Here is a 70,598-nt window from a genome sequence, read left to right as displayed (position 1 = left end):
TATATATATATATATATATATATATATATATATATATATATATATATATATATTCTGACTAAGAATTGACCGGGGTTGAAATTCTCTGTCCCCGCCTAATTTCTCGGGGGAACGGGGATGGGGACTATTTTCAATTCCCGCCGGAAATGGGGATGAGGATGGTGTTGGGGTTGGGGTTTCGGGGACGGGGACAGGGAGTATACTCCCCGCCCCGCCCCATTGTCATCCCTACAAACAATTATATTTTAGACACTTTTTGTGTTTCTGATGACTTTTCTGGTGAAAGTATATTTTAGAAAAGGGTAATCTAATCTCTTCAATTATTTTTTATTTTTATTTTCATATTTTTGCTTCGATTTTTAAAAAAAAAAATTAAGAAGGTTTATTTTCACATTTTTATTTCTATTTTTATTTTCACAAGTATAATGGCCTTACCCATCATGATAGGAGCACAACACACTCATATTGCACTGGCATGGAAGCACCGCACCAACAGCCCCTTCTCCTCTTCTTCTTCTTCTTCTTCTCCTTCTTCTTCTTCTTCTTCTTCTTCTCATAACCAACAATTGTCATTCTTGGATTGTGCAAAAAAAATGAGCTTTTCGGTCTGTACTGAGAAGTGACACTGTGCCAAGAAGTGAACTTCTCTGACTATATCAAGAAGGTCTTAAATGGCTGAGACGTCACTCTGTTCAATATATAATTACCAAGATCTTTCGAAAAGTTATATTATTTTCTTCCTTATCTATAAGGTCCATCTTAAAATATAATTACATATATACTTAGATTACTTACAAATGAGATTTTAACACTCAATGCATAATAAAATTGTACATTACCACTTAACTTATTTTTGTCATTTTATTATGGAGTACAAAGTATAACTAAGCACCATTATAAAATAAAGATTGTAAAACATTTTATTTGTATTTAAAAAAGTTGTATAAATTTTGGAATAAATTGATGTGTAAATTTTTAAATTTATATTAATAAAAAAAGTAATAATGACAAGTAATTTTGTAATATATCAATTTATTCTAGGCTACAGCTTGTCGTAGCGTGGCTTATAGAACCTACTAGTTTACTTGGGTTTCTCCCCTCCTTAGAACAAAAACGAAAAATAATTTTGTACTCCGTAATATCCCTTATTATAATAAAGCCAAGGGATTTGGTCTCTAATATGGCTCCAATCTTCCGCCCATGTTTTGATTTATGTTTTCCCATTTTTTTTCGTTCGCATTTTGCGCTGGAATAGAGAGCCAAAATATCGGTTTGTATACAAAATACAAATGTGAAAGGAGATTTTCCTTCCCAATATTTTGGTTTGATCAAACGTCAATCTTAGGCATTATGATCATTGCATTGATTTTTTTAATTCTAAATCCTAATTGGTTGAATTTTTGAATTGTAAATATTTCTGATTTATATTATTGAGATTGAGTAAAATTATAATTCTAATACTTATCTCTTTATTTCTAAATGCTATCTAATTGTTGTTTAAGTTCGACAGTGCATTTAATGTTGTTCTTGGAAATCGTTTAAAGTTGGTTAATCATATTTACGTTAGCCTAAATAGTCCCTGCGTGATGATTACGTATCACTAATCTATGCATATTGCATCCTATATATATGTTGATAAAATGGTAATCGCTATGCATACTTGAACACCGGTTCAATACACATACACAAACTTGCTTGAGAGAATTTACTCATCTTGCAATGGCGGGTCAGTTTGTTCTTGTGTCCCAACTGAAGCCTGAGTCTACCACTAAAGCCATTATACTTCGCTTGGTTCGAAGTTATGTAGTGCCTGAAAATCCAACAACAAAATGCATTAAGACCATTGAATGTCTGTTCCATGATGAAGGGGTTAGTGTCTCTTTAACAGTTGTCCTTGTCTACTTTAGTTTATTATTGATCTTTAACAACTGCCTTCTATACTACATTATATTTCTGTTTTCTAGGGCACCTTCATTCATGCTACTATTGGGAAGAAACAAGTGGAGAAATATGGGAGTAAGTTTAAGGATGGGAAAGTGTATGCAATAATCCTATGCATTACAAACTACTTACCCTACAAAACGAGTACTCTGCCTATCATGATCAAGTTCAAACAGGACACATTGGTTAAGGAATACAAACAAGTTGTTTTTCCTAAACATATGTTTCGGTTAAAGTCCATTGCCTCAATCCTCCTGAAAGAAGACCTTGATGATAAGGTCTTGATTGGCATGTTACTAAATTTGTAAGTTCTTACATTGTAGGTTATTTTTCTAATCTTCTAACCAGAATTTCTAACTTGCAGATGTTATTGGTAGAGTAGTACAAATCTACTCTCCTGTTGAAATGAGTATTGGAGGCAGGAATGCTAGGTTAATCGACTTTGTTTTGGAAGATGCAAAGTAAGTTTTCTTGGTTTTATACTCTTTCTTCCTATGTACTTAATCAAAAGTATCTATGACTTCTACTATACGATTTGTTATCTCTTTACAGTGAGAATCAGATTCAATGGGATGAACGTGTGGATCAATTTCTGCCCTATTTTAGCTTCACCTCTCTTGAAACTGTGATACTATTGTTGCAGTTGTGCCGGGCCAGAATCCTAGACAGTTAGTCTTTCTTTCTATTGCTTTTTATGTACCTATTTCTGCTATTCATTATTTTTATTCCATTGCATCTTATCTACTTTTTTTGTTCCTACAGTTTGTAATAAAGCTATACTATTCTGCTCAATACATAAATAGTGTTACCTGTTAAGATCCATTTAGTTCTACATTCAATCAAATAGAATTCCAGTTAGGTCTGGCTTGTGGTTTGACAAGTCATGCCCTCCAGAATTCTCTATACACAAGTTATGCCCTCCAGATGTTGGTGCTGGTATGCATGGTGGTTCAACTGATCTGGTAGATGAAGACAGTTTGGTTATTTGTACTTATTTATTAGACATGGTCTTTGTGTTTTGCAGGAGTGCTTTGCTGGGCATGATGTTGTGAATTTGGGTGATGATTGTGATGACTTAGTGATGGTGGAGGGTGGTGAGAGTGTTGATAGGAATCCTATGGCTGAGAATGAAAATTTGCTTTTAGGTATACAATCTGAAGATGGGACGCAGGCTGGTGGTTCAAATGGTGTTAAGAGGTGTTTGATGGAGGATTTTGCCAAAGTAGAGGTGCCTAAAAAACGTCGAATTCTAGCCATTAAGGAAGAATCTACTTAATCTGAGGACATATGCAAGTGTTTATTCACATTTTGTTTTTGTACTACTTTTGTGTGGCTGCTTTGGTTTAAGTGTAAAATGTGCCTAAATTTCGTCTACTAATTGCTTTCCAAGTAATCTATTTTGTTATCTTAGGCATATTTTTTTGTAATGTAATTAAATTGTATCTATATGCAGCCTATTTTGTAAAACAGTTATGTATGCATGCTTTATGGAATATCAAATATGGCATGTCGGAAGTATTTATAAAGATATGGTTCAGTTTACCTTTGTGCCTTTTCTTTTTATTGTCTCTCTTTTTTTTTTTTCATATTCTTCACCATATATGTCAGCTCTCTATTTCCTTTACAATGACCTTCTTATTGATACAGTCTTCTGGTTTTCTACACAAAAAAAAAAAAAAATCTACAAAATCATATCATCAATTTCAGCTGATGAGGCAAATATTTGAAGCAAATTATGTAGTCATTATGTACATAGATTTATATCTTCCTTTAAGTCCTGACATTAGGAAATATTAGTATTCCACACTAAATAGTAACATCCAGAGTGCCTGTAATAACAACTAATCAATTTTTTTCCTCGTTATTATACATTGGCAAAGAAAATATTGACATTCAGATTACTTTCTAGAGTTATTTCCAGCAATGGTCATCCGACTATGTTGATTTTCCAAAATTAGTCCTCGACTTTTAATTTGGACAATTTAGGTCCCTTGACTNCTGCTCAATACATAAATAGTGTTACCTGTTAAGATCCATTTAGTTCTACATTCAATCAAATAGAATTCCAGTTAGGTCTGGCTTGTGGTTTGACAAGTCATGCCCTCCAGAATTCTCTATACACAAGTTATGCCCTCCAGATGTTGGTGCTGGTATGCATGGTGGTTCAACTGATCTGGTAGATGAAGACAGTTTGGTTATTTGTACTTATTTATTAGACATGGTCTTTGTGTTTTGCAGGAGTGCTTTGCTGGGCATGATGTTGTGAATTTGGGTGATGATTGTGATGACTTAGTGATGGTGGAGGGTGGTGAGAGTGTTGATAGGAATCCTATGGCTGAGAATGAAAATTTGCTTTTAGGTATACAATCTGAAGATGGGACGCAGGCTGGTGGTTCAAATGGTGTTAAGAGGTGTTTGATGGAGGATTTTGCCAAAGTAGAGGTGCCTAAAAAACGTCGAATTCTAGCCATTAAGGAAGAATCTACTTAATCTGAGGACATATGCAAGTGTTTATTCACATTTTGTTTTTGTACTACTTTTGTGTGGCTGCTTTGGTTTAAGTGTAAAATGTGCCTAAATTTCGTCTACTAATTGCTTTCCAAGTAATCTATTTTGTTATCTTAGGCATATTTTTTTGTAATGTAATTAAATTGTATCTATATGCAGCCTATTTTGTAAAACAGTTATGTATGCATGCTTTATGGAATATCAAATATGGCATGTCGGAAGTATTTATAAAGATATGGTTCAGTTTACCTTTGTGCCTTTTCTTTTTATTGTCTCTCTTTTTTTTTTTTCATATTCTTCACCATATATGTCAGCTCTCTATTTCCTTTACAATGACCTTCTTATTGATACAGTCTTCTGGTTTTCTACACAAAAAAAAAAAAAAATCTACAAAATCATATCATCAATTTCAGCTGATGAGGCAAATATTTGAAGCAAATTATGTAGTCATTATGTACATAGATTTATATCTTCCTTTAAGTCCTGACATTAGGAAATATTAGTATTCCACACTAAATAGTAACATCCAGAGTGCCTGTAATAACAACTAATCAATTTTTTTCCTCGTTATTATACATTGGCAAAGAAAATATTGACATTCAGATTACTTTCTAGAGTTATTTCCAGCAATGGTCATCCGACTATGTTGATTTTCCAAAATTAGTCCTCGACTTTTAATTTGGACAATTTAGGTCCCTTGACTTTCAAATTCTTTCCAATGTTGGTCATTTCGTCAAATTTTGATTAAATTGAGGTCAAATGAAGGGGTAAAATCGTCCGTTCACTTGTATACTCGTATTTCTTCTGTCCTATACGCTATATATATGAATATAATATCAGTCGAAGAGACATCGAATGAGATTCTATGGCTTCGGTTGAGACTTCGACTGAGATTATATTCAAATATACAGCGTATAAGATAGGAAAAATACGGGTAATAATACACTAAACATGTGATCGGACAATTTTACCCCTTCATTTGACCTCAATTTAACCAAAATTTGACGAAAGGACCAACATTGGAAAGAATTTGAAAGTCAAGGGACCTAAATTGTTCAAAGAGTTAATTACCGATTTGGTCCCTCGACTATTGGGATTTCACCACTTTGGTCCTCGACAATTTTTTTTGCCCAATTAAGTTCTCGACTTTGAAAAAATTAACCAATTTGGTCCTCCCGTTTATTTTACCATTTGATATCCATTAAATCGGGACCAAATTGGTAATTTCACTATAGTCAAGGGACCATTTCAGTCAAAATTAATTACCGAAATGGTCCCTTGACTATTGAGATTTCACCAATTTGGTCCTGATTTAACAGTTGTTTAACACCAAAATAAACGGAGGACCAAATTGGTTAATTTTTTCAAAGTCAAGGACTTAATTGGGCAAGAAAAATTGTCGAGGACCAAAGTGGTAAAATTCCAATAGTCGAGGGACCAAATCAGTAATTAACTCATTGTCCAAATTAAAAGTCGGGGACTAATTTTGGAAAATCAACATAGTCGGAGGGCCATTGCTGGAATTAACTCTTACTTTCTAATACAAACTGATGTCTAAGTTGCCCTATTTCTAATAGTTTAATATGCAGTTGCCTTTAAAAAAATTGAGTCTTATTTTATACACGTAATTGTTCTATGTTCCACCTCACAATACAATATCTCAAGCTCAATATTATGTTTTCAGAGGTGATTTTTAAGGTATGTACACTCATATATATAAACACAGATATGTAATGCAGAGGAAACATTAAAACAAAATTGCAGAGATATAAATCATCAGATTTCTTTAACAATTAAAACAAAATTGCAGAGGAGTTTTATTCCCAATGCAATAGGTAATGCTTTTGAGTACAACTCTAGGCCATAGTAATCATTCAACTACAATTACCAATATAGGAAATGGCTATAAATAGCTACTTTGAGATGTGTAAGAAAACATTTCTTCAAATTCATACTCACTCTTCAGTTTTTCATTCTGAGTTCTTGTTTGACAGTATAATGAAGATTGAGAGGTCAAGAACTATAGGTTGCAAGAGAAAACTAGAGGAGTCAAATACAAGTATTTTAATATCTAATTGTTTGTAGGTATAATTCAAAGAACACATATAAATTTATTAACTATTGTTACAAATGACCTCTTTACATTTGATAAGGCTTTAACATGGAAATGTTTTACTTACTATGTATGATTCAGTATATATTTGTCTCATAAACTGCCTTTAGCTTCACAATTCTATCAATATATGAGTACTATTCCTTTTCATCTTAGTCATGCAATTTATTTGTTAAAATAACTAAATACAAATAGCAAATATATCCACATTTGATTTCAATACACATAGTTTTTATCGTATATATTTTTAAAATTTAAAATATGGATATCACACAATTCATAAGGGACAAAGTATTTGAAAATACAACATACAAAAACAGTACAAGAAATCTTATTTAAGTTGAAAAAACTTATCTTCATTGCACTGTAATTCCCTTCAATTAGGTAAGCCTCTGTGTGCCATCTACCTCAACTCTAGGGTTTTGTCATTTTGTCCAAATTAAATTCCACCGGTGAAGTATATAGTTAGTGTTTGGCCTCAATCAAAGAAAATATGTGTAAATATTTCTAAAGATATTAAATTAGTCGAATATTTTCCATATTCTTTTACGTAATGCCGGAAAAAAATAGCAGTAGAGGTAATTGTGACTTAGCTTTGTTAATCGTTCATATCCTTTTGAGTTCATTATTCCACTTCTTCACATATTTATCTCTGGCTTTTGGTGTCTGATTTCCGAATTGATCTTTTCTGAGTACCTATCATTTGCAGAGGTTGATGTTGGTAATATTAGGGTTTAATAAAACATATTTGAACAGAAATTAATTACACAAAGAAATTAGGAGTGAGATTACCTGTAAAATGAGTCAATAGCTTCGAACTCCATTGAAGCAAATGGCCGACGATATTTCTTCCAGTTGGTCGATTTTCCTGCCATCCATCGTCGGTGCTCAACTGAGGGTTTTGGAATTAAAATTGTCTGGATTTTAATTTTGGTGAAATCAATCAGTGTTAGTCATTTCTAGGAGGTGTTTTGTACGTGATTTATATTTGTGAAAGCGGAGTAGGGTTTCGGACACGGCAGAGAAGCAGAGATGGATAATGGTGTCTCGGCGTCAATCCTAGGCGGTGGTTTGGTGTTTATATGTTGGGCCAATTGGGCCAGGACATGGCTAATTTTTTGGGCTGCTGTTGTGGGTATATAATTGATAAAATCTGAATTTGTAGAGGACAGATTTGGGCTAATAATATTTGGAATTATTAAGTTTTTTTGTTTAGAGTTTTGATAAAATTTAAAAGTGTAACTATATTATTATGAAAATATATAGATACTACACTAAATATATAAAAGTCTAATTATATTATTATACTGTAGATTTTAATATTTTTTTTTCATATTTTTTAAAAAATAATTCTAAGAATCTTAACTATAATAAAGCAAAATCATTGTGGTGAAAAATCCCCGCCCAATGCATGGTGAAAACGTAGTCGTTTTGATTTTGGGAGAGTATTTAATAAAATGTTTTTAAATATGGAAATGGTTCACATGGTCGAAATAATTAATGACCGGCAATTAAATATGGTGATGTTTAATTAGCCGCTTGGTATTTCCAATATTAACAATTGGTTTACCAAGCTCATCGTAAATCTATATCTTAACAATTGGTATACAAGCACTTCCAAAACCTACTTATAAATACATCTCTTTGTACCGGAGTCAAAAACTTCAACTATAATACATCAAGTTACTTCGAAAAACACAGAAAACCTGCAGTCTCTCCGATGAATACAAGAAGAGCAATATGGGTCCACGTTCTGCGTACATATGAAACCCTGGAATGAAGAGGGAGTGAAGCCATCAAAGGTAAAGAAGTAGTCTTCCATGATCAAGAGGTATGTTTTATTTTAATATTTTTCCATAATATTTTCTCCATGTTTTTATGAATACAGAAACTAGGAAGAGTGGAAATAATCAAAGGAGAAGAATCATGGAAAAGGCAGACATAATGGAGCCAGACATGAAGAAACAACCTTCTACAGGTAGCTCCTCAAATGTGTAAAAGAACTACAACATGCCTTTCTCTTCTAATTCCTTTGTGGAATTGGATTTAGACTATTTTTTTTTTGTTATTACAGGTCTCACATGGTTTGATGATAGATACATTTGCGGGATCAGACTTAGACTAGAAACAGTGATATAGGAACTTTGTGCTTCTTTGCATTAGCTCATTGTTTAGTTTGGTCATATTTCTGCAATAGAGTCTATTTGTGGCTTCTTTGTCCCGTATTTTAGTTATTATATTGACTATTGTATGTAATTGTTTATTAAAGATGAAAGAAACATCATGTAAAAGGGTAAGTTAAATTCGTACCTTCAAAAAAGAGAAGCAAGTAAATCAAAAAAAACATGGGCGAAGAAACTCTCTCTAGGAAAACTTGCGAAGAGCAAGATCTCCTCGACAGAAGTAACAAGAAGAAGAAAACGACAACGGAATCTCCCATGGGAGAAGCCTCACCGCCTGGAAACGCATCACTGCCGGGAAATGGAGAGGAAAGTAGTGGCACTGGATCGTGAAACAGACGGGGGCACTCTCGTTCAAACAGATCGTGGCAAATGAAAACCTGCAGAATGATAAACAGATGGAGGACGATATTGACCTGGTTTCGGAGGACGAAGAGGATGCTGATGATGATGTTGACAAAACTTGCCCGGTTATCAGACTCACGAGGGAGGAGAAGGTGCGGCTGAGGAGCAAATGGAAACAAACCCTCATTGTGAAGGTGATGGGTAGGAACGTTGGCTATGCATACCTTCTAAGGAGACTTACGGCATTATGGAGACCAAAGGCGAGAATGGAGGTGGTGACTGTCGACAACGGCTACTTCTTGGTTAAGTTCGCGTCGATAGATGACTACGAGTTCGCGAAGTATGGAGGACCTTGGATGGTCCTCGACCACTATCTCATTGTGAAGGAATGGGTTCCGAATTTCGACCCCTTTACGGATCGAACGGAGAGTATGATAGTATGGATCAGGTTTCCTTGTTTACCGGCAGAATACTTTGATCATCAATTCTTGATGAGAGTTGGGGCGAAAATCGGCTGGCCAATCAACATCGATACAGCGACGAGCCTGGTCTCACGAGCCAGCTTTGCAAGGGTATGTGTGGAGGTTGATATCACAAAACCGCTGCTAGCGAAGTTCACACTACGTAACAGGGTACGCCCGATAGTGTATGAAGGGCTGCACCTAATATGCTTCAAATGTGGTACGTATGGTCATAATGCGGAAAACTGCAGCCTAAACAGAAGCGAAGACACCAATCCGGGCATGAACACAGTGGATGGCGAGACGCCGGAGAACAATCCCGAAGCTGGTAACGGTCATCAAGGTGGCAGAATTGGAAAGAACAGAGGAAATATGGGAACTACCTTAATTAGGCCTGAAATCACGGAAGACTATGGCTCATGGATGGTAGCCACGAAACCAAAAAGGAATTATTCTAGGAATCCGGGAAACGCGAATAATGGAGGGGATGTCAATGGAATGAAGGGTCAACAAACAAACACAAAAGGAAAGAATTCGAATATGCAGCAGGGATCACGATTTGCTACTCTTTCCGAGAATATGAGCGAGGATGGTGAGCAAACAAGGGAAGAGAACGTTAGAGAGGAGAACGTGAAAGAATCCCAGAATCAAGGAGCCATAAGATCGGGCCATGCAAAAGGAAAAAGGCCAACGGCCCAAGTGTCGGAGAAACAAATAATGGGTAATAATAAGCATGGTAAACATCGTAGCCAGCCCGAAGCGGGTGAGTCTAGTACTAGGCGATCCACCAACAAGAAAGCACAGAACACACAACCCAACCGGGCGGGAGCTGCAACAGAACACACATTAGTCACTGGGGACAAAAATGGGCCTACTAACGTGCAAGTCTTTGAAGAGGAACAAGGGAATGATACAGAAGGATCGCATGGGCTTGAGCTTCTAACGGAGAACCTTGATGATCCACCGGATGGAACGCAGGATGAGGAACTGGAGCCGACTGAAAGGTTCGAGGATTGTGAGAGTCCAGCAGACATTGGTGCGTCTGCAATGGAGGTGGAGCAGTGAGGTGTATCCTCATTTTTCTTTTCGTTGTTGTTTTCATTTTCTGTGTGTTGTGGTTTTTTCCCTTTTCGTTGCTTTCCCTTGTTGTTGTTTTCCTTTGTTGTTGTTTCCCATGAAGATAATCACATGGAACTGTCAAGGTGCAGCGTCTAAGAGCTTTCTTAGAGCTGCAAAATGGATTCTGAAAAAACATCGTCCTGACATGTTGTGTTTAGTTGAAACAAAGACATCCGGGCATACCGCGGACTCCATCTGCATGAAACTTGGCTTTGACGAGTGGGCAAGAGTAGAGGCCCTTGGTTATAGTGGAGGTATTTGGATCCTTTGGTCAGGAGGGTTGTTGGTTGAAGTTTTAAATTCCCACCCTCAGTTTGTGCATGTATCAGTTAAGGAACCGAACGGGAGAAAATGGAATTTCTCCACGGTTTATGGCAGCCCTTCCCTCTATCTTCGTAGGCGGCTTTGGACTGCTTTAGGTAGAAATACAGTACAGGTGAATCACCCTTGGCTGATAGCTGGGGATTTCAACGCTATTGTGAGCCAAGAAGAATGTTCTAACGCTCATAATGCGGGAAACCATAGAAACGACGATTTCAAAAACTGGATTTTCAGAGAAGCCCTTATCGACCTCGGTTTTGAAGGTCAGAAATTCACATGGAGACGTGGACGAGAAAGAGAAACCTTTAAAGGCGCTAGACTCGATCGTGCTCTGTGCTCTATGGAGTGGATGGACTGCATGCCTCATACGAAAGTGATACACCTCACGGCTTTAGGATCTGACCACTGCCCGATCCTCATTGATATGGACACGCAAGAAAGAAAGAAAGGTGACAGATTCATGTTTCAGGGCGCATGGACTAGACACCATTCATTCATTGATATTGTTCGTCAACACTGGATTAAGGAAAACACAGTGTGGCAAAACTTAGACGAGATGACTACCAAGCTTAAGGATTGGAACAGAAACGTCTTTGGCAACATCCATCTTAGGAAAAACAAACTGTTGCGGCGCCTAGAAGGGATTCAAAGACAGTTTGATCATGCACACCATACTGGTCTACTCAAACTGGAATGCAAAATCAAAAAAGAGTTGGAAGAGACGTTGCAGCAAGAAGAATTACTCTAGTTTCAACATGCAAGCGAGGATTGGATTGCATCTGGTGACAGAAATACTAAATTCTATCACGCTGCCACAAAAACTAAGAAGGCCAAAATCGGAAAGTACAATTTCCTTGATGAGGAGGGCAACTCTATTAGTGATGAAAAATGAATAGCAGAATCAATTCAGAACTACTTTCATCGCATTTTTACCAAGGATGTGGAGGCCGAGGTCAACTACATGCCAAAGGGAAGGTTCTCTACACTTGGAGAGAATGATTGGATTGTCTTTAATGCTACGTTTTCTATGGAGGAGGTAAAATCTGCTCTATATGAGATGAGTCCTCTAAAAGCCCCGGGGTCGGACGGATTTCACGCATCTTTCTATCAAACAGCATGGGCGGTTGTGGGTGAGTCGGTGTTCAAACAGGTGGACAATTTCTTAAAATCAGGTGAGCTGGATGCGGGGATGAATGACACCTTCATTACCCTCATCCCTAAAGTCAATTGCCCTACTAACGCTAGCTAATACCGTCCGATTGGGCTTTGTAATGTGATTTACAAAATCATTACAAAGACAATGACAAACCGTATCAAGCCCATTTTAAGGAAAGTTATTGCGCAGCAACAGAGCAGCTTTGTGCCTGGGAGATAGATAACTGATAATATCTTGATCTATCAAGAAGTCATTCATTCCATGCGAAGTAAGCAGGGCAATAAGGGATTCATGGTCCTTAAAATTGACCTGGAAAAAGCCTACGTGGCTTGAATAAAATTGGGATTTTATTCGGGACACGCTTGACGATGTTGGCATGAATACAGAGTGGATCAGAAATATCATGGCCTGCGTGGAATCCCCTAGAATGAATATCCTTTGGAATGGTGAACAATTGGATCAGATTATACCATCCAGGGGTATTCGCCAAGGAGATTCTATCTCTCCTTATTTGTTCGTGTTGTGCATGGAACGGTTGAGCCATATTATAAACGAAGAGACTGATAAAGGACAATGGAAAGGCATCCGACTATCAAGGTATGGACCCGCTCTCACTCATTTATTTTTTGCTGACGATCTTGTGCTTTTTGCTGAAGCTTCACAGGATCAAATTGCGGTGATATCTCGGTGTCTTGAGAGATTCAGCAAAGCCTCGGGTCAGAAAGTTAGTTTACACAAGTCTCAAATCTTCTTCTCAAAAAATGTGAATAGGGATGAAGCCCTAAGATTGGCAACTGACGCCGGTATACCCGAGACTGCGAACCTCGGAAGGTACTTGGGAGTCCCCACATTCCATAGTCGAGTCACCACCAACCTCTTCTCCCCTATGCTAGAGAAGATTGATGACAGACTCAATGGTTGGAAAACCAAGTTCTTAACGCTAGCAGGTAGACAAGTACTCGCCCAATCTGTTCTTCAGACAATCCCCTATTATGGGATGCAAACCATCTACATGCCGGCTGGAATTTGGGAGGAAATCGACAAGAGGATCCGAAGATTCATTTGGGGTGGCACTCTGGAGTCCAGAAAATGCCACCTCGTGTGTTGGGATGAAGTTACAAATCCCAAGCACACCGGAAGACTAGGAATCAGATCCGCGAAGGATATGAATTTGGCATTCATGGCCAAACTTGGGTAGAAAATTATCACTGATAAGGAAAGCTTATGGGTTAGACTGCTAAAGGAGAAGTATGCTCATGGCAAGATAGGGAATGACGCGCTTACTGCTAAGCCGAATTGTTCTAATGCTTGGCGAGGTATTGTTGCAGCAAAGAACATTATTCAAACAGGCTGTAGGAAGCATGTGAACAACGGAAAAACAACGCGATTCTGGAAGGATGCTTGGCTCCTGGAAACACCTTTTGAAAGCTCCACCATCAACCAGGAGGATAACAACAATAGTGATGAGTTGGTTAGCGATTACTGGGATGACACTACTGGCTGGAGATGGGAAATGATGATGTAATTACCGATGGAGATAAGGAATAAGCTTAAGTATCATATGATTCAGAATGACGATGAAGAGGACGAATGCTACTGGAATTGAGAAGCTAACGGTAAGTTTTCTGTCACTTCAGCGTATCCCATTTTGCGTAATTCCCCGTCTAATATGCAGGACGAGCTTTGGAGCAAATTATGGAAGTTAAAAGTCCCCAACAAACTCAAGACCTTCCTCTGGACCGCCGCCCATGATCGCTTAATGGGAAATGCCGAGAGGGTGAGAAGAGGACTAACAACAGACGGCAGTTGCGGATGTTGCAATGGAGAGTTGGAGTCGGGAGAACACATCCTTCGGAGATGTAGAAAGGCTCAAGAAATATGGGAGACATTCACACCAGCAGAGAGGAGAAGGGGATGGCGACATACCAGCTTCCACGACTGGATTGTGAAGAACATGTGCAGCATGGGAAATAGGAAGGACGAAGACGACTGGGCACGCCAATTTGCTATCATAGCGTGGTGCCTCTGGAAATGGAGATGTGATAGAGTTTTTAACGGAAGAGAGCCGACGCTTCAACAAAAACTCAGCTGGATCAAGACAACGGGAGAAGAGTTCGACCGGGCTTTCGCGCACCAAAAGCATACTTCGGCGAAGCCAACAACACACTCCATCCGCCAACTTCGATGGAGTGCATCCATTGATCATCAATACACTCTCAACGTAGATGCAAGCATCAAACCCGGCATCAACACAGCAGGATGGGGAGGAGTTATTCGCAATAACAGAGGTGAATGGGTCGAAGGCATCTCGTGTAGTACTCACCATGCAGAACCGGCGTTGATTGAGGCATGCGCGATTGCAGAGGGACTACGATGGGCTTGGCAAAGAGGGATTCGCAGCTTAGAAGTCCAATCCGACGCTAAAAACGTGTTGGCTTGGCTCCAAGATGACATGAGGGGACGCGGTCCCATCCGACTCTACCTAGACAAAATAAAACTGTGGATTAATAGCGACTGGAGGATTGCTTTCCGACCAATCTTCCGGGAACAGAACATGGTGGCTGATGGCCTGGCGTCTCTGGGAGCGTTTCAAGAGGATGTGATGAAAACTTTTACGAGATGCCCAGTGATGTGTGAGAATGTCTACATGGATGACCTAGCTCTTGTCACAAGGGCTCGTAGAGTGGAGGAGAAACGCAGAAGCTAACTCCCCAGGGGTCCCCCTCCCTTTCTGATCTAAAAAAAAAAATTCGTACCTTCAATTTCTTTATTCATATTTTCAGTTGGGAAATGAAGGGTGTCGTAAAATCGGTTGGACACCCTTTTTATATTTAGGCTATAATAATCGTTGGGCTGTGAAATGGATATGGGTTGATGGTCCATTAAAATTATTGTATAAACTGATCAGCCCAATTCTAAATTAGTTTATATATATATATATATATATATATATATATATATATATATAGAAATAATTTCAGGTGTGGTCGTGCTCTCCTGTGCGGCCGTCGTGCGGTCACACACCACTCAATATTACGAAATACACAACTCAATGTTAAGAAACACACCACAATGAAACACAATGAAACACACCACAATATTAAGAAATACACCACAGTGCATATTTGTGTGGTGTGTTTCTTAACATTGAGTGGTGTATTTCGTAACATTGAGTGGTGTGAACCGCACGGCCGCACGGGAGAGCACGACCGCACCTGATCATGACTCTATATATATATATATATATATATATATATATATATATATATATATATATATATATATTTGTTTTTTTAGCTAATTTGTATTGATGGTTTTTTATCCTCCATGTACCCATCTTAATATTTAATAGTTATATTTTTTTTATTTTGATTATTAATTATGTAATTGAGCTATTATTTGCATGTAAATTATACATTTTTATTCTACTATAGTGATAATGAGTTGACTAATTGGATTAGTATTAGTTTTGGCATAAATTAACCATTTTATGCGCTTCATCGTAAATTAATCATCGTACACGTGTCATTTATTGTATTGTATATTTTAATATTTTTTAATTTTTTAATTTTTTATTTTAATTTATAATGACATCATTTATTTCGTGCATCGCACGGAACAAATAGAAAAAAGATTATAATTGGACCACACCTCAATTATAAATGGACTCCACATATATAAAAAAGAAAAATTAAATATAAAATCAACATAGTTACTGTATTAAATAAATAAACTTTTTTAAATTAATAAGTTTTACATAATATATTTATACTTAAAATTTAATAAGATTAAAAGTTCTTAATATCATAACATAACAACAATACTTATAATTTTTAGTCCGTGCATCGCACGGGAAAAATACTAGTATCAATAATAACTAAGTGATTTATAACTTAAAAATCAAATAAAAATAAAAATTTGAAATTTTTATTGAATAAGTTTAAAATATAATCGGACGCATTTCATTATATGATTGTATAATATATTGTATATACACATATGTATACAAGAAAATTCTATAATATAATTTTATTAATTAGAAGTTATATTGATAGATTTATAATTTAAAAAAATTACGTTTAGAAATTAAATAAATTCTGATTTAAATTTTTTACCATTAATATAGTGAATAAGTATATGTATGTATTTAAAAATATTTCTAAATAATTATGAACACATATTTGGTCAATAAGTACTATTGACTCTAAGTGTAGTATTTGTTAAATATATTTTTAAAAATCAATTAAAATAAACACACATTATTACAAAACAATTATTTTCACAAATCTAAACTAGATGTAAAATAATAATCTTTAGACAATTTTTAAAAAAATAAAAAGACAATTAAAAAAAATTACACCAATTTGAATATATTAAGAATAAAATTATATATGTTTAAATGTTTAAAATATTATTTGAATTATGATGATGATTAGTAATTATAGTACTATTATTTGTATTTATTGAAGATGAAGAAATAGGTTTTAATAACATTGAAATCCAAAGTAGCAACTGAATTGACTTATTGATAAGCACCAAGAATGGTACTCAAAAAGGGTCTAAAATGGATTAGAAGTGCAACGTTTTGTCATCCGATCACAACAATTGCATGCATTTTAGCTCAAATGTGATCAAAATCTTCTAACATCATTCCTAGGAAGAGTTTTTAGGTATTTTACAGGTTGGAGAAGGATTTGAGGCTAACCTTGTGTGGATGATGTTCTTCAAGCTTTGTGCCTTTTGTGGCCACATTAGGTAGCAAACCCAGAAGAAGTGAGTGTGTGCGCGATAGTGGCCACTCACGAGTCTAACTCACCCACATCTCCGCTCTTAGTCCGAAAAGACGAGATCCGAGAGGAGTGGTAGACAAAGTGTTCGATGAAATGCCCTAACCGAATGAGGATGTGGGAGTCCAAAGTGTGACGTCACTTGGTGAAGTGCCACGAACTCCCTAGTCTATTCAATATCTTTGCTCGCAAATCCATACAAAGATAAACCACATAGAGAAGCCTAAAGTCCCAATCTCGCCTTTCTATTTATTTTTATCACAACCAACACAACCTTTCAAACCTTCCTACAAATGACATCCAACCTTAGCAAATCCCGTAACTCTTTCCCTTCAACCTCTTAGATGCCAACACACTAATTCGGTTCCCATTCGCCATCCTTGAGAGACACGACACTCGGGGAGTCTTGACTCTTCGTTTTACCACCTTCACATTCACTCCCACTAAACTAACAAGCATCAAAATGGCGCCGTTGCCGGGGATGGCAAACGGTTCTTGAATTGTGTTGACATCTTTGAAGTAGAATTTAAAGAGTTCTTGAATTGCTTTCTTTTTGTTTGTTTTATTTTCTTGTTTTTGTTACTTGATTAGAGAAGTGAGCTTATCTATCTTGAAAATATCTTGTGCTCACTTGCAACTACTTTTAGTTGTGAAATATTTGTTGTTTGTTAAGCTTGCGCAGGAAATTTTCTACAATCAATCCATCGAAGCTTACAATGAGTGTTTATCCGTATTCCCATGGTTACCCACACCATGGAAGACCATACACAAGAAACATTCCACCTCAAACCTATGAACAACACCCACAGTACTATCCAAATCCTTATTGGTACCCACCATCACAATATACATACCCACCTTACCCGAACACTTTCACTTATTCTAATTACGAGCCATATCCTTATGCTACGTCCTCTATGCTTAATTATGAAAGAATTGAGAAACCTACATACCAACATGGAGAGGAATCCCTTAGTTCAATAGCGGAGAATATTAACAACCGACTTATTCAAGTCGTGAAGGAGATTGATCCAAAGTGTGAACCGGCATTAAAGGCCACAATTCCTTCAACCGTTAAACCTCCAATTCATTATAACCCTCCATTAAACCGTCAACCTGAGAGACATTGGTATTCTCATTCTTACAATACTAGCTATTCACCCCCACCACAACAAAATGATAGATATATCGATGAAACACCACCTTTTGCTCAAAATTTCAACGAGTTTTTTCCACTTTTGGTCCTATGACTTTAGTATTTCCGTCAATTTAGGTACACGACTTTAATTTTGCTACTTTTAGTCATTGACTTTAATTTTTTTGCCACTTTTAATCCTTGACTTTGATTTTTTTTTCCACTTTTAGTCCTTTCGGCCATCCGAGCGACAACTTTTAATCGAAATCAACAAATTGTTGTGTCATTAAGGGTAAATAACGTTTAATGTATTTAGAGATTTATCAATAGACAATTTTACACTTAATGGCACAACATTTTATTGATTCCGATTAAAAGTTGTTGCTTAAAAAGCGACGCATAACAAGCAAATAACGTTTCTTTTTCCTATTTTTTATCTGATTTTATTTATAAATATATTTAGAACTTTATCAAAATACACTTTTACCCTTAATGGCACAACAATTTGTTGATTTCGATTAAAAGTTGTCGCTCGGATGGCCGAGAGGACTAAAAGTGGAAAAAAAAAATCAAAGTCAAGGACTAAAAGTGGCAAAAAAATTAAAGTCAAGGACTAAAAGTGGTAAAATGAAAGTCGTGTACCTAAATTGACGGAAACACTAAAGTCATAGGACCAAAAGTGGAAAAAACTCAAATTTCAACCAACTTATACTATCATATGAGTACCTTCCACCGGGCAATGATGAAATCCAAATCTTGAAAGACAAAGTAGAAATGTTCATACAAATGGCCAAGGAAGATACCATCAATCTAAGAAATGAGATTAGAAGTGAAATGAAGAAAAATCTTGTCGCTCTTCGTGAGGAAGGACTTCCACTGGACGAAATCGAGACCAAAATGTTGTCAATGTCGGAGGAGCTTATGAAGAGAATGCTACCAATGGACCACCCGACAATGGAAACCGACCAACAAGAGAGTGACAAGATGGAAAAAGCGACTAATGATGAAGAGGTGAGTGTAGGAGAATGCACAGAACTTGAGACCCCGGTACTCCAAGAAGTTTCGACTCTTGAGTTGAACACGCAACAAGGGGGAGAGATTGAGAGTGAAGACGAGGATAATATTGAGATCGTGTGGGAAGAAGAAAATCCCGCACAAGGTAAAACTCTCACTCCAACTCTAATTGAAAACTCTTATGATGTTTGTGAGAATGACTCCTTTACGATTTATAATGATAATCTTGATAAATGTGACAATGTTTCTTTTTGCTCATGGGAGTGTGATTCCTTGCAACTTTGTGATGATACCTTGGGGAGTGAGGATGATATCAAATCTTTTTATTCTTGTGAAAGTGAGTTCTGCGAGTTTGATGATCGGGAGAAGGTGTAGACAATTCACGAGAGAGAGATAATGGTGAGTGTGTTCATTGGGAAGTTTTTAAGGATAAATTTTTGAGGGAAGGAATCTATAACGAGAAGGGAGAAGAGAAAATTGCTATCCTTAAACAGCTTAGGGTAGTACCCCATGTTTATTTATCAATACAATATGCTTTCTCCTTCTTAGCTTTTGAATTCAAGGATGTTACCCATCTTGGGACATACCTTGAAGCTAAAGTTCATGGGACGCTTGGTAAGGTCCCAAAATCTGTGTGCCTTGAAGGATAGGCCACACTACGTCTGGCCAGGAGACGTAAAACCATGGCGCACATGGGAGGCAGTCCCAATGTTATCTTACATTTCTTTAAGTTTTTCTTATTATCTATTATATACTTTTCTTTATTGTTATTTCAATAGTGTTCCTATAACCTCGGTTGAGCTAATAAGTACAGATCATCAACCCGAGAGTTACAAATTGCTGCAATCGATCGACAATCATCATCGTTAGCAAAGGAAGGAAGGAAAATCAAGGTAAAATTTTGCACAGCACGCCTTCCACGCCTGCTACGCCACTCACACGCGTGTGAGCAGGCGTGGGAATGAACCAGAGAGCTCCCACGCCCACCACCACGTGTGGTGATGTGCGTGGACGGGCACCAGATTTTCGCGGACTTTTCGCGCGAAGTAGTTTAAAACCCTTTCCTTGCTTCATTTCTTCACCACCACGAGCTAAGACTCCCTCAAGCTGAAAATACACAACTCTAATTTCCTTCCAAGATTTTCAACTTCTCTTGATCTTTCTAAGTCATTTCCAAGGTAAGAACATACTCTCTTTTGCTATTACTTGCTTGAATGAAGAGCTTACTCTCTTCGAAGCATATCTCCATGGGTTTTTCTTGTCTAAGATTTTTCTTGAGATATATTGCTATGAAATGACTTGTTAGACTTGTAATAGGCCTACATTGCTCCTATCTACTAGAAATTCCATGTTTTACCATCTCTTTGTGACTAGATCTTGAAATTGTTTGATTTGGGCATTCTTTTGTCATAATGAGATCCATGATGATATAGTGAGCATGGTGGGCAAAGTTTGCAAATTTCCTACTCTCTAGGTACTACATTGTTATACCCAACTTGTTATTTGGTCCAATTTTAACTTTCATGTTTTCTCCATTTTTCAACCTCAAGCTAGTCTAGAAGAAGAAGATGAAGTTGACCATATGTTGACCTTTTGACTATGAGATGAGTATGGAATAGAATGAGCTAATCCTTGCCTGTATGTGATAGAATTGTTGATGAATACCAAAATGATGTTACATGCAAGAAGTTTTTATGATCCTTTCTTTAAAAATGTGCAATATTATTCACAATCATGTTTAAAGAGGAAAATGTTTTTCCTTGTATTGTGCTTTGCTTGTCAATGTTATAGGAAAGATGTCTTCTCCCAACGAACTTGCACAACAAATAGCTCGAAGGCTCCTGAAAGGAAAGGCTCCTGCGGAAGAAAACAACGCAAGGAATGCAAAGACTAACTACATTGAAGTGTCTACGGGAAATCAAATCCTGCTAATGACACCGACTATGCTAGGTAGATACAGACAGCTGCTCAACTTCCCAATCGTGCAGTGGAAGTATGTTGATTTAACAGTTCTGGAAGAGTTTGAATGTAAATATGGACTGGAGAGGTTAATCACTGAGCCTTATTGGAATAATTTGTTGAGTTGGAGGCAGGATACTTTCATTCCCTTGGTCCATGAGTTTATAGCAAGTTTGAATGTTGAAGGAGTGACCGGAGATCTCTACAGCCCGACTATCAAATTTCGGCTTTTCAACCAGGATTATCATATTTCGGCCAATCGCTTGGGCGCTCTCTTAGGATTCTACGAGGAAGATGACCAGTCAAAGCACTGGTATCGAAGGCTAAGGCACGACTTTGGAGATAGAGACACCCCAAGAAAGTATTGGTCAATGATCGCAAGGCCGGGAGTTGAATGGGTTGGGTCGAGAGTAAGAGTTTCTCAAATTGTGAGGGAGGACCTACGAGTCTTATGGAAGGTAATTGTACACTCATGGGAAGGCAGGCCGGAGACTTATGACCGAGTCTCCAAGGCGGAGCTATTCATGCTTTGGAGTATGGACACAGGCCATTCGGTGAATATGAGCTCAATTTGCAAGAACTTGCTCGTTGCACAACAGCAAGAGTCAACGAGGGCGATTTTCATAGGCCCATTGGTGACAAGACTGTGTGTCTCCCTAGGTCATCAAATGAAAATACATTGGTTTGAACACAGGTTGCAAGGAGCACACATTGTTCCTTTATCTCCCAATGACGTCGAAAAGCTTAACTTAAGATGCTTGGCGCGAACGAGGGAAGATCACGAGATGGCGAGAGATCATTCAGATACGCCGATGTCATTCCTTTCCCCATCTTCAAATGACCTGTACTCGCCTGTGGACTCTTCGATGTATTCTCCACCACCCCGAGAGCCTGGACCATCCGGACCTCCACCACAAGCTGAGGAGCAAACTTCCAACCCTGCAAGCTTCAACATCCCTACTTGGTTTACCCTAGTTACCGATTGGAGATCCCTCTAGAACTTCCAATATCAATTGCACTTGGAGCAGATGCAGATATTGGAAGAGATTGTAAGGGAGATCAAAGACCTAAAGAGAACGTGAAGAAAGAAGGCACCGGAGAAAAAGAGAAAAACAATGATGATTTGTGTTGATAATTTCAAAACTATGATTGTGGACAATCCTTTTGTTTCTATGTTTGTTTATATTTTTGGTTATATTCCTATTATGTCTTGTTTGCACGTTTCGTCTAGCCAAAGACGTTAAACGTGGCGCTCATGGGAGGTAACCCACAAATAAGGAGAAGAAGAGACCACTCCACCATCATCCAAGAGAACCAATCTTGAAAGGTATAATCTCAATTCTTCATTTACTTTACCTTTACTCTGACCAAATTTTGAAGGGCAAGTACAGACTGCACAAAGTTTTAATAGGGATGCACATTGTGAGTATTTCTTTTATCCCTTTTAAATGCCCTGTTTGATTTGATTGCTTTATTTTATCACACATGAAGAGTTGCATAAAATTGTTGTGATGGATGTGATCTAGTTATCAGAACTGTTTCAGCCCAGTTTACACTTTTAAGTGTGGAAAATGGGCGTGTGTAGGACCCTTCGAACATATATCCTTTTTCCTCCGTTCCTTATGGAAACATCGAGGACGATGTTTACTCTTAAGTGTGGAAAGGGTGTATGTTTTTTGAAATAGTTGATTGACTGAGTGATAAGGTATAGGAACTAGAGAGCGTGTTATTGCCAATACTATCTAGGAGGGCTCCTAACCTTGTGCCAAAAATTGAATGTTCTAAATATGCTTTGGAAGTATCACCTTGCACCAATTTGCACAATTTGACCCAAAATTGAAAATTTTATGTGTGCTTGCATGTTCTTCACCTTGTATTTTGTTTGGACCTCAGTCAAGGATCTCTCGAAGTGGGAGTGTGAATCCTTTGAGTTTCAGAAAGATAAGAATTGCGAAGCCCGAAAATTGAACTAATCTTAGCAGGACATGGGGCAAAAGGTGAGCCTAAGTGAGCTTAGAGTGAAAACAATCCCTACTCCCTAGAAAAAGGCATGAGGGGTTGATATGGTGAAAAGAAAAAGGCAAAGGCCACTCCTAGAGATAAAAACAGAGGTGAGCCATCTAGTCTGGATACGGGGTAACCATTGCACCGTCTTCGAAAAAGCATGGAGATCCATGTGAAGTCGGTTACCCCGAAGAGATCTTGAAAGATGAGAAGATAGAGAGGAGGTGAGCCACTTAGCTAGGATTCAGGCACCCATTGCACTGTCATCGAAAAAGCATGGGGCTCCATGTGAAGTCAGGTTGCCTGATGACGTTATCCTAGGAAGTGAGAAAATAGAGTGATCGCCCAAGCCATGATGATGAGCGGTCCATGTCCCTGCCCTCACTTATATTGCGTAAAGGGGCTTTGGCGTTTTGGTTGGAAATTGGCCGAGGGACACACATCGTTCCTACTAGTCGGATCGGCTAGAGGCCCCTAGAAAATACAAGGTGAAACCATTTTGTCACTTGCATGCTTGAAGGTGTGAGCAAAACTCTTTATGTCATATCCATCTTTTGAGACTTTAACTTCCTTAGCATATTTCTTACATTTGGTCGGCATGAGTTTAGTGGTCTTGGTAGATAGTGTAGGGGATTTCACCCGCGCAACTCCGAACACCTACACATCGCTTGATCAATTGACAATAAGGAAAGAGAACAATTCTTGGTGCTTATATGATTAGAATTTAGAAAAGTGTGCTTGCTTGAGGACAAGCAAGATCTAAGTGTGCAAACTTTGATAAGCACCAAGAATGGTACTCAAAAAGGGTCTAAAATGGATTAGATGTGCAACGTTTTGTCATCCGATCACAACAATTGCATGCATTTTAGCTCAGATGTGATCAAAATCTTCTAACAGAATTCCTAGGAAGAGTTTTTAGGTATTTTACAGGTTGGAGAGGGATTTGAGGCTAAAATGGAGCAAATGACAAACAAACCGCAATGCAGTATCGTCCCACGCAGCCTCACACGCGTGTGAGTGGGCGTGAAAAACTTTCCAGTAATCATCCACGCCCACCACCACGCGTGGTGGCATGCGTGGTCGGGCCAAGGGCCATTTTGGGAAATTTGTTCCCTTTTGTCACCTATATAAATCCCTTTTGCCCTAAACCTAAAGGAGAGGAGAATAGAATAAGATAGATCTGAAAATTGCAGAGGGTTTTCTCCCCTCTTGGGAGAAAATTCCTTTTCTTCTAGGTTAGATTAGATCCAAGGGCAAAGAGGAAGATTGGAATTTCAAGAACAAAAGTGTAAAGATCCCCTTCTTGAGGGTGGTAACTATTCTCTCCAATTCTTAATCTAATATTTGTTTCTTTGAGATTTCATATCTTTTTCTTGTTTCTTTAGCATGTTAGAGTAGATTATATAGGGGATTGGTGGCCCCAAGGTTAATCTATGTGGATGTTTGATATTATTGCTATTAGAATTGTGAGTGTTTTGATTGTTGGATTATAACCTTGTGTGGATGATGTTCTTCAAGCTTTGTGTCTTTTGTGGCCACATTAGGTAGCAAACCCAAAGGAAGTGAGTGTGTGCGCGATAGTGGCCACTCACGAGTCTAACTCACCCACATCTCCGCTCTTAGTCCGAAAGGACGAGATCCGAGAGGAGTGGTAGACAAAGTGTTCGATGAAATGCCCCAACCGAATGAGGATGTGGGAGTCCAAAGTGTGACGTCACTTGGTGAAGTGCCACGAACTCCCTAGTCTATTCAACATCTTTGCTCGCAAATCCATACAAAGATAAACCACATAGAGAAGCCTAAAGTCCCAATCTCGCCTTTCTATTTATTTTTATCACAACCAACACAACCTTTCAAACATTCCTACAAATGACATCCAACCTTAGCAAATCCCGTAACTCTTTCCCTTCAACCTCTTAGACGCCAACACACTAATTCGGTTCCCATTCGCCATCATTGAGAGACACGACACTTGGGGAGTCTTGACTCTTCGTTTTACCACCTTCACATTCACTCCCACTAAACTAACAAGCATCACTTATACCGTTTTTGTTTCAAGAAAGAGGTTCATATTGAAACAATATTACCTCTCAAAATGAGCAAGGATTAGTCCGGATGGAGAAAGACCTGAAACAGAAAAAAAAAACAAATTGTTTATTTGTTTTTGGGAAAAGGTACAAATAAGCCATCGAAATATTTAGTTGTATTACAAAAATTGTATATCTTTGTCAAAATATAACGTAGTCTTTTTTATGTATTTCTATATATTTCTAAATTGTAATCTTATGTTAGTATTTTTTGTACTTTATTTTATAGAATATATATTCTTACTGTACTGTTATTAATAAAAACAATTTTTGTTATACAAAATGTAGGGGTATTTGCTGAAATGTCAAATTGTACACAAGGAGTTCAGGGTGATCAGATAGATAAAGCAAATCGAAGCTTTGTTGGAGTTTTTATGAATTCTCTATCTACTCCACTGACCATATTGAAAAATTGTATATCATTGAAATTTCTCTTATACTTTAAATTGTTAAAAATTTTGTAATATAAATATAAAATTCTTTTCGATTATAGGTGATAAGATTTAGAGTACTATATCTCATAGTGCTGGAGATTTGTATACCAATTCTAATATTTATAATACCAATATTAGAATTGGTATTGATGATGCATTTGATGTAACTTCAAATACTTTGAAATCTATGAGTGTAATTATTGACACTGCTAATGAAGTTCAAAATTGTGCAACGAATTCAGGTCATATTTTGTCATTTGTTGTTTATACATTTTTATTATTCCTAATAATGTTTTTTGTATGTTTATGAATTTGATGTCTGTATTATTTTGTTAGGTATTTTACAACAATTGGATGGTTCTGTCTTCCACCCTCTTAATTGTATTGAATCGAATTTAGAACATAATGGTTTGGTTTGCGAGGGATTGCATGTCGGGACTTTGAATACGACTTCCGCTTTTGAGAAATCAATCCCATGTTTTTCTTTCCTTTTTAAGCTATGTTTATTTGTTATTATTTCTTAGATCGTTGTATATTGTGGTTATTTAGTTTACTATTAATGTTTGTCACTGTTTTTGTAGTACCTTACTTTGACAATAGAGACTAGGTGTTTATTTGTGAACATTGTGAAGCAATGTTTCGTATGAAGAGAGATTAAAAGGTGCTAAAGCTTCTTGTGCTCCCAAATTTTCGATTTGTTGTGGTAATGGAAAAATTAAATTACCAAATTCCAATGTTCTTCCTGCAAAAATTTTTGATCTCTTCTTCAGTGATATTTCTAGAAGCAAGCATTTCCTACAGCATATTCGGTCATATAATAGTATGTTCAGTTTTACATCAATGGGTAGAAGGATTGATAAAGAAGTAAATGGTGGTGGTGCTCTTCTTGTGTTTCGTTTAAATGGTCAAAATTTTCATTTGATGGGAAGCTTATTACCTCCTAATGGTACCAATGTCAAATTTGCGCAGCTTCATATTCACGATTTAGAGAATGAAGTAATGAATAGAATGAGGGTTGTCAGGTTACTGAATTTTTTTTATAGTTTTTTTTTAAATGTTAAATTCTCATTTTAATATAAAATAATAATTATTATATTTTATTTATATGTGTATTTAGGAAAGAAAGTGATGTTGCACAATTAGAAGAATATGTGGTTGCTGAGATACAGTCTGAATTGGATGCAAACAATGTTTTGGTGAAATCATTTAGAATGGCTAGGGATGCAATTAAAGAAAATCCAAGAATAGAAATCAAGATGAGGCTAATTGGGAAGCGTAATAATGATGCTCGAACGTATAATTTACCTTCAGTTTCAGAAGTAGCTGCTCTGATTGTTGGTAATTTAGGTACACATTTGGGTGAAAGAGATATATTGGCTGAGACAAAATCTGGTTTGCTTAAGAGGATTAGTGAATTGAATCCATCATACCTACCATTGCAGTACCCTATTTTGTTCCTTTACGGGGAAGATGGTTATAGGGAGGATATTCCTTTACAAGTGATTAGATCTATTGAGAATAGAGCAAGGCATCGAATTACACCTCGTGAGTATTTATCATATCGTATACATGAGCGTTTGCATGAAGTTTCTACTATTTTATATGCTAGGAAATTGTTTCAACAATTCTTAGTTGATGGATATACTATGGTTGAGGCTGGCAGATTATTGTATATACGCACTCATCAAAAAAGTCTAAGGTGTGGTGTATATCAAGGATTGTCTGATGCATTAACACGCAGAGAAATTGAACCAAGTCGTCAAGGTAGACGTGTTATCTTGCCTTTAAGCTTTACTGATGGTGTAAGGTACACTATTTGTAAATGGATTGGGTATCCAAATCTATTTATCACATCTACATGTAATCCCAAATGGCCAGAAATTGATAGGTATTTGAAAGCACGAAATTTGAATGCTGTTGATCGACCAGATATCATGTGCCGGTTGTTTAAAATCAAATTGGATGCTTTGATGAAAGAGATTTGTTCTGGTGAAGTCTTTGGTAAAATTATGGCAGGTATAATCATGAAATATATTATTGTGATGTTCAATTTTTATTGGATGAACTACTTTTACAAATTCTGTTAACTCTTTTCTTTCATTTTTGTTAGTGATATATACAGTTGAGTTCCAGAAACAAGGTCTCCCTCACGCTCATATTTTGCTTTTCCTGGGTCAAAGGGATGGTGCCGGTGTGGTTGATAGTATTGACTCATTTATTTCAGCTGAGATTCTTGATAAAGAAGTTGATTTGGAATATTATAATGTCGTTAGTGAGTTTATGATTCACGGTCCGTGAGGTCATCTTCGTAAGAATTCACCGTGTATGGTTAAAGGTTGGTGCTCAAAATACTTTCCCAAAAAGTTTGTAAATGTCTCAGATGTTGATCAAGATGGGTATTTGATTTATCAGCGTTGAGATAATGGCCAATGTGTTGATAAGAATGGTATTATGTTGGATAACAGATTTGTTGTTCAGCATAACTGATATTTGTTGTTGAAATATAGGGTGCATATTTATATTGAGTGGTGCAATCAGTCCCGTTCTATTAAGTACTTATTTAAGTACGTCAATAAGAGCAACAATCGTGTGACCGCTGAATTTTATAGGAGTACTACTGATTTCAATGGTAGTGAGGCTATAGATGAGATCACAATGTGTTATGATTGTCGATACATATCTGCATGTGAAGCTAGCTGGCATTTGTTTGCTTTTGATATTCAATTTAGAAACCCTACAGTCGAAAGAATTAACTTTCATTTAGCCGAGCAACAGCCAATTTATTTTAATGATGATGACTCTGTTGATGCTGTTTTGAGCCGGTAAACGATTGGGGAAAGTATGTTCCTTAGATGGTTTGAAGCAAATAAGGAATACTCAAAAGCTCGAGAATTAAGTTATTCTGAAATGCCGACAAAGTTTGTGTGGAAAAAAAATATTCGACAATGGCAACCTAGGAAAAAGGGATTTGCTATAATACGCATGTTTTATGTTCCCCCTAGAAGTGGTGAAATTTATTATATGAGGTGTCTACTCAATTTGGTCCGTGGTCCTACATGCTTTGAAGATATTAAGGTTGTAGATGGCGTTCAATATATGAGTTATAGAGATGCGTGTTATGTTCGTGGGTTGTTAGCTGATGATAAGAATATATTGATGCAATATATGAAGCAAGTGAATGGGCATCGGCTTCGTCAATGCGGAGGCTATTTGTTACAATGCTTACATCAAATGATTCGAGTCAACCACTAAATGTATGGAATGTTGTTTGGCATCATCTTATTGAAGATGTGGAGTATAATCAACGACATTTGCTATTCGATTCAAATATTAGTTTTGGTAATTAATATTGAAATGTATAATAATTAATTTTTTTAAGCAACTGTTAGTTTTTATATTATATTAATAGTTGTTATGTTTTGTAGGTTTGGTTTTAACTATTGAGGAAAAGAAAAATTATGCTTTACTAGAGTTGGAAAAATTGCTTAAATTGTGGAACAAAAGTTTGGAAAATTATCCACCCATGCCTGTTTCAGATTCTTCTTTTCAGTTGTTTTCTGGTAATCGCTTATTATATGAGGAATTATCATATAATCGTGATGAACTTAAGAGAGAACATGATTCCTTGGTTAGTCAATTAACTGAAGAACCAAGATATGTGTATGATACTATTCTTGGTGATGTGGAGTCTCACAATGGTGGATTTTATTTTCCCTATGGTTATGGTGGTACAGGGAAAACTTTCGTTTGGAAAACTTTGTCAGCTGCGATACGTTCGCAGGGTGGTGTTGTTTTAAATGTTGCTTCCAGTAGTATTGCTTCTCTTCTCATGCCTGGTGGTAGAACTGCTCATTCTTGGTTTGCAATACAAATTGAGATTAATGAAGATTCAACATGTAATATAGCTTAAGGTAGTGATCTTACTGAGTTAATTATCAAGTCTCAACTAATTATTTGGGATGAAGCCCCTATGATGCATAAACATTGTTTTGAAGCATTGGATCGGACAATGAGAGATTTGATGAGAGTTGATAATGCGTTAAGTTCAACGTTGACTTTTGGAGGTAAAATAGTTGTTCTGGGTGGTGATTTTCGTCAAATTTTACTAGCCATTCCAAAAGGGACAAGAAAATATATTGTTGAAGCAAGCATTAACTTCTTATTTGTGGAGTAGTTGTAAGGTTTTGAGACTAACTAAGAATTTAAGATTACAAGCAATAGGAGATGTTGAGTGTCGTTCACGGATGAGAAATTTGCTAATTAGATAGCTGCTACAGGTGATGGTAATTTGGGTATGGATACTAATGGCCATTCAATTGTGGAAATTCCAAAAAAAAAAAAAATTTGGCTCAATTTCAGGATGATCCAATTGAAGAAATTGTTAAAAGTACATTTCCCATGTTTTTTAACGACTCTTGTGATATTGAATACTTGAATGATCGATCTATCTTGTCACCAACTCTAGATGTTGTGAATGAAATTAATCAGTATATGAGTAATTTCAATTTGATGGATGGTCGAACATATTTTAGTTGTGACTTTGTTTGTCACTCTGATGTATGTATAGATTCTTTTGCTCAGCTACATACAACTGAATTCTTAAATGGATTGCGATGTTCAGGTATCCCTAACCATTCACTTATTCTTAAAGTTGGCTCACCGGTAATGTTTTTGCGAAATATCGATCATTCTATTGGGTTATGCAATGGCACAAGATTGGTTATTACTAAATTAGGAGATCATGTTGTTGAGGCAGAGATACTTTGTGGAAAAAATGTTGGGACTCGAGTATTGATCCCTAGTTTATCAATGACACCATTTGATTCTCGAATGCCTTTTAAGTTCGAAAGGAGACAATTCCCTCTAATGTTGTCTTATGCAATGACAATAAATAAAAGTCAGGGACAAAGTTTATCTCATGTTGGACTATTTTTAAAGAAACCTGTATTTGTTCATGGTCAACTTTATGTGGCACTCTCAAGAGTGAACAATCCCATTGGTCTTAATGTTGTTATTCTTGATGAGAAGGGAGATTATTGTAATTCAACATCAAATGTTGTATACAAAGAAGTCTTTAATAATTTGTAAGTTTTATATAATATAATGGAATATTATCATTTTAATTTTAGATAAGAACATGTTCTTATATTTTGGTTTACATACATATCATTATACAACACTAGTATTTTCGCCCGTGCGTTTCACGGATTGGATTTGTTATAATATTTTAACAATACTTGAAATAAAGGACTGTATCCTATATTGGCAAACTAAAATTTATATATTCTGTAGCAACTAAATATTTAAAGTATTAATAAGGATGCATGTATATTTAATATTATTTTGGTCTGATAAAATGTTTCTTGGTAAAAGATTTAAAATTGGCATTCATGAATGTATACTATTAGAAATTTAGTATAACAAAAAGAAATAGAAAAACATCTAGTATAGAATAAGATTTAAAGAAGAATTTACCAATTAGCAGATTGCTATCCACTCCTCCGGGAGCCTTCAATGATCCAAAATCCTTGAATTTGAACATGTGTTTGGGAAAGACGGATTCATCTAGATTGGAAGCGCTAATCAAAGTGTCGTGGTTCACTTTCATCATATATTTATGCTCACACGACTTAAACCTCATGCGATACGTTTGCACAACGAAATTGTGAATATCATAGACTTCCCCTTCCTTCAAGAGTTTCTTGAATTTAACCACAAACTCTTTAGGGATTTGTAAATGGATACAAGTTCCCTGAAGAAAGAAGAAAAAAAAGAATATTGTAATGCTCGCCAGGTGCAAATATTAAATATAACTACATTGTTCACTACAAAATGCCAACCACTGCAAAATTTACACAACCTTTTTTCCTCTAATTCATAGAACAAAATTCGACCACGATATAGGCACAATCTGCTCTCTCTAATTTATATACACTTTTAAACTTAATAGCATTTACCTGGGAGTCATGGAATAAGCGCTCCAGTGTTTGTTGGTTGATTGTGGAATGTGGATATTCCCTTGACAAATAACAACACATTAGTCGGAGTCTAATACAACTCCTTCTCGTCTTGGGAGATAGGTCGGAAGCAGAGACAAAAACAGACCCATTAGTGAAATAACAATATTGTTGAAAGATTTGCGTGACAATATCATTTTACTATTTTGATTTGTGTGAGCAGGTTATAAAATTTCTAATTGATGAATGTATTTATAATACGAATAGACGGAGGAATTGTAGTATAGGAATTGTAGAGAAATTGTAGTATAGGAATTGTAGAGGAATTGTAGTATACGAATTGTATTGGAATTGTAGTATAGGAATTGTAGAATAGTAGACTTCATTTTGTAGTATTGGATTTCTTGTTTTAATAGCAGATTTATTTGATACGAATTGTATTGGAATTTTAGTATAGGAATTGTATTGTTTTAATATTATTCTATTGTTTATACGAATTGTATTGGAATTGTAGTATAGGAATTGTATTGTTTTAATATTATTCTATTGTTTTAATATTATTCTATTATTTTAATTGTTTTAATGTACAATATTTTGGGCGGGAATGAATATTTCGTTTTGGAGGATTTTGTTTTTATATATATAAAGATTTATATTATGTGTTCTTTTTCTTCCATTATGGATATAATAATGCTATTATAATACTAAGTTTGTAACAATAATTTAACTTCTTTTTTACTCATATTGTCAAATATATATTTTACAACTGTATTTTTTTGAATAAAATAACATTATTTATATGTTTCCAAATTTCAGTCCTTGCATCGCAAGGGTAGAATACTAATTTTAATATATAGACACACGATATATTAATTTGTAATTGAGTTAAACACTATGAATTAGAATTGAATTTGGCAACAAATTAAAATTAACTAATATATATATCTATTCTAGTTTATACAAAATTAAAAAGTTCATAAATTTTTCCACACTGTTAATGTTATGCAAAACCATGGTGTCTTTGATTTAATGCGTTAATTTTTTTTAAATACAAAGTAAATAATTTATTCAATTAAAATAATTATTCATTTGAACATGCTATATATATATATATATATATATATATATGTGTGTGTGTGTGTGTGTGTGTGTGTGTTATCTATTCAATGAAAATGAGTAACGAGTCAATCTATTCCTGAGTTATTCAAAGTGAACCGAATTTGAATATCTAATATTCAGTTCAAGAATGAAGTTCACTAACATAATTGAATTTTTATTTTATTTTTTAATACATTTTATATATGATACGAACGTAGTTATGTAACACCAAATATTTAGCTAAAATATTTATATGTTTATATATATTATAATTATATTATAAAAATGACTTAACCAAGACGTAATTCTCTTTTTTAATTTAATGCTTAACAAATATATATATATATATATATATATATATATATATATATATATATATATATATATATATATATATATATATACACACACACATATACAATATATACAATTTTAATAAAAGTCAATAAAGTTAGGGCGGCTTTAACGGAAAAAAAAAATGTTGGTGGTAATTTTTACTTAAATAAATAGTTCACATTATTTTGATTTTAATAATTTTTTATGATTTTCTGTCTTTACCCTATATTATATTATTTTCTTCCCTTAAATAACCTCACATTCCGTTAGTACAAACTTTAGTAACAGAATATTCCGTTAGCTTTTAACTTACCTATTAATATCTATAAGAAATGTCTTAGGTTTGAACCTTATTCTAATCATAGTTGACATAATTGTGAAATATATACTACGAATATGTTATAATATATTATTGAAAAGTAAGTATACACCCTATTACTCTTATTAAATTATATTAAATAAATTACTCCGTAGTTGTTATAAAAAAAATACACATGCATTTAAAAATTAATTATCAAGAAATTTAAAAAGATAGAATTTCATTAGTTATATTGTATCTATTTTCTATAATAAAAATTATTAATTATCAAAAAATTAAAAAAGAAATATAATTTTATTAGTTATATTGTCTTTATTTTTGTACAATGCAAAGATTCTTTATCTTCAAATTTATTAATTAATTATATTCACTACATTATTCATTGTCTTTTTTACACTATGTTGTAATTAAATACTCTGATCTGTATCAAAGTTAATTATAATACAAAAAGATGCTATATATTTATTTACCAAGTATTCTATTAATAACATAGAAAAAAATTTTAACAAATAATTTGAAACCAATCATATTAACTACTTGGGGGGGATTTATTGACAAAGAAAATATTCGAATAACTCAATAATGATTTAAAATGTATATTTCGCGCAACGCACATGAAAAACTAGTTAAGTCTCTAGCACTGTGAGAGGCGCATGCCAATATTGCCTCCACCAAGACTCGAACTCACCCCCTCTCATGTGGGGTGCAACCGGGTGCCATTAAACCACAAGGTTTTTGACAAATATTTTATTGACTTAATTAAATTATAAAAAATATATAATTTACTTAATTAAGTTTGATTAGGGTTGGCTTCTTCTACACATCATTCAAAATTTGTAGGGATTCTCTTTATTCAATAAATTTGCATATCTCTTCTAGCTAAAGACCTACAATGGCAAAATTGTGGCTCGGGCATAGTATATGCAAGGTTGTTTTTCACGCCACCTGCGCTACATGTGCGGCGGGCATCTTAATTTTGGTCGGAATTTTTTATCACCTACCATATATGGTGGTTTTTTTAAATTTTTTTTCATAATGTATCCAATTTTCCTAGTGTGTATAGGGCATTATGTTATCGTATATTATACAATTAAGGTGTGTGGATAGAAGTTTTTTTTTTTTTTTTTTAGAATAAAACATAACATTAATTCAAGTCCGAAAACAAAGCATTACAAAGAAAAGGTGGCGAAACAGAAAGCCACTCGGAGCAACCAGTACTAGAAACGGCTTGCCTAGCTATAGCATGAGCAACACCGTTCGCTGATCGCTTTACAAAGTGGATAGAAGTTAGGATGCTGTCTTTAGATTATCAACTTTAAAGGGCTCGCATACTGTGGAGTCTAGTCAACCCTCCGTTTCAATATAGCTAGGAAGACAATTCAAAGACATCTTTGTGAGCATAAGTATAATATAACCAATATAATATAAACATAAATGTGCAGTCCAACTATAAGTTTAGGTTTTTAGTTGGATGGAGCACATGCTTCAATTATCTTGACGATTAGCGAAGCAAAATTTTATCTACTTCATTTTTTTTTGAGTACTTATCTACTTCATTATTGTGTTTGTTTTGCAATAGTATCTTTGATTTGCCTCTTTGCTTCGAGTTACCTTGAATGGGTGTATGGAACATGATAGACACAATCAGGGTCGGCCCTGGGCAGCCCAGGGCCGGCGCACAGGGCCCCCTATTTCAAAAAAAAAATTAATTGATATATAGTAGTTCGTATATAACTGGAATTGCGCAAGAAGTCTGCAACAAATCAAATCCTACAAATATTAATATATCATAATAGGAATCTTTTTCCTTTATGTTTACGGAATTCTATGTACTTATATATACATTATATAAATAGTATTAGGCATATCTTTTCCTCAGTTTTCTTCTGCAGTTCTGCGCCATTAGTCCATTACTCCCATTATATAACCCTTTTCCTTCAACCTATGTGTTTATATTATATATATATATATATTAGATTATTAGCTTGATTCCAATAACATTAAGCATTAGTCATTACCGAAATTGTTGCTTAATGCTTATTTACAAAAATCTCACAAATAAACTACCGACAGATCACATACGAGTGAGACGACAGACTCAGTTCGATAGGATTGAAGAATTCTTCTTGATCGTACAAAGTCACAAATTTTCATGTTTTTCAATTCTCTTAACATGTAATTAAAATTACTAAATATTTCACAATTTTTGTTTATTGTTTTATTTACCTGACTTAATAATTCTTATTTCAGAATAATATATTCAAGAATTTGTTTCTTGATTAATTATTTGTTTATAGAGTTTCTAAATAAATTTTTATTTTTTCTTTAGGGTTTTATAATTATCTCTTCTAGAAAATATTCGTCTGGGTTTGAAAAGCGTAAAAAGAAAAGAAGAATTGACCAACTAATTCAATATCAAAAGGGAGCTCTTGAAAAATCCATTACAAAAGAAACTCAAATAGATGTGCAAAAAGATCGATGCCAAAGAAAAATTGTTAGATACTAATCATCATATAGAAGGTCAAGATGATTGTGAGATTGGGATAGTGCGCACAACGATGTAACCCCTCGTCTATTCTGATAAGTTTATGGTTCGAAAAATATTTTTTTTAGACTATGACATTTATGAGATGATCTCTCGGTACTTCAGAAGGATTTTTATAAGTGAGACTAGTTATTAAAAAGCTGCGATCTACGTACCGGTCACGAACCGTAAAATTTTTAAGGACGTATATACAGTTCGAATTTCCCTAGGAGATGGATTATTAAGCATGATACGATTAAGCGTGAACTTCCTACTCAGTTCAGTGGAAATTAGACGAACTGCAAGAGTGAAATTTATTACGAACCTTCGTACCACTGTACTTCGCGAGATACCGGAAAATTCCCAATTTTAGTGGTTAATGACGGGATTATTTTTAGAATAATTTTGGTATTAAAATTTTCCCCTATTAAGTTATATTCCTCCGAACTTTTATCTGATTTAATCCCTAACTAGCAAAGCAAACTTACTCTGCAAGGCATACCATGGGATTGTGACAAGTGTCACATTTATTTACCACATGGTAATAAATAATTAATTAAATGGGAAGAGTATGGGATAAGCTAGGTAAGAAAATTGATCTCCAAGTCTTCCCCACCCCTACCATTTTCGAAAATTAGAGAAGGAAAAAGGGAGAAGGAAAATATCATCTTCATCTTTGAGATCCAAGAACTCCATAGCTATTTTCTTCAACACAAGTGCCTCCATAATAGGTAAAACTTTGGTTTATTCGGTTAATATGGCTAGAATCCTTCCTAGAACTTAAGTTTAAGCTAAGGATTCATGAAAATGTTGTTATTATGGTGATTTTTGTTTAGGATCTTCGGTGAAAAGTTTGGAGGAGTAGGTCACCATCTTTCTACGGTCTTAAAAATCTACTTGGGAGGTAAGGAATCCCTTAAGTTGGTTTAGTCACTTGAATGTGAACAAATGCTAGTAAATTATGAAATTAGGAATTTTATGTGAAAATCATGTGTTAAGCTTATGGATCTACTAGTTGGCTCAAGAAACTACACCTTGATTTTTGGTAATTTTTGTATACATGTTCATGGCTAATTTATGCATGTATATGTTGTATTTATGCCCATATAAGCTTATACTTGTGAAATTACTGGAAAATCGAGGCGTTACAACCCAGTTTTTGCTGCCCGAAGTTGGCAGATCCGGATGGACGCGACCGTGGACGCGCGTCCATCGGTATCCGAAGTTTCGGCGTCACGGCCGAAAGGCCGGACGCGCGTCCGCTGCGCGTCCGTGGGCGCCCAGAATTTCGGCGTCACTGCCGAACGAGCGGATGCGGCCCGGACGCACACGTCCGCCGTGCGTCCGATGCTGCGGATCCGCGAGTCTGCGCGACGCGGATCCGTTTTCGACCGAACTTTCTTCCGATGCTTTTGCTCCTGAATGTTATGATGTTTGGAAGGCCTACGGGCAACCGAGTCAATTTTTTTGAAAGTTCAAATATTATTTTGTAAATTATGTTCATCAATTTGGAGAAAAAACGTGTTTTTAAGAAACAAGTGTGTCCCTTGTCACTTGGGAATTTATGGTGAAAAGCCATTGGCAAACATGAGTATTTTGGAAACATATTTGGATAAGAATAATTGTTTTGAGACATCATGTGTAAAATACTAATTAAACTCAAGGAAAGAAAGAATGTTTTGAAAACCTTAGTTCTGGATAATGTTGTTGAGACGTACGACTTGCGGGAGGCTTGTGAGCCGGGGCCCGGAAGTTGTTGAGATGTTTGACTTTACGGGAGGCTTTTGAGCCGTGGCCCGGAAGTTATTGAAATGTTTGACTTTGCGGGAGGCTTGTGAGCCGTGGCCCGGAAGTTATTGAGATGTTTGACTTCGCGGGAGGCTTGTGAGCCATGACCCCGAAGTTACTGAGATGTTTGACTTTACGGGAGGCTTGTGAGCCGTGGCCCGGAAGTTATTGAGATTTTTGACTTCGCGGGAGGCTTGTGAGCCGTGGCCCCGAAGTTACTGAGATGTTTGACTTTACGGGAGGCTTGTGAGCCGTGGCCCGGAAGTTATTGAGATGTTTGACTTCGCGGGAGGCTTGTGAGCCGTGGCCCCGAAGTTACTGAGATGTTTGACTTTACGGGAGGCTTGTGAGCCGTGGCCCGGAAGTTATTGAGATGTTTGACTTTACGGGAGGCTTGTGAGCCGGGGCCCGGAAGTTGTTGAAATGTTTGACCTGCGGGAGGCATGAGTGCCGCGGCCCGAGGTTCTTGAAAATATTCCGAGATTACCATACACTTATCCATGGGGAAACTAAGTAAATTTTACTAACTATGAAAACATAGTTACTCCGTAACTATGTCGAAGAATAAAATGTCACGAGTCTTGGACAGTAAAGTGTGTGTGTTGTGAACTCTCTATTTTGAGTTAAATGATGGAAATTATCAGAAATGAAAGTATTATATGTTGATGTCACTCATATACTCTACTATACTTTCTTTTGTTGATAATCTGATTGCAGGTAGATTTTCAACTTATGGGTAAAGCTACAGTTTTCTGAGAATTATGTTTTTCGAAACCTTTGTTTACTTTTGAGCGACAATGGATTTCCTTACTTAGCCGTCGCGCTAACTACACTTCGATGTGTTTATAGATGTTGTCTAGTGTGGGCTCCTGAAACCCGATGAGCTCTGAATAGGATGGAAGTCGAGGTTGAGGACTACTCTATCCTAGAATAGACACCCTGGAAGAATTATTTCCATATGTACATATTTGGATGTTGATATGGTTATTTGAGGTTGTAAGTTTAGCCTGTGCACTTAGAGTGGAGTTTGTCAAAGAGGTGATAGAATTCTCTCTAGGTGTGGCGGTAACACCCAGTTTTCTGCCGGTTAGATGTACAAGCTTCCGCAATGTATTATTGGGATTTTGTAATAAATCCGAGACGTGAAAATTGGGGTGTTACAAACGATGATAGGTATCATATCCAAGAAATTGGGATGTCCTTGATTCTAGATTAATAGATATTTTTGTGAAAGGGTCTTGTGAAAGGGGCCCAATTTAAAATATTGCACAGGACCACATTTTTTATTGGAACGGCCCTGGACACAATTACTACAAGCGGTTTCAATTTCATATTTTTAATATTTTTTGGATTATTCTTTATTCGAAGGGAAATTATATCTAGTGCCATGATTGAAGGAAGAGTCTACCCAACCTCAAAAGTTTACCAGACCTGAATCCCTCTAGAAATTATGAATTTATAAAGATGGTTATTAAATTAGTTTGATTTCAATGTTGTTCATAACCACTGAGCATGTACTATTATTTAGCAGATATTTGTCTTGAACATTTTTGTATGTATATCTATTTATTTTATTTAAATAATAATAAGTTTGTGTTAGTCTCTCTTTTCCCGGTTTCATCAACATATATGTTTCTTTTAAATTTTAATAGATCGATTAGATCAGAGTTATATACTATTTTGATTTTTTGATATTGAGTTATTTGCAATGGTTCTTTGTGTTTAGCAATTTTATATTGATGCAATTATAGGAAGTTGATTATTATAGTTCTAAATTGGGTTTTGATTAAGTGATTACTTAAAGCAACACTTTAAAAATTTCGTTGTTGGTTGATATCTATAGTTAAATATTTAATTAGGATAAAAGATGTGTTAATTAGGGTTCTATTATTTCAAAAAAAAATTAGGGTTCTATTTTTAATTGAACTTAATATGCAAACAAATAAATATTTTATAATTTTGTTTGATACATTATCTTAATTTAGGCGTTTAACAGGTAAACTACGAGTCGCCGCAAATTTCCGCCCCTATTGGTTATTGTACACTTTGTGCACAAAGAGGTTCCATTTTTGGGCAAGTTATGAGATATGAGTCCCCACATAGTTTCTAGAGCAACACCTTGTTGGATTAACTGAGCTATCCATCCACACGAGGTAAAATTTCAACATGTCAAATACTGAAGAGAATTCTCAAATATTGTATCACACCTAATTCGAATATATCTTAATATTTAGTATGGTAGCTTGTAAACCAAATCTATCTTCTTCTTTTTTCCATATATTTATATATTAATATATTATATGAATGTAATATTTCATATTTAATAGCTAAGATATTTATATTTATATATTATAAAAGGTTATAATCAAAATACAATATTGAATCTTTAATGATATTTAGTTGTGAAATACTTATTTTGATAATTCTTTCGTATAAAAATTTAAAAAAATAGATATTAATTCTTTAAAAATGGAATAGTTAGTGACAGATTAGCATATGTAGCTGAGGGGGCTTAGATCAACCACACTAATGAATTTTGGTGAGTTTTTTGACAGTACTAAGAAAAGAGGGTTGGTTTTTTGTTGATGTGGGAGGAAATTTTTTGGAGCTTTTTATTCTTGCAAGAGTAAAATTTTTATGGTGCCCATTAATTGAGAAAGAAAAGCAAAGCAACAGCCTCGCTCTCTCCTCTACCTTAGAAACATCTAAAAAAATTGTGTAAAATTTCTCACTGATATGAATGCTCTTATGTAGTTGAATGATAAAGAACGAATAAGGAGTTTTAATCATTAATTCAGACTGAGTAGGAAGTATATTTTCAAAATAAATTCAAGTATGCCATTTTGGTTTACAAAAGAAAATTACTACATGGACTCCCACGTTTTACCCCCAAATTTTACTCTTACTCTTAAATTTTTTTTATGTAGACATTTTTCTTGAGACACACATAATAACAATAGTCTATCATTGTCTGTCACATCAAAAAGAATAAAATTTGGGAATACATGTAATAAAAGTTATTTATAAATGGTGTTACTATTTCTACCACCTTAGGTGTAAATAACCTTAAGGAATCTTGGATTACCCCAGGTAATAGGATTACCTCTAGGAAGGTAATGTGAGATTTTGGGAATGTAAGATTACCTTATGTGTTTGGTTTGGATTGTGGAATATAATATTACTTTGTTTGGTTAAGGGTTATATTTTAGGTTATATGGGACAATTTACTATAATGTCCTTATATATATATATATATATATNATATATATATATATATATATATATATATATATATATATATATATATATTTATTTATTTATTTGTGTGCCTTTATTGTATGTATTTTTATATTTATTGTATGAATGTATTGATGCTTAATATTAAAAAAATAAATATATAAATATACACACATGTATATTTGATTATATAAACATATATTTATTTTATATATGTTATTGTGTTAGTATTATTATTATTATTATTATTATTATTATTATATTATTATTATTATTATTATATTATTATTATTATTATTATTATTATTATTATTATTATTATATAAGGATTAGTTAACAAGGGCAAAGTTGGAATAATCCAAGGTAATCTTAGATTACCTAAAAAAACGGGGGTAATCACATTATCTTGAAACATTACCGCAACATCAGCTTTGAGGTAATGTAACATTACCAGGTAATCTCATAACTTGAAACAAACAAGGTAATATAACATTACCAGACTCAGATTACCTAGGTAATCTCAGATGACCCGAACCAAACGTCCCCTAAAATTCACAAAAGATTGTAAATTTTAATAACTTTATAGGTGGTGTAAACTATTTACACCCTTATTGCTATTAATCACACAAAAACTGAAGTGTTAGAATTAGTGTTTAAAAAAAAATATTGGAGTGGAATGAATATTATTATTTTTTTATTATTTAAACTAAATTAAATTAAAAAACAATTTAAAATTTTAAAAATAAAAATATTAAAAAAGAAAAAAACAAAAACAAAAATAGAGCAACCCCTCGCCGGCGAGGGGTTGCTCTGTGTGTGTTTTTTTTAAATATTTTTATTTTTCAATTTTTAAATAGTTATTTATTTTATTTTATTTTAATTAAAATAATATTCTAATTTCAATAACTTTTTATTTTGAAAGTTCTAATTCCAATACCTAATATTTTGTGTAATTAAATTTCTTAGTCAACATTGATATTTGTGGGATGAAACTATTGGTAATTTGGGCGGCAGAGAATACTAACTGAACTCATATGACTCTATATATATGTGTCTATTATGTATATGTATCACACAATCTATAAGTCATGGATGGTTAGATAGAAGATTTTTTTAGTTACAATGACCAAAATCAAAGTCATTTTTTTAGTTACAATAATAATCAAAATCAAAGCCAACGACATTATGAGGTATTTTAAGTTATTATTTGTATGAAATGTATTTTATCATATATCCAAATTCATTTGTATTAATCTATATTATATTCTGTCAAACATTATTATTGAATTGTTATTTATTTCTATATATACTGTCAAATATTATCACTAAAAGTCGTTATTTGTTTGTCTGTTTAGAATGAAGATGCATGTATTACTCCATATGTGAATCGGATCAATACTTACAATGAGTATGTACGCTCTAGTTGTATTCATGAGAATGTTATATTGGATTGAAATGGAATGAATTTTTTTTTATATATTTTATTGTGATGTTAATGTGTTTTTTACCGTTTTTAGCGATTCAAAGTTAATTTATTATATTATTATAACAAAAAAAATATCATGAAAAACTATTAAACGTTAGATACTACAGAAAATAATTAAAAATTATTATACACAAAATTATTATACTATTACAATTTGAAATAATAATAAATAATAAATATTTTAAGTAAATAATTAAAAAATATTATACACAAAATTATTATACTATAACAATTAGAAATACAAATTGATAAGTGCATATTTGATCATATTTTTATCTCATATTTAAATTCATTTCTACCACTTAACATTAATATTGTGTTCATAATTATATTGATTTTCTTTATTGAGATAAACTAGTATGTTACCCGTGCGATGCACGGACTAAATATTTAAAAAATTCTAACTATGTTATGTTATTAAAAATATTAATATTATTAAATTTCATATATAAAAAGAAAATATGAGATTTATTCATTTACAAAATTTAATTATTTAATAATTATGTTGATTTCCTACAATAAAGTTATGAACACAATTAGTTGCCAAATAAAATAAGAATTAATATTTAAGGTGGGTAATTATCAAATGAATTAAACTATATTATAAATTTAATACAAAAAATTAAAAATTAAAAATTTTTAAGGACTTAGTAAACTACATTAGTATTTGAATTGTATATATACCTTCCACTATCACCTTGTTCCGAATATTTAGTTACAACTATCCCATCAAAAGAATACTTTATATCTCGACAATGAGAAGATGATTGAATTACAACTACCTCATTAAAAGAACACTCTAACTATACCAAAGGCCCATTGGCCCAAAGGTAAAATTTATATGTAATGGTGTATATAGATGGATTATAATAAGACCAATTTAATTAGCAGGATGATGCTAGATGAAAAATGCCATAAATGAGGTTGAAGTGGGTGCCGACATGCAATCGTGATCCTCATCCATTTTCTTTCTTCCTTTTTTTTTTTTTTAAAAAAAATTCTTTTTCTTCATTCCAAAACCGTAAATTATACTGTGGATTCATTGTTTATTTTTTTTAATTCTTATATATATATATATATATATATATATATATATACTTTTAAATTCTTTATTTTCTTTTTCGTTAAATTTTTTGAATTCAACTAATTTTTTTTGGGCAGATGCAATATAAAACGTAGTAATTTCTGTAATATAAAGCTTTAAATAATCCACATTATTTGGTGCTCTAGAACCTTGTCTTCATCCTCAACACCACACGTCCTCATCATCTTTCTAAACACACCGGAAAAAAAAATAATTCACATTATTTGTTGAAATTAACAAATATCTTGAAAACCATTCCGTATAATACATAAATTATATACAACTTAGAAAAAAATGATATTAATATAATAATCACACAAATATACAATGAATAATTATTCACTCTATAAATTTATATTTATACTTAAATAATTAATTATTTTTTAACCTAATATATATTTATATACATTTATAAATTCTAAACTTGTATGATAAATAATAAAAAAAATTATAAAATGACATGTAAGTATATAAATTTTTAAAATAAATAAAATGTACCTCTATATAATACTCCGTAGTACATATTATCCATGCAATACAATACCTTAGTTATAATTTAATTATTTAACTATTTTATATAAATAGTATATACTAATATACGTACGTTTCATGTATACATACTACACATGAATATATATATATATATATATATATATATATATATATATATATATATATATANTTAATTACGGAGTAATAATTAATATATACATAAGAATGCCCTTGAAGAATAAGATTTCACTTTGCAGCCTCATTTCCTCCATCTCTCGTCTCTCTCTATCTCGGAAGTTCTGTGAGGAGGGCCCAAAATTTGATCCATCATCATGCTTCTTCATCCAATCTTACTCAGCTTCCAATCTTCCATTACCCACTGCAAAGCATTGGAGAGAGAGAGACGACGCTATCAAGGTTTCTTCAGAGCTCCACCCGTTTTCTCCAGCTATCTCGCCACCGCAGGGAGCCTAGCATCGCCGCCGCCATCTCTACTGGATGCCACCCTCAGCCTGCCGTATCTCTCCGTCGTCGGCGTTGCCTGGTGGAAAAGGGAAGCAGCCGTCGTTTACTATTCGGTAAATTGTTTTTTAATTCATCTAATTTAGCAGTGAAATCTTAAATTATTTGTGCTAATTTCTCGAATTTAAAGAGGAAAAAAAAAAAAGAAACATTTATCATTATATAAAAAGAAATTACTACTGGAGCTTTTCGGGCTTCCAATGATGTCAAATGCTTCCTCTCACCATGTATTTTGTCTTCTTCACACTTCCTGGGACCTCCACTGCCTTTTGCTTCTTCACAAAATATTCCACTTTCCTCTCTCTCTCCGTATATTAATAATAATAATAATATTATTATTATTATTATATTATTATTATTATTTTATTTGGGCTTTTTGGGAGGAGTGTTTTGGAATCCGGAAAAGCATGCATGCTTTGTCTCCCTCTCCCATTTTCCTCTTCCCACGTACCCCTCCAAAATATAAAATCCCTTTCTCTTCATCCACTCTCATTTGTTTCTTCCTCTTTTTATTTTCTTTTTCTTTCTTTCTCTCAACTTTCACGATTTCGTTTCCCCTCCATATTTCTTTGTCTCATTCTCCTTACAGTTTTCTAATTTTCTTTTTATTTGTTTTCTTCTTGCACCAACAATATGACATTTTCTTTCCTTTCAGAATGAAATACAATTAGCAATCAATTTTTTTAAACTTATTTTTTTATTATTTTGCATATCCTACAGATCTTGAACTTGTTGACATGGCTTATACGAAAATGTTTAAAAATTTAAAGTTAAGTATAATATGTAGATTTAATATATATATATATATATATATATATATATATATATGTAACAATAAAAAAAAAATAGAATATCCCTTTCACTCTCCACTCACTCTCTTTTGTTTCTTCCTCTTTTTCTTTCTTTCTTTCTCTCCACTTTATTGATTTTGTATCCTCTCCATCTTTCTTTGTCTCCTTCCCCTTTTTATTTGTTTTCTTCCTGCAGCCACTATCTCTCATTTTCTTTCCTTTCTCATCTTCCTAATTTTTCCTTCATCTCCTTCCTTATTGAGTGGATGTATAGGTAAGATCGAAGACATGCAACCCAGATTCGAGTGCAAATGTGGATTTTTAAACTGCTCCGTAGACCTAATTTCGCACACGGACTCAAAATACCAAGATATTCACAAAGGTAAGTACAGAGTAGGGTTATTTCATTTATGTAGTTTTCATAATGAAATACTATTAGCATTTTTCTTTAACTGATTTTTTAGTGAATTTTACACATTTTGCAGATCTTGAACTTCAAGAACAGATTTGTTGACATTGCTTATACGGAGGTGTATACAAATATCAAGATAAGTATACTATGTGTATTGAAATTGTTTGGATGCAGAACAGTCCCCTGCTAATGGTTATACATTATGTACATATAAATACAAATATCAAGATAAGTATACTATGTGTATTGAAATTGTTTCCATGCAGAATAGTCCCCTGCTAATGGTTATACACTGTAAATTACTCCGTATACCATAACACACACACACGTACTTCCTTATCATGAAAGCCACATTCTTTGCACTTAATGGTTGTTGCGCCTCTTCTTACAGGAACTTCATAAGTACGTACCAACATCAATTTGATAGCACTTGTGGTGTTCATGGGAGCTATATTCTGACCCAGAATGAATAACGGAGCCATGGGTGTGTGTCCAATACAATATGCTCTGAAAGTGAATTGAAGCTTGAAGATGTGCAGACACATTCCTATGAACCTAAGATATATATATATAGGTAAATCTGGGAGACACATTGTGGAGACACGCATACATGTTCCCAATAGGATTATTAATATATACATTTATACCATTCATGTTTGTCTTACTCTGAAGAACAGCCATGTGCTCTTACGTATATTCCCACCAGCCTATTAATATATACATTTATACCATTCATATATTTATTTATATATATTTATATATAATGCACAAAGCTCAATACTGATGGGCATTATATTATATATATATATATATATATATATATATATATATATTAAACTTTCATGGCCACCACCACACTTTACTTTACCCATGCTTTTTTCCATACTTTGGGCACCACCACTACAATTTGCTTTAACTATTATATTCTAATATTCTTATCTTTCAAAACTACCACGTTCAGACAGAAAATGCCCATCAATCAAAACTACACTAATCATTGTATACTGTTCATTTGGGCGGGAACTTTTCAACTACTTCATTTTGCTTTAATATATAATATAGAGATAATTGCAAATTGACCAAAGTTGATTAAGAAAAGATAATTGAGCATGTTTTAGTGTTAGAATGGGGCGTATGGCATCTCTAGTCTTGCTTGTTTGTATTTGTATTTAATTGCCACCCAACATGACAATGTTTAGTGGTATTTATAGGATGAAATGATGAAGACAAAAAAGTGATGATGGAAAGTGGAGATAAAAGCAAAAGACAATAGAATAAAGAATTATATTATAGGTTTATGATGGAAACATGTGGGAGCAAAATCTGGAGGAATATTTGGCCAAAAGCATAAAGCGTCGAAAGTGCCCAAATTTAGGCAGTAGCTCCGCACTGCATACTCTCGATGCGTCGAGAGGTGGGTCTTACTCTCGATGCGTCGAGAGGTGGGTTCGACGCGTCGAGAATCTAGCCCGGGGTGCGAATCAACTTTGCAAAATTCCAGTTTTGCCCCTTCTTTTGCCCAATTATAAATACCCCTCATTTCTCCATTCTTCAATATCCAATATTCAGATTAGATTACTCCCTTTTCTCTCTTTAATCCTTTTCTATTCCTTTCAAAATGTAGCCTCCAAGTGAGGATTGTTTAGTAGTGTAGGAGTAATTTAGGATTTATTTTGTAATAAGAAGAGAGATGATGCAAGATTGGGAGCTTCAACCGTTGGATCGAGGAGAAAGCGATGAGAATTTCTTTCCCAATTTGATTGTAGCTTTTAGGTACACGCAAATACCCAGAGTATTCCGGGGTTATCGATCCACAGGGAATGGTTGGTCAAGCACTAACTCGGATTGATTCTTGTGAAGCTAGTTCGGTAATAACATGGTTATAGCAAACAAAAATAAATACAACAAATGAAGAGAGATATATAAGATGCAACATAGGTAAGGATATGGATCAGGTCAATGTCCATCATGAGTCAAACAAATGTAGAAAAGAAGTTTTATCCCTTGTGAATGGAGGAAATGCACTAAAGTCCTCGGTCTCTCGTGATCTACCCGAGTGTGCCAAACCGCAAGTTATCTATTCTTGTAGTCTACGAGCGAGGCTCGTCTTAAAGATCCTAAGCAAATCAACATGCCCTAACTCAAGTTAATCCTACAAGTTGTGAGGAGGTAGCCTAAACTAACCTCTAGATTCCAACACGCTGTCACTAGTGAAGGAACCGTTTTGGCCAACTTCTAAATTCCAACTCGCTCTCGCCAGTGAAGGAACCGAAGATTAGCCGAGAAATCCCCCTATAATTTATCAAGCTCTCGCATTGTATAAATCAATAGGTGTGGCAAGAGTGTTCTAGCCATGCCCGATTCTCACCGTGACACAACAACAAACAAGCATGTAATTTTGACCATTAATCACACACTTTCAACAACAAGTCTTGCACACAACAACTCATAGAAACTAAACTAACCATTCATAATAAATGAAGAACAAACAACAATCTAGACATAAACATAATCCAAAATCCAAATATAAATAAGAACAAGCATCTAGATACAAGATTAATTCAAGATAAATTAAGGAAAGAAGGGCTCGACGCGTCGAGAGTATGCAGTGTGGAGCTACTGCCTAAATTTGGGCACTTTCAACGCTTTATGCTTTTGGCCAAATATTCCTCCAGATTTTGCTCCCACATGTTTCCATCATAAACATATAATATAATTCTTTGTTCTTTTGTCTTTTGCTTTTATCTCGACTTTCCATCATCACTTTTTTGTCTTCATCATTTCATCCTACAAATACCACTAAACATTGTCATGTTGGGTGGCAATTAAATACAAATACAAACAAGCAAGAATAGAGATGCCATACGCCCCATTCTAACACTAAAACATGCTCAATTATCTTTTCTTAATCAACTTTGGTCAATTTGCAATTATTTATCTCAATGAAGAAAATCAATATAATTATGAGCACAATATTAATGTTAAGTGATAGAAATGAATTTAAATATGAGATAAAAATATGATAAATATGCACTTATCACAAATAAATAATAAATAATTTAAATAGAAACTATAATGTTTGACTAACTTTGATGGAAATGGTGCAAATAGCAAATTCTATTTACACCACCTATAAAGCTATCAAACCTATTAAATGGCGGTGTAAATAGAATTTTCGGTGGTACAAATAGAATTACTCTTTATAAAATGACCTAATATATGTAACATTTTTATTAGTACCAATATATGTAACATTTAAATTTTAGGAATTGCAAAAGACACTTGGGAATTTCAGAAGACACAAAAAGTGAAAATACATTTAATATAATTTAGAGAAAAAATGAGCCTCCAAACAGATATTACTCAGGTTCGTGTTGTTGGTGTAAATGCCATCACTGTTCTTTAGTGAACAATAAATGCTTCATACAATCTAAGGAGTCGTACATTTTCTTGAGCTTATCTCCTTTGCAATATAATCCATAAAAACCTAAGTTTCTCTCTTTTGGAATGGAACACAATCTTCCAATTGGTTGGCGCTTCTTCAAGATTATGGGGTGGGGGTTCCATACGAGTCTGGTATGTTGTTCTCTGTCCTATTTCATTATTTTTCCTAGGCTCTTTGTCATCAGTTGATCTTATGCGATGCTTTGTTTTTTGTTTTTTTTTTTTGTTTTTTTTTTTTTTATAAATAATTTCTTTACTTAATTGCTTCATAGGATCTGCCACCAATTATGTGCAAGAAACTTAAGGAAAAGAAGCCAGAAGAAGTGGTGTTAATAGGCCAAAATGGTAGCTTCAAAGTTAAAATCCAAGAACGCAAAGATCAAAAACTCTGTTTCACAAAGGGGTGGGATGATTTTGTGGGACAAAATGGCATAGCTTTTAAAGATTTTGCCGTGTTTGAACACATGGGCAGTTTTCATTTCAGTGTCATTCTGTTTGATCGAACTTGTTGCCAGAAAGATCTCCATCCCAACCCAGAAACCAGCCATGAGGGTTAGTTACCTTTAATTTCTCTGCATATCTCTAATGAACATTTTGATAGGAAATCACAAATTAATAATCACCCCTAATTGTTTGTTGTAGGAGGAAAGAATTTGTGTACCGGGCAAGAAAATTCTAGCTGCTTTACAACCACCATCAAAGCCTACAATGTACGCAGAGGTGGTCCTTTCATGGTGATCAAGCTATTACTCATTATTTGAGCTGAGTATTAATGATTTGTCCAAAAAACGTTTATATGATGATATTAGGTGTGAACTTCAATTTGCAGTACATTCCCAAGAAGTTTAGTTTATCAAACAATCTGTTGAAGAGCACAAACATCACTCTTAGGGGACCGTGTGGTAAAACCTGGCCAGCCAAACTTAAATCACGTGGTGGGAAGGTGAAATCTAAATCCTATGCATGCATTTTAGATGGGTGGAAAGAATTTGCCATGTACTATCATCTTAAGGTGAGAGATGTCTGCAGCTTTCGCTTCATTCGTCTCCCAACTTCTTACTCTTTCATGGTGGATGTGAAGAAGATCCTTCCTGTTAATTAAGTTCGCTAGCTCTGGCACTAATCCAAGATGACCTCTGATCTTTTTTGTCCATCTTGAATCATCTTGTCAAATGCAGCATTTGTTTTTTGGTCTGTTTTTGAATTATTTTTGCAAACATGAAAGAAAGCTGCCAGATTTCTTTCTAGGGTGGTTTCGCCCGTAAGGCCTGTTTTTTAGGTAAGATACAGAAAGAGGACGGAAATTATTGGGATACAAATATGGACAACACTACACTGTAGGATGCATGCTGTCCTTTTTGAACATGCATCTCAAGAATGCATTGTTATCTTTTGATGGCCCTGTTTGGTAAATGGCTGTTAGCTGATTGGGTTAGATGTTTGGGTTAGAAGGTATAATTAGTTTATAACATTAGCTGATTGTAAAAAGTTGTTTGATAGATTGGCTGTTAGCTGATAGTTGTTTGGTATAATTTCTTTTCTCAAAAAGCTAATTGAAAAGGCTGCTTTGAGTAGCCTTTTGAATTTTAGTATTTTGGAGTTAAAAAAGCTTATTAACCAAACAACTAATAGTGATCAAATAAGCCAAAATTGGCTGATAGACTGATTATTTACCAAACAGGGTCATAATATTTGTTTCAAATTAGAATACATTGTAACTTAGAGAATACGAAAATTAGAGAATACGAAAAGAATACTGTATATAAATACAAAATAATAAATACGTAGTTATGTATTTATTTTTTGAAATATAAGGATAAAAAATACCTAAATAGTGGGTCCAAGACCAACAACCCTAATTTTACTCCATCCCAAAACTTACGCTCTGCGCTGCCGGCGACACGTCCTGCCGCCCACCGCGTTATTATTATACACTAATTACACATTGTTAATTATATTTAATTTTCCTCATAATTATGTAATAATTAATACATTCTAATTAACTAACCACTATGCATTATAAATGATTCAGCATTTAATGAGGTTAATTAATTTAATGGGGTAGCTCAAGTGGCAAGTGAGCTCTCTTTGTGGAGAAGAATTTCGGGAGAACCTAGGTTCAATTTCCGTAAGTGACGATTCCCCTTGGGTGGACCCCGGTCCATTTAACGGCCATCGGACGGAACGGAGAGAAAGACCCTCACGTAAGATATGATAATCTTGGGCAAATTAAAACGCAGCAATCTTGTTTTTTTACATGGCATTCTGATCTATTCATCTAACAAAGAATTGGGGGGATGAAGCTGCTACTCTAATGGCTGGCTAAACATCCCAAATTTGTGGATCAAAAGGACTTTCTACTTCAGTCTTCTCTGTCACTTTCACAGATAAGTTCATTTTAATGCCATGATGCTTAGATTTGATAGTTTCATAGTTATACATCCAACAGGATTTTGCCATGTTGGAGCAGACTTCCTTAGTGTGTTTCTTTGCCAAAAATAAAAAAATATTTTTTACCCGGTGACTCAAAAGTAACCTGATAATCAACCTAATTGTATAAAAATGAAGAGTTTTTTTTAAAAAAAATTATAATTTAAAGGTTTAATTGCATTTTGTTCTATAATTGCAAAGTCTATTTGACCCTTATCGCTACATTTTAGATTTTTTGCTATTGAGTTATAATATCTGATTAGCAGGAGTAAATTTTTTTCAATTCCAAAGCATTGGGCACCGGAATAGTTTGAAAATGTTGAGCAGCAAACTGTTTGTTGGGCATGCCATTATTAATTACAAATCAGACTTTTTAGGTGACTTATGACTGTCATGACTTGATGATTCCTGCCATTTACAGTTCAGTTCGCCGGAAAATATTTGAAGGAAATGGAATTTAAATTTTGTGGAAAACAAATTACCAGGAAAATAGATTCCACTGTTTGGTTGGTGGAAAAGAAATTACTGGGAATATGAATTCTATTGTTTGGTTGAGTTTGAAATGGTAATGAATTATGAATATAAAGACCAATATGCCCTTAGTAATTAATGGTTTGGCTATATATACATGTGTAATTAGTCAATTTTGATGAGGGTAAAATAGTCCAAGGGCTTATACTTTCTTCCCACCCTCTTTGGAAAACAAAATACCTATCTCAACCAAAGAATTTGTTTTCCTTTCTTTTTGGGAAGTCAAATTCCATGGAAAACATTTTCCATCCAACCAAACAACATAATTACTCATTTTCCTCAACTTTTTGGAAAATCTTTTCCATGGAATTGATTTTCCATCCAACTAAACATGCCATTACAGTTTGGCAAAGAGACAATATGCCAAGCATTATCCACCTGCTAATGCTGAGGAGTCTATCAAATGGGCTTGTTCCTTTGAGGCAGGATGGTTTGGGGCTCAAAATACGTCAAGTATTTATGAAAAATGTATTATTTTTTCTCGTAACAAAAATTGTATACTTGATTAGTATTATATTTGAGCATATAAGTATGACATTTACACATAGAATAAGGACCCGTGAGACGGTCACACACAAGTGTGCCCCTCTCCAGAGAAAGGAGAAACGGAGATGTGAGGCATTTTGGTTTGACAGCAAGGCAAAGAAAACCAATTTTGCTTCATTCTTCATCTTTTATGGCAGTACGTAGGCGGTAGTGCATGGAAGGAGAAAATCATCCAGCTTGTTTCTTCATTTTGGTACAGTTTTGTCAATTTCTTGGGTGTTATCTTCGTCTAATATTTTGGGGGTCAGCTTGATTTGTTTCAGACATCTTTTAGATATTTTCACATTATTTGTAATTTTTTTTTTCTGAAACATTGTACTTGATATTTGTTATAGTGGAAACTTTGTTGGGGGTGGTGGTACCATGATTTTTCTTTGATTTGGGATTTTCTAGGTAAATCGTTTGTACATTGTTTCCTATATAATCTTGCGATGGAAGAGGGGAAACAAAGTGAAAGAAGAAATGTTAAAATAGTTTGTTTTACATTTTTGCCCTCAATTTTAACACATATTTAACGTAGATTTAACCGAATGATCAAAATTGGTAAAAAATCAATAGTTAAGGGACCAAAACTTTGATAAAATTAAAAGTCGATGACAAAAATTGGTAAAAGTCAATACTCGAAGGACACTAAGTGGTAGGGGACTGGCCAAATGGTTTGCTCCATTCACTTGGGTGGGGATTTAACCCCCAACTGGCCAAATGTTTTGCTCCATTCACCTGGGTGGGGATCGAACCCAGGTGCTGAACCACCACGCCAATCATGTTGGTTAGATATATACATATACTATTGATTATTGGCAATAACATATGACATTAGGATGTCGGGGATGCAATGTTTACTATTCACAAGTAATATTCATCAATACAAAATACATATATTCTCATTATATTCTCTTTTATTTCGTTAGTTTCCTATATGTGTGTGTGTTGTGAGCGGTTCGATGAGCCACGAACCTAAAACATTTAAGCTCAAGCGAACTCGGCTCGATTATTAAATGAGCCCACTTGAGTTTGGCTTGAGCTCGAAGTTGATTGAGCTTGAACCGGGCGATTCTTCTTTAGTAAACAATACTTATTTTGATAATTCTTTCCTGTAAAAGACTAAAAGTACAAAATGAAAATGAAATGAATTGTAAATTTATATTAGTTCTAATATATTTAAAGAATACACACTAGGTAATTTTTACATACAAGATTAATGAATGTTGCAACGGTATCTATTTTTTAATTTTCTGAATTGTGAAAGATTGATTCCATTAATGTTGTAGTCTCAGAATGTTTTCAATGCATTAAGTGTGTTACAGTGTTCTATTATCCTATATTGATATTTTTAATAATGATAGTCTTAAATCAATTTATTGAGTTATTTGAATGTCTTATTTGTCAACAAATCCTCCATAAGTAGTTAATAGTTCAAACTATTTTTAAAAAAAAAAATTTCTCATGTTATTAATATAATACTTGGTAAATAAATATATAACATTATTTCGTAATATAACTTTGATATTTACTTACAAGATAGTGTAAAAAGAAAACAATAAATAATGTATTAATATAATTAATTAATCAATTTGAAGGTAAAAAATCTTTGCATGGTAGAAAATATTGACAATATAACTAATAAAGTTATATCTCTTTTTAAAATTTTTTATATTGATTTTATTTTTGAATTAAGGAATTGTAGACATCGAATTATAAATTTAAAAAATGCATATGTATTATTTTTGTTTGTTGTAACCACTAATTTATTTAATTTAATAAGAGTAATAGATTTAGGTGCTCATTTTTTAATAATATACGCTAACGTATTCGTAGTATTCAACATTTATGTCAACTTTGATTGGAATGATGTTTGAACCTAAGATCTTATAGAAATTAATGGGTAAGTTAAAAGTTAACAGAATATTAATGAATAAGAGAATATTTAACGAAAAATTTAACGGATAATCATATAATTAAGGATAAATTAGGAAATCTCAAGCAGAGAAAGAGAAATAATTGAGCTTGAGATAAGAATTTCAAAAAAGTCTTTCAATTAAAAAAAGTTGAAAGATATTTTCTCTCAAAAATGTATCATTTTACCTTTAAACAAAATGAGTATTTCTTGTTGATAGCCAAATGCATAAAAACTCAGAAAATGATTTTATGAAGTCCTTACTTCCTATTTAGAATGAGTTAAATCCAGAAATAATTCTTTGACTATTGACTTTTACCAATTTTTGTCATCTTTTGGTCTCTTAACTATTGATTCTGTACCAATTTTGGTTATTATGTTAAATATGTGTTAAAATTGAGGGCGAAAATGTAAAACCAACTATTTTAACATTTCTTCTTCACTTTGTTTCCTCTCCTCCATCGCAAGATTATATAAGGAACAAAGTAAGTCAATATATTTATTTTTTACATTTTATGTTAAATTGTTTCTGTTGTATTAGGTGTTTTATTTATTTATTATTTGATAGCAAAAATGGTACAAAAAAGCACTACTAGGAGGAAAACAAAGTGGAGAAGAAAGGTTAAAATATTTAGTTTTACATTTTTTTCTCAATTTTAACACCTATTTAACATATAATTAACAGAATGACTAAAATTGATACAAAATCAATAGTTAAGGAACCAACTTTAGTAAAATAAAAAACTGAAGATAAAAATTGATAAAAATAATAGTCAAGGATCATTTCTGGAATTTAGAATAGACCACCAAAAGAATCTAATCCACACAACAATTTACAAATAATTTGTTAGTTGACTAGTTTTCAATTTTGTTGCTATACTTGACAAGAATTCAAGAAAATCTCAGAATTTTCAATTCCCCGGCAAAGCAAACCCCAGGCCCCAAGAACACTTTGCATATTGTATTATGGACTCATCAAGAATCTCTCTCCGGGCGTTCCAACTCTCCGATGCCGACGACCTCCTGAAATGGGCAAGCGACGACAAAGTGACCCATTTTCTGAGATGGAACCCCATCACCTCCAAACAAGAAGCCCTCAAGTATATCCAGGAGGTGGCCATACCTCATCCATGGCGGCACTCCATATGCCTGGACGGCCGTTCAATTGGGTACATTTCAGTCAAGCCGGAAGCCGGAAATGATAGGCACAGAGCCCATCTTGGCTATGCAATTGGCTCTTGTTATTGGGGCCAAGGAATTGTGAGCATGGCACTCAAGATGGCCATTCCTGTTGTGTTCACAGATTTCCCCTTCCTGGTTAGGCTGGCGGCTTTGGTGGAGCCTGAAAATGTTGGGTCTCAAAGGGTTCTTGAAAAAGTTGGGTTTGTAAAAGAAGGCTTTTTGAGAAAGTATGGGTTAAGGGTGGGATTAGAGATATGTTCATCTATAGTTTCTTGTCCAGTGATAAGGTTAACTAATGATTTAGGTAAATTTTTAAGGATGTAACAAACCATGGCAAATTATACCAGGGACAGGATCTATCTTGCGTTATATATTTGATCCAAAAAAACATTTAGATTATGTATCTGTAGTTAACACATCTTTTACCTAGATGATGATTTATGTACATATAACTATCATATTATTTATCAGCAATTATCAAGTTAAATTAACTGTAAGTACATAATATGTTAACCGAAGGTATATTGTTTTTGTATCAGGATTCACAATGTAATATGAACACTTGTCCATGATATAACAATTGACAACCAATGATTCTTTGACATTTTTAAATTCAAAGATCATCATTAACAAACACAGTGTATATGTCGAAAATATACAAAGAATTTTTACAATGATTATTCAACTTACAAAGTAGTAATGGTAACAAAATATACACTTTTATTTCATCAAGAACACTATCACATAGAAGCCCTGTTTCTCAACTCTGCCTGCCATATCCATCAATCTCCATGGGCTCCATTACTGCCCACACAAACAATAAAGTAGATCAGACTATGGTGCACAAGAAAAGATTTTCTCTGGACCCAATAACATGAATCAACGATTCATATATGTAATAAACAGATAAGGTTAAAGTGACTAGCCTAGAGAAGGGGAATCTGAGGAGAGGAGGCTGTAAATCACAAAATCTCTAGATCTCCCTTTAAGGATATGGTACTTCCTCAAAACCCCTTCTCTCAAAAACCCAGATTTCTCCAATACCCTCTGGGACCCTTTGTTATCCACATCTACCAGAGCCTCAAGCCTCTCCATGTGAGGCCACTCTGAGAAGATTGCAGAGGCCACCATCTTCACTGCCCTTGTTGCAATCCCTTTGCCCCAGTACTTGTGAGTCAACACATACCCAAGCTCACCTCTGCAACTGTCGTTCCCAGACATTGGGGTCACAGAAATTGCCCCAATTACCCTGTTTTCAAGGCAAATCACTCTCAGCCATGGGTGTGGGATTGCAATGTTCTTTATAAAATCCACTGCTTGGTCTCTACAAGTGTAGGTGTCCCACGTACAGAAACGGCTCACCCTCTCATCTGTTGCCCACTCCATGAAATCATCCAGGTCCGAGAGCTCCATTGGCCTCAGGGAGATTTCTGGGGATTCTGATTTGCAGGCTGTTTCTTCCATTTTCTCCATGGCTTCTCTGCTAGATTCTCTTTGTAATTTATGGGTGGATAATTTATTTTTTTTTTGATTTCTTCCTCACCACGAAAGAATGGATCAAAGTCAATATTAGCTCAATTTCAAGAAGAAGTGGGGAGCAAGAGTTTGAATAGATACATACAATATATTGATTATTTTAATTTTTCTTGGGATGTTCCTGGAAGGAGATTCAGTATGCCATCTCTGAAAGGAGATCCCATGAATTCATGTGCTCTCCTTGACCTAAAATGATTGATTGGCTCGTAGGCTGCTCAATTAGTTCGATTGACCGTCTTAAAGTCATGTCTCAATGGCAGCGTAATGTTCAAATTTCATTGGAAATTTACTGATCATCGGGAGAAATTAACCGATGAGATTATGAGAAGATATGAGACCTATTGTGCACATAGTGTACAATTAGGGGTGAGAATATAAGGGCCAATGAGATAATTCGCGATTTACCTCCTTTAGTAACTTTTAGACTTTAAACATAAGATTAAGAATACCAATTATATCCCAAAAAGATGAGCTAACATGTTAAGGCTAAAAAATTATGGGTAATATTTGCGTGAGATCGTCTCACATGTCTCAATTCGTGAGACGAGTTTAATTTTTTATTAATAAATTAAATCTTTGATTAATGTGTCGAATCTTTAATATCATTAATTAAAGATTCGACCAGTCTCTCAAACAAATTTTTGTTAAAAATTATGCGGTTAGGACAAAAAAAATAGTTTGATAAGAGCCAGCCTAATCGGGCTGTCAAATTAGCCCCATTAGCAAAAAAAAAAAGAAAACGAAAAAAAAAAACTCCAACTTAACAATTTAGCTCTCCAACAATTAGTTACAATAAGCATCCATTAAGTGTTTAATTACTTAAGTAGATTTATTTGTATCAGGTTTAAATATTTAATTACTTAAATGTTTAGTCTTTTAGTGTTTACTTAATTAGATTTTAATTATAATTATTTGTTTTATAAACTAATAATTCAGTTTTTATATACTTAATTTCTATGCTTGATCATTGAATTGCTACAAATGGGTATTTAATTATTGTATTGTACAACTACATATTTTTATACTCTTATTTTATTTTGAACTATATAGAAATATCTTTGTTTTACGTTTGATTGTTTGTTGTTTTAAACTCTAGTGTTGATTGTGGATTTGTGGTATGTGAATTATAGACTTGTGTCTTTCTGTTTGTAGTTTATGGAGATCTGGATGTTAGATGCTTGGAATAACTTGAATTAATTATTCATTCTTGCATTATATTTTTTGAATTGAATTTTGGAAACGAAGATTTAAATTCAGTAAATGACGTTGAAGTTTATATTTATTAACGTAAATGTGCTAGTTTATTAAAATAAAATCTTTAAAATGCTAATTTAAAAAAAAAATTAGTTGAGCTCACCCGATAAACTTGACAGATTTGGCGAGGTTGCCCCTAATCAAAATTATTATTGATATTATAAAATCACTTTAATTTGCCGTTATGAAAACATAATAGCCAAATATAATAAATGAACTAATACGGAGTATAATGTAACCGAAAAATCCAAACAAATACTCCATTATTTGTTACAAATTAGGCAATTTATCCTTGAGTACTTGATTTTGAAATCTTGTGTCTTTTAGCTAGTACCAAATTTCAAAGAATTAATTTGAGATTGAACTTGCCTGGAGCCTTTGAATTATTATAGAAGCAGAGGAATTGACATAACGACGACTAGGTAGCATAGTTACATGGTCCATTTTCTAAGTTGGCAAGTGGCAACTTATCTTCTTCTTTTTCTCCAATGGTCAAAATTATATGGCTTGATATGAAAAATGACGTGTGTCCTCCACGAAATGTTACTTTGGTCATGTCTTAACATTGTTTGAAACAAAAAAAGACAAAAAGAAAAAGAAAAGAAAAACTGAGGTAATTTTTTAAAGTGAATCCACATAATGCACGAACATCAACAATGAATAAGTGGTTAACTTCGTATGTGATTTATAAATTATTACACAGAAATAAAATTTATTTATTGAATAGCGACTGAAATTTTCTCGATCACCAAAAAATATCATTAATCTTAAAGATACCAATACTACATGCTACAACTTGTCTCTCATTATGTCAGGATTCTTACAAATTTGTACCTAAAGAGTTTTATTTTTTGAGTATCGACTCTATTACAACGTAGTATATGTTCAATATACGTTCTCTATTTGTTATAATCCAAAGAATCAATACTCCACCATCGGAGTTTAATCCTGTGAGGCTGTGACCTTTCTTCAAAGAGAGTCACAGATGTGTTAACTGATCACAAAGTGCTTGGCACTTAAAAAGAGTTAAAAACGCCAATCCTATAGCTATAGGGGGTGTTTGGCAAACGGCTGATAGCTTATAGCTGATAGCTGGTTGGTTTAGCTAGGAGTTGATGACTGATTGCGTTAACTGGTTTGACCAGCTGGTTGTATTAGCTGATTATAAAAAACTGTTTGGTAAATTAGTTGTTTACTAGTAGCTGATTGAATGTAAAATGACATTTAAGGGTATTATTATTATTATTATTATTATTATAAAATAACAAACACACCACCCATTTAAAAGTAAATCTCATTGATTTTAAAGGATAAAATAGTCAATATACCTATTGTTCCCAACCAGCTGATACAAAAAGCTACATTCATTAGCTTTTCAATTTTCAGCTTATTGGCCCAATAAGCCAAGGCCAATAAGCCATTTACCAAATACTTCAAAATAGCTTATTGGTTGGTCAAAAAGCTAAACTTGATCAAATAAGCTAAAATTTGGCTTATAAGCCAATAACCAAACACCCCAGGATGTCAGCTTCTCTTTCATTAAGCCAAGCTTCTTCCAAAATCTTAAAACGCCAATATATTGAATGCTTGTCTCTCATCAAGTGTCTCTTCTGCATTTTTTCCACAACCCTAGTGGATATTATAATGCGAAGAAGAAGTCCGTTGGGATATTAGAAATAACAATTTTAAAATAAATTATATTATTATATGTACCACACATTAGTCTACCTAACCTAATCATCACGTTGTACTACATTACTTTCCACACTTTTGAGGAATATTATTCGAACTTGGGTGTCACTGTCCCCTCTTCTCTTTGTCTTGGTTTGAAGTTGGATTCCAAGCCATAAGCTACCATTCCAAACGACGACTACTCTTACTTTTAATTATTCTCTCGATATAATATTATATAATTGTCAAATTATAACATCTTAAATGGACAAATATACTAATAAAAGACTTATTGGTAAAAGAAAAAATCATACTTTTATACCTTCTTACAGTTATATCTTACTTTAAATTAATGGTTATGAACAACTAAAAGTCCGTGGATAGACTTTAAAAAAAAATTTAAACAATATGTTTTGCATAAAATTTAATTTGGTAAGATATTTTAATAACAAGACGCTTGAGCCAAAGACCATGTGGTCAAGCGGCATGAAGTAACTCCCCAAGTGGGGCATCATGGGTCAAGCCTCAGTGGAGGCAATATTGATTCATTGGACTTATTGATTGGAAAAGCGTCATGGGTCAAGCCTCAGTGGAGGCAATATTGATTCATTGGACTTACTGATTGGAAAAGTATGTATAGACATATCTATATTATAGAAGTTTATTTTAGAGTTAATTAATTCCAGAAATGGTCCTTCGACTATTGACTTTTACCAATTATTGCCCTCAACTTTTAATTTGATCAAAATTGATCCCTTAACTATTGATTTTGTTCCAATTTTAATCTTTCTGTTAATTCTTTGTTAAATAGGTGTTAAAATTGAGGACAAAAATGTAAAATTAAATATTTTTAACCTTTCTTCTCGATGATTGCTATCATCAAATTATTGCTGCCCAAACCACTTCCCCATACCCATATATTTTGTAGTGGATGATTGCTATCATCAAATTATAAATTGACACAAGCCAACATACAATACGCTAATTTGTTCGAACATATGCAACACATACTAGCAGAACATATGCAGTACGACTAATTTCTTCGAACCCACAAACAAAATATAAAGCAGTAGAAACATCAACTTCAATCTGCAAGAAGAATGCACTAATTTTACTCCAAAATATTTAGTTTTACACTTTTGCCCTCAATTTTAAAACCTATTTAACAGAGATTTAACAGAAGGATCAAAATTGGAACAAAATCAATAGTTAAGGGACCAACTTTTGTCAAATTAAAAGTCGAGTACAAAAATTGGTAAAAGTCAATAGTCGAAGGACCATTTCTGGAATTAACTCTTTATTTTATGTACCAAAAATATAAATAATATTTTAGTTTTGTGGAATTGAAAATATTACTTAAGTTTGTTATGAAATTTATTATTTGATTGATCAAAATGTTAATAAATCATTGTTTTTTTTTTGTGCGCAAGAGGGGCTAAAGCCCTAGAGATGATTAGTAAATACGCCTGGTAGCAATGGTCTTGGCGTCGCGGTCGAGGATGCCTTTTATTTCCTCAGGTGGAAGAGTCAGGATTGTAATCCCCCATCAGTCATTGTGACCTATGTTGGCTGATAGTGAATATACTCCAGGACCGGTCGGATACACTCCGGACCCGGTCGGGAGGCGTGAAGGTCGGGCGACCGGCTGGTCGGGAGGGTTGCTGTGAGGTCGGATGTCACGGGCCGAACAGTACTCCCGATTGGCCCACGACGCGGCGTGCCAATGGCTGCCACGTACTCCTTCCCGTTTGGGCGTAGAGTGAGGCGGGCGCATGCGCGCCACGTTCCCGTCATGCCGGAGGCCCGGTAATCGCGCTTTACTCCCTTATAAATAGCGCATTTATGAGGAGAGAGAGGATCTTTTTGGTCAATTCTGGATTAAGTCTTGAAGAGAGCGCGGACAGTAGGGAAGCCCACTGCCGACCTGCCGAGCCCTTCGAGCCCATTCTTGTACTGTAAACCGGGTTTAGATCCTTGAGGCAATAACAGATCGTATTTTCTGTATTTAACTATATCATTTTGGCGCCGTCCGTGGGGATCGGGACTTAAAAGCAATCGTTTGCCATAGCCGGTCCCTCCATGTATCCGAACATGGATTTCTTCGATAACCAAGAAGCCGATGACAATTACGATCTTCGCTCTCACTTGAGCTCCCGGGTAGATCCCAACAACATGGCTGGAGTGCCGCCGCCGGAGGCAGTAAACGCCATCCACCAAGACGCCCCCTTCCCAATCCTTGGGGGCTCAGTTCCCTACCAGTATCCTATGCCCGGGGGACCGATGCCTTTCCAGTATTCGATGGACCCGACCATGCAATGGTGGCCGACTTCCCCGAGATTCTATCCGCAGCCATATATGTATCCACCTGCTCAGCTGATATATCCCCCCATGCCTGTTAGGCCGAACGCGACGACCGCCGAGACAGTCCCAGTGGTCCCACCTGCTCTACACCGTTCCCAATCCGAGCGACGATCCCGTGGGTCTGATACTATGCCCACGGCACCGGCTCGGAGACCAGCATTGTCTCGGCTTAGTACGTCGGATCGACCTAGGGGGGTGCCACAGCCAGAGACATCGCGAACCAGCGCTTTCGACCGGATCGATGATCCCGACCTCCGACCTCGTGGACGAGCTACCCGGGGACCTCAACCGATGAGCATCTCAACAACTAGCTATTCCAGCGAGACGAGTTCCTCGTATACAAAGCCAAAGAAGGATCGTCACGCTGGGACCAGCAGGGGCTTAGCTCGGGGAGTGCTGGACCAAGTGCCAGCTTAGTTCAACAAATGGAAGAAAGAACAAGCTGAAGCCGGCCCCGGGGGGATCAAGAGCAATCTGATCCGAGCGCCGTTTACTCAAGATATTATGGATCAGCCGTATCCCATGGACCTCCGTGTGCCGGGGAGTAAAGACTACTCTGGGCGAACCGATTCGGAAGAGCACATCAACTCCTATCACGGAAACATGCTGATGATGGGAGTGTCGGACACAGTGATGTGCCGAGCATTTTATTCGACCCTGTCTGGTCGGGCGGCTGAGTGGTTCGCCTCTCTTGAACCAGGATCCATCGCCGATTTTGCCGAACTAGCGAGGAAGTTCATTCACCGCTTTACCATCTCACGGGCTGCCAAGAAACACTTCACTTCCTTGGAAAAGGCCAAGCAACGAGAAGGCGAGTCCTTGACCCTTTTCAGTGAAAGGTGGAAGGCCGCCATAACAGAGATAGAGTCAGTAGACGATCGCACCGCGGTCAACTTACTGCTCTCTGCGCTACGAGCGGGGCCTTTGTATCAGGACCTCGTTCTCCATCAGCCGAACACCTACCAGGAAGCCTTAAGGAGAATGACCGACCACACGGTGGCCGAAGAAGCCAACGTTGCTAAGCACTTGATGGAAACCGGAGGACAAGGTCGGAGAGACATGAAACGATAGCCCGACCCCAGAAGGAAGGATCAGGATGGGAATCCAATCTACACCCCCCTATCAAGACCGATCGGGGAAATCTTGGAGTATGCTCATGTTAGGAACATCATGTAATAGGTTTTGATGATACCAACTGTTAAGTAAGAATCCCCAAGTCTCGATACATAGGCAAAACAATGTAAGTTCGATAAGTAAACTAAGAGCGAAAATACAACCGGGTAATTTGAGCTCAACTCGGGAAATATTTAAGCTTAAGGTAAACTTGTTTGAACAACTTAGAAGTTTTCGTGTTGTAAGCAAACAGATAGATCAGAAGCAGGCACGAGACAACTCTGGAGGAATAAGGGTCTACGAGACATCAACTAAGTCTCGAGACACAAGCCAAGTTCGAGAGGTAAGGACCTCTCGATATACCTATCGAGTTCGAGACGTAAAGAATATTCGAGAGATAGACCTCTCGATACATGGGATTGAAACATCAAGTGATCGAGACATCTTCTATGGTCTCGATAAACCGGCACTTCTCCAAGAGGCTGAATGTTAGTCAACATGTGCAGATAAAATACTCTAAGTTTGGAGAAGAAGAATATCATGGAGATAAAATATTGAAGAGGTGCTGAGCGGGAGGTTTCAAAATGGACGGAAGTGGATGACACGTCAGACCTCCACCACAAACGGTCAAGAAGTGCACCAATCCTGAAGTGGTCAGATTCCCCAAACAAGGAATGATGGGAACATAAAAAGAGTAACTTTATCCAAAAGAAGCAAGTGAAGCATGAACTCAAGAAAGTGGAATATGGAATATTCACTACAAAACAAAAGGCTCAAGTTACAAGACCACTACTCCATGAAAAATGCTGAAATTGTGCAAAGACCCATGTTCGGCGTGGGAGACCAATTTCAAACGGAATAGTTTTCCCTCCAACGGAACTATTCTTCTACTCTCATATATAAGGACGTAAAGACACAGAAGAAAAAAAGTTAGTGAAAGAGGTCAAGAGGTTAACAAGAGGTGTCTGATAAAAACGTTCTAGTGCAAAGTGCTTAACTTGGAATATCATCCTGATATTCAATACAGCGAGAGAACACATCTTAGTGTTCGAAGAGAGTTACAAAGCTAAACTGTCATACATCCAGAAGGTGACCAAAAGCTGCTCTACATCAAAGTTGATTCAACGATAGCTTGTGGTCAGATTGGAGATTGTTACATTCAACTGTGACTATCAACAACGTCTTGCTTTGGATTAAGCAAGGGAGGTGGAGTATCCTGGCTGCTGTCCGAGCGAAAGAAACCTGAGGCTTGACGCGGGCTTGGTGATCAAAGGTCAAGTGCTCGAGAGGTGGAGTAACTGGAAGCGGGGAGAAAAACCTGAGGAGAGGCGGAGTAACCTGGCTGCTGTCCGAGCGAAAGAAACCTGAGGCTTGACGCGGGCTTGGTGATCAAAGGTCAAGTGCTCGAGAGGTGGAGTAACTGGAAGCGGGGCGAAAAACCTGAGGCTTGAGGCGGGCTTGGTGATCAAAGCTCAAGCGCTCGTTATTGTACTAGAAAGGGAAGTTTTTAGTGCAATCCTTCCAGGGAGTTTCTGGAAGAAGAGTGGAAGTAGGCGGGTTGGCCGAACCACTTAAAAATCTCTCTTGCATTTACTTTCTGTTTTTATCTCTCGCTAACTTCTCGATTGCACTGCATATAATCACACCTCTCGAACTAACCCAAACTCGTGCTAACCAAAAGGGGATAATATTTCCGCTGCGCATAAAACTTTGTCTTCACCTCGTGAGGTATCGAACCTAAACATCCTAAGTTCAATACACACGAGAGGTCGAAAAGATTTGCAAAATCTTATACAAGTCTATTCACCCCCCCCCCCCTCTAGACTTGTACCCCATCCCCTTGGGACCAACAGCTCAGTCTTGCAATATGATTCAACTCCCGGCCCCGGCGAGAGACGGCCCCGATAAAGACAAGTACTGCGCCTATCACAGGAACCGGGGGCACGAAACCACGAGTGCCATGTCCTCAAAGGACTGATTGAAGACCTCTTGCGCTCGGGAGAACTAGCGCAATTTGCTGCCGAGAAGAAGAAGAACCGACGCCGAGGGTGGAAGAAATATTTCAAGAAGTCTGACAAGGAGAAAAAAGATAAGGGGCCAGAACCCGACCATGACCCCCCTGCCGCCGGGTCGAAACAGATCATCCATGTTATCTTCGGCGGGCCGGAGTGGGGCGACGATCCAGATCGTCGACAAGCTTGGTCGAGGGATTTGCCCGTATACTCAATCAGCACCAGCCAACCCGAGAAGAGAATGAAGGACGAGCCGATAACCTTCACCGACCGAGACCTCCCCCTCGGAAGAGACCAATCCGCCGAGGCGTTAGTTATTACCGTTGATATCTGCGGAGCAGAGGTCCGAAGGGTGATGGTGGACACTGGCAGCAGCGTTAATGATAGATATATTTTCTGCAAGCGCACAGAGTCAATCACAGTATAAATTCCTGGAGTATACCAGGGTCAATCCCACGAAGAACACAATTAACTGCTATTCTTAATAACTAATCTTGTAGATAGGAAAATCACAAATAAAAGAAATTCTTGTATTAAAAAGAATACGTACGAATTTAAAGCAAAGGAAATTTCCAATTGATAAAAGACTAGGGATTTGGGTTCACCTATTAGATAATTAACTAACCATCTTAAGTACTGATTCGTGCGATTATAGTGATGATTGCTTCATTTATATCCTAATACTCCGTCGAGCTACTAGGTTGTATCCAATTAACTGTGATCATCCGTCGATATTTCACCAACATTAATTGAACCCATTAAGCAACAACCAAAACTCACCACAAATACCTAAAGCTATGTCTAGTTTAGGTCAATTATGTTTATCTTACGAGGTCTAGGTTCATAATTCACTTGTCAATTCTTCTTATAAACCTTAATAACATAAGTATGCAATGGCCAGTCACACAATTCACAGCAAAAATACATAAGATAAATATAATCACTCTCAATTATTTAATCGAAATTAGAAGAATCAAACCTAGGGAGTAGTCAATTAATCTAATATAAGGCTAATCCAAATCCCTAATTAAAGTTTCTAGCCAATAATCATAATTAAATATATGAACTCTTCAGGAATTATTACTCTGAAAATTTAAAGCGGAATAAAAATGAGGAGGAAGGGAAATAATTCAAGCCTATGGAATCAATGGCCGCGATCGAAGCTCAGAAATCTCCTGCGATGAAGTCTCGAATATGTTCTCCTCCTCGTTAGAATTTCCTCGCTGATGATCGTTGCTGCTCCCATGCGTTCCTTTTCTCCCGTTTGTGTTCTGCCCTCTTCGTCTCCGTCCGTGTTCTGCCGTACGCAAAAGGAATCCCCCTAAAACCAAAATTAAAACTCCTTTCTTCTTTTTTTTTCCCTTTTTCTTCGTCGCTTTCCAGTGAGCCCCCAAAACCCTTTTAATCCCTTTTCTTTTCCTTCTTTCTCGTACGTTCCAGTGAACCCAAGGAAGAACTAAACTAATTTCCCTTCTTTTTTTTTTTTTTTTTTTGCCTTAGTCTGTTGCGCCAAATCCCCCAAAGAAAGAAAAGAAACATACAATAAATTAAAATAAAATTAATGTAAAGCAAAATTATAACCTAATGACATAACTTAATTAAACCTAATTATCAAAACACTTATATTTAAACTAAATGCATAAAGCTACCAAATAATATTTAATACTATAGTTAAAATAAAACTCCTATTTATATTAATAAAAATGAAACATTAGCCTAATATTTATTAAAACCAATATAAACTAGTAACTTATAAATAAATAAGATATTTATAATAAGATGAACACTAAAGTTTAATTTATTTATGCAAAACAATTACTAAAATTACTCTAAAAATGTCTAGAAAACAATCAGCACGGCGATACCATTCGCTCGCTGGGGGGTGGATATCATAGGGCCGTTCCCGATGTTGGCAGCACGGAAGAGATTCGTGATCGTGGCTATCGATTATTTTTCGAAATGGATCTAGGCAGAACCTTTGGTGACCATAACGGCTCAACAGTGCACACGCTTCGTATGGAGGAACGTCATCGCCCGGTTCGGAGTCCCCGTGCACCTGATCACGGATAACGGAAGACAGTTTGAGAGCCAGTATTTTCAAAACTTCCTAGCCACGGTCGGCACGAAGTCCATCCGATCATCCGTGGCGTACCCCTAGGGAAATGGGCAGGTCGAGAACGCGAACCGAACGGTCTTAGATGGGCTGAAGAAGAAGTTGTTTGATGCCGGTCGAAGCTGGGCGGACGAGCTGCCCTATGTGCTATGGGCATATCGGACGACCCCTCGGGAAGCTACTAAGGAAACTCCCTTTGCGCTGGTTTATGGGGCTGAAGCCCGGCTGCCGAGCGAAGCCTGGATCCCGACCTCTCGAGAACGCGGCTACGCTGAAAATGACAACGAGCGAATGATGATCGCTGAGCTTGACGCCTTGGAAGAAAAGAGAGAGGTCGCGACTCAGAGGATAGTTGAATACCAGAACAAAATAAAGCAGACCCGCGACCTCCGAGTTCGACCGAGATATTTCCAGGTGGGAGATTACGTCCTCCGAGAGCGGAAAGCTAGCCGACCAAATGAGGGCGGAAAGTTCGCGCAGACCTGGGAAGGGCCATATGTCTTTTCTGCGGTGATCCGACCTGGCACCTACAAGTTGGAAACTACCACAGGGAAGCCGGTGGATCGGATTTGGAACTCAGAGCATTTAGTCCTGTTCCGCCACTAGTTAGGATGATGGGTGATGTAACCGGGCCAAAAGAAGCCCCCCCCAATGTAATGAGTTTATGCTGTTTAAATGAAGAGCTTCGACTCAGTTTTTTTAGACGTCATTGCCCTAACCTAAGGGTCAGCAGGCCGATGGGAGCAAGGTGCCCATCTCGGGAGTAAGGTGCCCGATTGTTGTGGTCCGCCGACCTAATGGCCTCTGAGGCCGATGGGAGCAAGGTGCCCATCTCGGGAGCAAGGTGCCCGATTATGTTGGTCTGACGACCTAATGGCCTTCGAGGCCGATGGGAGCAAGGTGCCCATCTCGGGAGTAAGGTGCCCGAATGTTGTGGTCTGCCGACCTAATGGCCTTCGAGGCCGATGGAAGCAAGGTGCCCATCTCGGGAGCAAGGTGCCCGATTGTTGTGGTCCGCCGACCTAATGGCCTCCGAGGCCGATGGGAGCAAGGTGCCCATATCGGGAGCAAGGTGCCCGATCTCTTAAACTCAAGGTTAAAATAAAAGGACCGGGGTTTAAAGGAAAAGTGAATATTTTATTGATTCAGAGAAGTCCAAAGTGCTCGGCACAAGAGCGGGCCGAGCTCCGCCAGTTCAAAATATCACAAAAAATTTCTCACCGGCCACTCACTTAGAAGAGCCTGGCTTGGAGTAGGGCCTGGGGCCGAGGTCGGCCACTTCGCTGGGGAGTAGGGCCAACACCTCGGGAAGGTCGGTCTCCTCGAGGCCCTCGGTCAGGGCCGTGTGGACCTGCTCCTGTATGGCTCAACAGCCCGAGGAGAAAGCCCACTGCCCGTAGACCCACGTGAGCCGGTCCCCGACCTCCGTGTTGATGAAGGCGGTGAGGAACTCTTTGGCTATGGCCTCGTCGGTGCAGATGAACCGAGCGAGGCTGCTGGCGTCTTTCATCTTGTCAATGGCCTCCTTCTCGGCCTGCTCCGCCTTCTTGGCCCGGCTCTCGGCCTCGGCCAGCTCTTTCTCTGCTTTCTCGGTCCGACCCTCGGCGGCCGTGAGCTCTTTCTCCAGCTCTTGGATCCTCCTTTCGGTCGAGGTGACCTGCTTCTGGAGGGGCACGACCTCCTTTTCCCTGATGCCTTCCAAGGATCGAGCCCGACAGAAGAGGTCGGTCGTCGTGTGAGTGAGCTGAAAGGGTTGAGAGGGTTAGATACCTACGTCCGACCGGGGGCTGATATAGCATATCAACAACTAAAAAACTTACCCGGAGGATGTCCTTGGCAATCTGTTCGCCGAGACGGTTGCACGACCACCCCATGATGGTCTCCATGCCCGGCACCTTCTCCCTTATCTGGTCGACAAGGGTAGCAGCTTGGAGGGTCGGGCACTAGCGGAGTGTTTTGTGCGCTTCAGAGTGAGAACCTCCTCGACCTCAGGGTCTTGTCTCTTTTCTTTCCCTCACCGACTTTGCCCTTGAGCAACTTGAAGGTCGGGCGCCGTAACACCTCCTGACGAGGTGTCGATGGGGGTCGGGGCGGAGACGTAGGCGACCGGCGGCAGCTTTCTTTGCCCCGAGAGCTATCTTGGTCATAGGGCGGGGGGCAGCTGCTGGAGCGATGAAAGCTTTGTCCGGCGCCATATCTGCCATGCCGCCACCGAGCGCGACAGCTGCGCCCCTCGTGCGCTGCTACGGGGCATGCCGTTGCCCCAGGCAGGCTCCCGGGTGCGTAGCGGCATGTCCTTCGTGCCTTCTTCTACATAGCTTGATTGAGAGCTTGGGCACGTGGATGGTGGAAGGCTGTCGTGGTAGGAGGATGTGGGACGCGTGTTTGGTGGAGAGGTGGTGCCGTCTTGATATCGTACACGTGGAGGGTTTCAGGGACTCCATCAACAGTATGAAAGGAAGGGGTCTGGTCCAAGCAAGGCATCTCTCAGATCATGATCCACTCAATAGTTCAGTGGTCAAGTCTTCTTCCCCTAGTTGGTGTGCCTGGGTTCGAGTTTTAGTGGGAGCATGGTTAGGTATTCTTTATTATTTATTAGTTAGTCCCTAAGTTCCTTATTTATTGTATTTATTTACTTGTCCCCCTATTATTTATTTATTATTTGGGTCGCCATTTCTTGGGCCGGTACCTTTTGGCTTTGTACATATTCTGCTGGGTCTCACTCCCCAATCAATAATATTACTATTTCCTGTTCCGTTCTATATTATTATATCCGGTTTATGGTGGACCCGATCCCAATGAAACCATCAATATATATATATATATATATATATATATATATATATATATATATATATATATATATATATATATATATATATATATATATATATATAT

At 36.0% G+C, this 70,598-nt stretch overlaps 7 protein-coding genes and 1 long non-coding RNA gene across 10 annotated transcripts in view; 5 read left to right on the top strand and 3 right to left on the bottom strand.

Annotated features, from left to right (window-relative positions):
* Positions 1-750, bottom strand: part of LOC115996461 (protein CDC73 homolog) — a 9,138-nt gene extending 8,388 nt beyond the window's left edge. Inside the window, exon 1 of one of the 2 annotated variants that reach the window (XM_031235696.1) lies at positions 436-750. The gene's annotated coding sequence lies outside the window, so the exon portion shown is untranslated. The remainder of the gene's footprint in view (positions 1-435) is intronic. The other variant, XM_031235687.1, reaches the window with a different exon arrangement.
* A 5,233-nt stretch (positions 751-5,983) lies between these two features.
* Positions 5,984-7,599, bottom strand: LOC115996476. The gene is made up of 2 exons (XR_004093628.1): positions 7,355-7,599; positions 5,984-7,258 (listed from the first exon to the last, which is right to left on the bottom strand). It is a non-coding gene; the product is annotated as an uncharacterized LOC115996476 (long non-coding RNA).
* Positions 7,600-9,140: 1,541 nt separating this feature from the next.
* Positions 9,141-10,613, top strand: LOC116010550. The gene has a single exon (XM_031250017.1). It carries the CDS (start codon positions 9,141-9,143, stop codon positions 10,611-10,613), a length of 1,473 nt encoding a protein of 490 aa, XP_031105877.1.
* A 109-nt stretch (positions 10,614-10,722) lies between these two features.
* On the top strand, positions 10,723-11,736 carry LOC116010543. The gene has a single exon (XM_031250005.1). It carries the CDS (start codon positions 10,723-10,725, stop codon positions 11,734-11,736), a length of 1,014 nt encoding a protein of 337 aa, XP_031105865.1.
* Positions 11,737-42,008: 30,272 nt separating this feature from the next.
* LOC116010527 lies at positions 42,009-46,347 on the top strand. The gene is made up of 4 exons (XM_031249981.1): positions 42,009-42,013; positions 44,123-44,463; positions 45,473-45,580; positions 45,684-46,347. The coding sequence occupies exons 1-4, from the start codon at positions 42,009-42,011 to the stop codon at positions 45,710-45,712; spliced, it is 483 nt and encodes a 160-aa protein (XP_031105841.1). The 3' UTR covers positions 45,713-46,347.
* A 2,604-nt stretch (positions 46,348-48,951) lies between these two features.
* On the top strand, positions 48,952-50,369 carry LOC115998087 (putative B3 domain-containing protein At5g66980). 2 transcript variants are annotated; one of them, XM_031237567.1, is made up of 4 exons: positions 48,952-49,186; positions 49,327-49,606; positions 49,697-49,774; positions 49,884-50,369. In XM_031237567.1, exons 1-4 carry the CDS (start codon positions 49,118-49,120, stop codon positions 49,901-49,903), a joined length of 447 nt encoding a protein of 148 aa, XP_031093427.1. In that variant the 5' UTR covers positions 48,952-49,117; the 3' UTR covers positions 49,904-50,369. The 2 variants fall into 2 exon arrangements, with proteins under 2 accessions (XP_031093427.1, XP_031093418.1); XM_031237558.1 differs by having other exon boundaries at positions 48,954-49,186; positions 49,697-49,788.
* Positions 50,370-55,388: 5,019 nt separating this feature from the next.
* Positions 55,389-56,107, top strand: LOC116001129 (uncharacterized N-acetyltransferase p20). Its single transcript, XM_031241024.1, is given in 2 exon segments — positions 55,389-55,872; positions 55,875-56,107. Coding segments are annotated over 2 exon segments (510 nt in total). The 5' UTR covers positions 55,389-55,424; the 3' UTR covers positions 55,937-56,107.
* Positions 56,108-56,214: 107 nt separating this feature from the next.
* LOC116019353 (uncharacterized N-acetyltransferase p20-like) lies at positions 56,215-57,381 on the bottom strand. The gene is made up of 2 exons (XM_031259533.1): positions 56,567-57,381; positions 56,215-56,444 (listed from the first exon to the last, which is right to left on the bottom strand). The coding sequence occupies exons 1-2, from the start codon at positions 57,111-57,113 to the stop codon at positions 56,401-56,403; spliced, it is 591 nt and encodes a 196-aa protein (XP_031115393.1). The 5' UTR covers positions 57,114-57,381; the 3' UTR covers positions 56,215-56,400.
* Positions 57,382-70,598: the final 13,217 nt, after the last annotated feature.

This window comes from Ipomoea triloba, chromosome 1 (genome assembly GCF_003576645.1).
Source record: "Ipomoea triloba cultivar NCNSP0323 chromosome 1, ASM357664v1".
Classification (NCBI taxonomy): domain Eukaryota; kingdom Viridiplantae; phylum Streptophyta; class Magnoliopsida; order Solanales; family Convolvulaceae; genus Ipomoea; species Ipomoea triloba.
The sequence above is the reverse complement of the archived record's forward strand: the minus strand, read 5'-3'. Positions and strand labels throughout refer to the sequence as shown.

Coding starts and splice junctions, on each gene's coding strand:
- LOC116010550 (XM_031250017.1), top strand. CDS start 9,141: ATGGAGGACGATATTGACCTGGTTTCGGAGGACGAAGAGGATGCTGAT.
- LOC116019353 (XM_031259533.1), bottom strand. CDS start 57,113: ATGGAGAAAATGGAAGAAACAGCCTGCAAATCAGAATCCCCAGAAATC. Junction 56,445..56,566: donor CTCAGATTCCCCTTCTCTAG/GCTAGTCACTTT, acceptor TTGTGTGGGCAG/TAATGGAGCCCATGGAGATT.
- LOC116010527 (XM_031249981.1), top strand. Junction 44,464..45,472: donor CAGCCGTCGTTTACTATTCG/GTAAATTGTTTT, acceptor GTGGATGTATAG/GTAAGATCGAAGACATGCAA. Junction 45,581..45,683: donor ATACCAAGATATTCACAAAG/GTAAGTACAGAG, acceptor CACATTTTGCAG/ATCTTGAACTTCAAGAACAG.
- LOC116010543 (XM_031250005.1), top strand. CDS start 10,723: ATGAAGATAATCACATGGAACTGTCAAGGTGCAGCGTCTAAGAGCTTT.
- LOC115998087 (XM_031237558.1), top strand. CDS start 49,118: ATGGAACACAATCTTCCAATTGGTTGGCGCTTCTTCAAGATTATGGGG. Junction 49,187..49,326: donor GGGGGTTCCATACGAGTCTG/GTATGTTGTTCT, acceptor ATTGCTTCATAG/GATCTGCCACCAATTATGTG. Junction 49,607..49,696: donor CCCAGAAACCAGCCATGAGG/GTTAGTTACCTT, acceptor TGTTTGTTGTAG/GAGGAAAGAATTTGTGTACC.